The sequence below is a fragment of the Zea mays genome, chromosome 6, assembly GCF_902167145.1.
Source record: "Zea mays cultivar B73 chromosome 6, Zm-B73-REFERENCE-NAM-5.0, whole genome shotgun sequence".
NCBI lineage: Eukaryota > Viridiplantae > Streptophyta > Magnoliopsida > Poales > Poaceae > Zea > Zea mays.
The window spans coordinates 144,680,863-144,751,149 of NC_050101.1; the positions used below are offsets into that span (position 1 = coordinate 144,680,863).

General features: G+C 43.8%; 5 protein-coding genes, 1 long non-coding RNA gene and 1 other non-coding gene across 8 annotated transcripts; 4 read left to right on the top strand and 3 right to left on the bottom strand.

Moving 5' to 3' along the window:
* Window positions 1–10,463: 10,463 nt before the first annotated feature.
* Window positions 10,464–19,661, top strand: LOC100381753 (uncharacterized). The gene is made up of 5 exons (NM_001174556.1): window positions 10,464–10,729; window positions 11,809–12,264; window positions 12,398–12,445; window positions 12,529–13,480; window positions 18,460–19,661. The coding sequence occupies exons 1-5, from the start codon at window positions 10,568–10,570 to the stop codon at window positions 19,461–19,463; spliced, it is 2,622 nt and encodes an 873-aa protein (NP_001168027.1). The 5' UTR covers window positions 10,464–10,567; the 3' UTR covers window positions 19,464–19,661.
* Window positions 19,662–20,894: 1,233 nt separating this feature from the next.
* On the top strand, window positions 20,895–23,889 carry LOC100278172 (uncharacterized). The gene is made up of 5 exons (NM_001151534.2): window positions 20,895–21,098; window positions 21,202–21,271; window positions 23,076–23,185; window positions 23,288–23,402; window positions 23,529–23,889. Exons 1-5 carry the CDS (start codon window positions 21,029–21,031, stop codon window positions 23,611–23,613), a joined length of 450 nt encoding a protein of 149 aa, NP_001145006.1. The 5' UTR covers window positions 20,895–21,028; the 3' UTR covers window positions 23,614–23,889.
* A 2,799-nt stretch (window positions 23,890–26,688) lies between these two features.
* TRNAQ-CUG (transfer RNA glutamine (anticodon CUG)) lies at window positions 26,689–26,760 on the bottom strand. Its single transcript has one exon. It is a non-coding gene; the product is annotated as a tRNA-Gln (tRNA).
* A 2,083-nt stretch (window positions 26,761–28,843) lies between these two features.
* LOC103630149 (lysine histidine transporter 2) lies at window positions 28,844–30,691 on the bottom strand. Its single transcript, XM_008651235.1, has 3 exons — window positions 29,434–30,691; window positions 29,262–29,330; window positions 28,844–29,193 (listed from the first exon to the last, which is right to left on the bottom strand). The coding sequence occupies exons 1-3, from the start codon at window positions 30,604–30,606 to the stop codon at window positions 29,095–29,097; spliced, it is 1,341 nt and encodes a 446-aa protein (XP_008649457.1). The 5' UTR covers window positions 30,607–30,691; the 3' UTR covers window positions 28,844–29,094.
* A 4,751-nt stretch (window positions 30,692–35,442) lies between these two features.
* On the top strand, window positions 35,443–36,590 carry LOC109940166 (uncharacterized). The gene is made up of 3 exons (XR_002262701.1): window positions 35,443–35,535; window positions 35,620–35,712; window positions 36,460–36,590. It is a non-coding gene; the product is annotated as an uncharacterized lncRNA (long non-coding RNA).
* Window positions 36,591–41,738: 5,148 nt separating this feature from the next.
* Window positions 41,739–50,796, top strand: LOC100192741 (putative seven in absentia domain family protein). Of its 2 annotated transcripts, none has more exons than NM_001137940.2 (3): window positions 41,739–42,247; window positions 49,538–49,924; window positions 50,118–50,796. In NM_001137940.2, exons 1-3 carry the CDS (start codon window positions 41,957–41,959, stop codon window positions 50,475–50,477), a joined length of 1,038 nt encoding a protein of 345 aa, NP_001131412.1. In that variant the 5' UTR covers window positions 41,739–41,956; the 3' UTR covers window positions 50,478–50,796. The 2 variants fall into 2 exon arrangements, with proteins under 2 accessions (NP_001131412.1, XP_008647346.1); XM_008649124.2 differs by having other exon boundaries at window positions 41,744–42,247; window positions 50,139–50,742.
* Window positions 50,797–67,429: 16,633 nt separating this feature from the next.
* LOC100275681 (uncharacterized) lies at window positions 67,430–69,482 on the bottom strand. The gene is made up of 3 exons (NM_001371719.1): window positions 69,062–69,482; window positions 68,583–68,957; window positions 67,430–68,425 (listed from the first exon to the last, which is right to left on the bottom strand). Exons 1-3 carry the CDS (start codon window positions 69,365–69,367, stop codon window positions 67,649–67,651), a joined length of 1,458 nt encoding a protein of 485 aa, NP_001358648.1. The 5' UTR covers window positions 69,368–69,482; the 3' UTR covers window positions 67,430–67,648.
* Between the last annotated feature and the right edge of the window lie 805 nt (window positions 69,483–70,287).

The window sequence follows — 70,287 nt, forward strand, 5'->3', positions numbered from 1 at the left end:
CATTTCAGGCTTGGCTGAACCTCGGGATAAATCCCTGTGTCTGTGTGCTCTGCTTTGTGTTGTGTGTTGTTTCTCTGTTTTATTTTTTGTTTATACTTGCACTTCAATAATTATATGTGGTTCAAGCTGTCTTCGAAGTGCAGGGTATTTTAAGACAGGAACTTCTATTCCGCTGCAATCTACTCGAAGGGTCTTTCATTCCACTGCGATCCAGCCTTCGAGTAGAGTAAGAATTTCTAGTTTTAAAGTGATAATTATTATCCGCCTATTCACCCCCCTCTAGGTGACATCTAGATCCTGTTCCCAGGCATAGGTAACTTTCAGTAATATCTAAAACAATCGGCTATCATGTCAAGCCAATAGAAGCCATATCTTATCAACAGCCACTTCATCTTTGGAGCCCATTGATGAGTACCACAAATCCATTCATGCACTTCGGTCATAGCTAATATAGCATCATATGAGCACAACCATTTAAGTAGGACATCATCAACAGTTCGCCGGTAAAGTTCATTATCAATTAAAATATATTTGAAAATTGTACACCGAACATTCCTGTCTATCCTAACACTGGGATCACATAGGTAATTAATTATTGGTGTCCTCCAATCAATTGCATTAGCTATATTGTTAGTCTAATTGATTAAGGAGACGTCCCTGGTACCGTCGGACGGTCCAGACTCCTTGCTCGGACGATCTGAGCCTACCACGGACGGTCCGACTATGTAGCCCAAACGATCCACGACCTGGGAATTTGGCGCAACACTAGTTATCAGAGCTTCAGAATTGTGAAATCTCTCTCGCTTTATCTGATAACTTGATGCATCTTGCGTCAAATTATTAGCTCTGCAATTCTTAGCTCTAGATATATGTTGAATATCGAATTTGTCAAAAGAACGGATTATGTCCCAACATTTTTCGAGATAACTATTTAAAGTGCCATCTTAACATTGATATTCCTCTAAAATTTGTTGGACAACTAGATAAGAATCACCAAATGTCTCTCACATGTTATACTCACATATACTCTAAAAGCTCTAGACCGAATAATAGGGCCTCATATTCGGCTCGATTTAAGTGCAATAAGTTTTCAATCGGCTAGATAAGTCAAAAGAGGCATTCCTTGGTGAAATAAGCACGATGTCAATCCCTTGTCCCTTACTACAAACCGATCCATCAAAATACAGAGTCTAGGGAGTAATAGTGAGGTACAATATGTCTAGTTCTTGAGTATCACCAATCCGATTTTCTATAATAAAATCTGCTGCAACCTGACATCTCATAGATTTTAATGATTTGTAAGCCAAGTCATATTCTATAAGTGCATAAGTCCATTTATCAATTATACCACTCATATTTGGGTTTTGTAACATGTATTTAATCACATCGATTTGACTAGAAACCGTGAAAGGACTAGACAATAGATAACACCTAAGCTTGGTGCATGCATAAAACAAGCATAATTTCACAATAAAGGTGTACCTTGTTTCAGCATCCACTAGCCTCCGACTTAAGTAGGTCACAACATGCTCCTTTCCTTCGTTCTCCTGAGTCAGAACCGCTTTGATAACTTTATCTTCGGCAGCAATGTATAACATGAACGATACTCCTACTTTTAGTGCTTTCAATACTGAAGCCGAATACAAATAGTTTTTAATAAGATCAAATGCTTCATGTTGTTCTTCCCCAAGTAAATCGATATTATTTTTAAGCTGAAGAATAGGAGTGAAAGCATCGACCTTCCCGACTAAGCTACAACCTCCGCAAATAATTTACCTTGCCGAGAAACTTCTGCATTTCAAGCTTACAAGTTGGAGCCCCCAAATTTCAAATGGATTTAATTTGATCGGGATCTATCTCTATACTTGTTCATGAATGATGAATCCTAAGAACTTTCTAGCCGATACCCCAAAAGCACATTTACAAGGGTTCATTTTTAAACCATACCGACACATCTTATCAAAGGCTTTGCGCAAATCAGCTACATGAGAACCAAATTCAGCCGATTTAACTTCTATACCATCAATGTAATCTTCCACAGTGTTTCCCAACTACTCATGAAAGATCAAATTCATAACTCTTTGATAAGTGGCATCAACATTTTTTAAACTGAATGTCATGACACCCCACTCAAACAACCCAATAAAGCCTGGACATATAAAGGCCGCTTTAGACGCATATTTCTTGGCCATGAAAAATTGATTATATCCGACATTACCATCAAGAAAGGTAATAACTATACTTCCTAATGCATTATTAATTAATATGTCGGCTACAGACATATGAGATTCATCTTTAGGAGTTGCTCTATTTAGATTTCGAAAGTCAATACATACTCTGAGCTTACCTGAATCCTTCTTCTCCACCAACACAATATTAGAGACCCACTCTGTATATATGTGAAGCCTAATAAAGTTAGTTTCCAAGAGTCGGTGAATTTTGTCCTTGATCCTAGGGAGTAAGTCCGAACGAAATGACCTTGGTCTTTGCTTGAAGGGCCTGAAATCAAGCTTAATAGGTAACCGATACGCTCCACTAGCTCTCAGCTTAATCATGGCATCTCAGTGTAGCTCCAAGCAAAGCAATCAGAATATTCTCTTGATAAGTCGACCATTTCATTCCTATGGTCGGCTTCTAGGGTCTTGTTCACAAAAGTCGGCCTTGGAGTTTTACCATCTCCTATGTCAATCTCCTCCAAAGGATCGACCGATGTAAACCCCTATCTTAATTTGTTGAGATCTCTAAACTCTTCTATTGTACTCACCTCAGTAGAGTTTGAGGTTCTCTGCGCATCTGCGGACTGTCTGACCTTAGGGACTGGACCATCCGAGACAGTGGACTTTCTTTGTGGCCCTCTCAGGTGGCCACTGAACTGTCCATCCTTGGGGCCAGGCTATCCACGAGGACATCAGACTATCTGGCCTGAAGGACTGGACCATCTGTGGCAGGGCCTTCGTTATGTGGCGCTCTCTGGTGTACCTTAGACCGTCCGGACTCAGGAGCCAGACCATCCTCGTCCTATAATCTTCATCTATGGGTGTGTCCATTTTAACATTATTTATGATTTAGTCGATTCTCCATCGACTCTAGCATTATAGGGATAAATCCTCTTCTGTCTCTCCTTAAGAACTGATAATCAGAAAAATCAACTTCTGTGAGACATGTGGTAGTATCATAGGTCCAAAGCACGTGGCATCAACTACAGCAATGCAAGTCGATGCATCAACATATATCTTTTCTACATCATCGCCCACCCATTGCAAAGAATTTGATGTAAAGTAGAAGGTATACATTGATTCACATGGATCCAATCTCTACATATGATTAGACTATAATTTTCTTCTATCTCGGCGATGAAGAAAGCAGCGGCGAGGGTCTTTGTCCCGATGGTTAATTCAATGGACGTGACTCCCTTGGCCTTGATCGAACTATCGCTCCCAACTCCACAGAGTGATATTAGTTTTGACCAGCTTGTCATACTGCTTCCCTAATTTTTTGTACAACGAGTAAGGTGCTAAATTCAGGGCCGCCCCACCATCTACCAACATTCTAGCAATCGGTACTCCGTCGATATGACCGCACACAAAGAGCGACTTTAAATGATTGACCGATTCTTTTGGTTTGGTGAAGACGACCTCTTTAGGACCAAAATCAAATTGAGCAATTATAGGTTCATCATCACCGATAATATTATAATTGATTAAAAATGTAATCACATTAACATCCATACATGTTTGCTCGTGCGAGGCTCCTTTGTCGACCTGGTCCTCTCCTAGTAAGTCATCCTCCTCGACATTGTCCTCATCCATAGGTGCTAGCGCATCATTGGAGGCTTCCTAGTGAGGTGCAGACGATCTGGACATAGGGGTCGGACGGTCGCGCCTGGTTCAGACGGTCCGGCTGCTAGAGGCGGATTGTCTGTGGTACCTGCAAGGGACTGTGCAACTACTATATATTTTTCTATTTTTGTGGTCGCTTGATTTTCTTCGAGGGCCTTTGGTTTCCACCTCTTTGTGGTGGTGGGTATTGTGGATCTGTATCATTAAATATTTGTTTTGTCTCCTTTTCCATGCTTTATTTTGCTCTAAGGCGCTGCAATTTGTGCTTTTGAGAACGTGTTATTCCTGCTAGGCACCATTAGGGCATGGAGTACTTTGGTTCAATTGTTTTACTTGTTGGTACCATGTCTTTCCCCTTGTCTAGCTTGGTCGATTTACCAAAAATTATCAGCCCTTCATTGTTCCCCTGTATGATGATATATGTTATGCCTATCTTGATGACATCTCCATTTATTGTTCTCTTGGCGCTCGTGGATAATTTCTCTCCATGCCCCCTGCTGGATTGCTCGGCTTTGTAGTCGAGTCATCTGGCATCCTTGCTGGACCTGTGCCTGGTGACCAGTTTGAGACGAACTCAATTGGTTTTGCACTAGTGGCGCCAACCTATCAGATACAAAAGTTTGGGGTGCCCCCGAGTGGAGTACTGTGGCATCCCATATGGATATGGTGGCATACCCAATATCTGATTTGGGACATAGGGTGGCAGTAAGTATGTATACTGATACATCATAGGTGGATATGGGGGCGGAGGTGTCCATGTAGGTATATTGGGTATTAATTGGACATTGTTTTTAGGTGACTCAATAGGTGCTACCTGTCTCTCATGGGGAGGTGAATGTGGTTATTTTGCTGTCCGATTGATGGGGTCAGCCATCTTTTTCACATATTTGAATAATAATTGATCAAAGGTTGGACCAACCTTGACTAGATGACCTAATGCTTGAAGGTACGTGGTCATCGCTTCTTCTGGGTATTGCCGGACTGTCTGCCAGATGCGTTCGACTGTTCTAGGGGTGTCCCAAACTGTCCGCGCCTACGTGTAGGACCGTCCGCGATGCGTAGAAGAGGACGTTGCTCATGGCTGCCTGCCTGCGCTTGCCCCCAACGTTGGAGGTCATGATGGTGATCTTTAATGTCTCCCCTCCATTCGGGGTCTTCTCTGCGAACCCCCTTTTCTGCAAGAAATTTTGGTGATTTCATCGGCCTCTCGTGGGTCATCGATGATGATCTCTTTGCCTTTGCCCTTATCGGTCGCATTAGGCCGAACCAGGACCTTTTTATCATCAAAATTGATCATGTTCACCGGAAAGGGTTCTATGTCCACTTGCATTTCTTGAAACTTTAATCGGCCCACGTTAATGTTCACCGGAGCTTTCTTCACTTTTACTAGGTGATTAGATTTGAGCTCTGCTTTCGCTTAGGAATGCCTTCAGAGCTATTTCACTTTACTAGATGATTTCAAGCTTACCTTCGGACTGAAGACCTTAGAAACAAGCCTCTTGTTCCTTTAACTACTTTTGTTTAGTCATAGCTAGGAGAATGCACCTTTATTTACTTTAGGTACTCTTGTGAGGTAATACATCCTCTAGGCAACTTTTCAAACACAAAAGGGTCGCCCGCTGGAGAGCTAGAACAATCCCCATCTCCTTGGAAAGGGACATCCAGATACCCCAATCCTATGTTCTCTGCTTCGCCACATTCATCCTACTCTTCCATTGAATCGATCTCAGTGCCATAATCCCTCCACATCTGATGTTGGGTCTGACATCATTTCTTCTCGACCTAGGCTTGTTTATCCTTCCTCTATTGCTCCACCTTGGCGCGGGCCACCTCCTTCTCTGACGCGTTCTCGGGCAATGGGACAGGGTCGCTCCGTAGCACCATGGAAGAAGGCTGATAAAGAGAAAAATTCTCAATGTAAGAAGGGATATTGAGAAGGGGAAGGACATATGAAGTCAAGATAGGGAAAATTAGAAAGCTAGAACTCACGAATTCAATAAAGCACGGCTTTGGCCGCATCGAAGGGCACCCAGGCACTAGGAAAATGTATGGCAAAGTGGCCCCGTCCATGTCATTGCGTACCTCCATGTCCTTGCCACAAGTCGAGCTTTGTTCCTTGTCACCACTCCATATTCATCTTGTTTGTTGCGGAACACCCACTTGGTTCCTACAATGTTTTGTTTCGGATGTGGCACCAGGCTCTAAACTTCATTCCTATTTAAGCGGTTGAGCTCTTCCTACATCGCCACCACCCACTCTATATCCTTCAAAGCCTCTTCAATTCTGAATGGCTCAATAGAGGATACAAAATAGTAATTCTCACAAAAATTACAATTCTGTATCTAATGGTTACTCCCTTGTTGATATCACTTAGGATCATGTCCACTGGATGTTTGCGTTGTATGGTGGTGCGAACTCTGGTAGAGGCACTTGTGGACCTTCTTCTTCCTCCTTGTCTTCTTCTTCCTGTGCTCCCCCTTAGTCAATTCCATCATCTTGAGGTACATGTTTCTTATCTTGAGTAGGGGGTTGCACCATAGTAGAGGAAAAAGGTTGATCTTGCTCTTGTGGCTACTGTAGTCGCATATCTCCAATTGCCATGTTCCTTAGTGCGGTCGTCAGAGCCTCCTCCTAATCTAGTTCATCAAGATCAACTTTCTCTCTTTGAGAGCCATTAGTCTCATCGAACACAATGTCGCTAGAGACTTCAATTAATCTAGAGGATTTTTTGAAGACCCTATATGCCCTTGAGTTTGATTCATAACCTAGTAAAAACCCTTCTATGGCTTTGGGAGCAAGTTTTGAATTAATACCTTTATTCACCAGAATGTAGCATCGAGACAAATCTCCTAGATGCGATACCAAATACTCTGAAGATAGGCCGACATGCAGATCTTCCAGTATAGGTAGTTCATTCCATCAAAGAACGGAGGTTTGTCAACACCTGGTTCCAAGTCGCCTTTGTGGATTTCAGACCGATTAGTGTAACAAAATACTCAATTGGGTCTAATACCAATTGAAGGACCAGTGAGGAGACAAGAGGGGGGGTGAATGAGAGCCACAAAAATTCTCTCTCGAGAACAGCGTCATGACTTTGATCCCGACTTCAATGAAACCCCACGGGGCGATTGAAACTGCATGACACAATAATACTCAGTCAAGTGTCGACTGAATATACCAAACTACTACAGAGGGAACTATCCAACTATCGTCAAAATCTTAGAGCCAAAATCACACGATAGGGCGAGCGACAATGTCAAGCGGGCAAAAATGTTTAGATTCATCTCAAACTTCATAGGGAGATTGTGCAGAGGGAAAGAAGATGAATCCCAAAGTTCCACCTAGAACAAATAAAAAACCCATGCGCAAATTAGATTTCCTGAGAAGGTTGGGGTTTTCTCAAACGAACTCAAAACGAGATCAACTTGGATCACGACCAAAAAAAGTGCACCAAGAGGGCATATGCAGTGATCCAAAGAGTGTATCTCGCCACCAATCAATCCCCAATAACACCCACAACACAAAAACTCGAAGGTTCTTCACAAATCCACAAAGAGAAGGAAGGGAAGAACACAAGAACAAAATCGACTCAAAATTTCAGCAGAAAAAAAGTTGAGTAAATGATTCGAACAACCTTGTGGATGGATCCGACCACCCTTCCTTTGAATAGCAAAGCGAAGATTACAAACACAGACACAATTTCAAAACATCTGTGGATCTCGGCTACATTAGGGATGAAGACTAGAGTTTCTAAGTGCTAAATCAAACTAGCCTAATGAGATAGCCAAAAGAGATAGCAGTAACAACAACCATACCACTCTATTATTTGAGTATTATTACTACTTCCTAAACAACCCCTAGATATATAGAGCCTGCCCACTCCGCTAGGGCAAAATAGACCAACTCCTGGGATATTGATCTTATGGCCACTCGCTCCATACGAAGTTGCTTTGCCTCGACGCACCCTTCGTGATGAAGCCAACGGCCGCCAGCGCAACGGTCGGCTGCCAAATCCGTGGGCGACGCGTGGCTCGCTCCAACGGTCGGCAGAAGGCACCGGACTGTCCGGTGTGCACCGGATAGTGTCCGGTGTGCCAACGGCTACAACTCTGCAACGGTCGGATGTGCCATTTTAGGAAGGCGATCTGCACCGGACACTGAACAGTGCCTATCCGGTGGTGCACCGGACTGTCCGGTGCGCCACCCGACAGAAGGCAAGAATTGCCCTCCCAGATTGCCTCCAACGGCTCCTAGCTGGCTTGGGGCTATAAAAGAGGCCCCTAGGCGCATGGAGGAGACACCCAAGCATTCCTTGATCATTCCTAAGCACCAAGACTCCATTCTCGCGCATTTGATTCTTTGAGATAGTGACTTGAGCACCATTTGAGTAGAGAACTCCTCGAGTTGTGTTGTGAGCTCAAGTTGTGGCTTTGTGTGCGTGATTGTGCTCTTGCTTTGAGTCTTGTGTGTGTTGCTCTCCCCTCCCTTACTTCTGTGCTTCTTTGTGATCATCAATTGTAAGGGCGAGAGGCTCCAAGTTGTGGAGATTCCTCGCAAACGGGAGAAAGTATAAGAAAGGAAAACATCGTGGTATTCAAGCTGATCATTGGATCACTTGAAAGGGATTGAGTGCAACCCTCGTCCATTGGGACGCCACAACGTGGAGTAGGCAAGTGTTATACTTGGGCGAACCACGGGATAAATCAATGTGTCTTTTGTGTTGTTCTTCTCTGTGATTATCGTGTTTCACAAAAGATCGGTCCTTAGCCACTTGGTCCTATTGCACTAACTCTTAACCAAGTTTTGTGGCTACAAGTATTTGATTTTTTTACAGGATCACCTATTCACCCCCTCTAGGTGCTCTCAGTCATTCACTATTTTCTAGTCCAACGACACGAACAGTGGCGGATCCATAGGGGGGCAAAGTAGGCCATGACCCCCTCAATTATCTATAACCTTTTATATCTAATGTGCATCGAGTATAAAAAAGTTTTGCATGGGTTAAAACAGTCATGTTTTAGACCTTCTCGTCAAATTTTTATAGTTCTTCTGGTCCATCCTCCTTAACTCAATCCTCGCATCTATCCATCAACCCCATTGGTTCTGATACTGCTCAAGTCAGTTCGGTCGAATGCCTCTCCCTAGCGCCCCTGTCCCGCTTATCGTCGTCGCGACGCTGTCTACTGTGTAGCATAAATGGGCAATAGCACATGGCCTCCATTTTTTTTAGTTTTCTGAATATAAATGATACAATAGGATAAGATTATTTGATATTTTATAAAATAATATGTTAGCCTTAAAATAGATAGTATGATTCAACAATATGATAATAGATCAAATATGAAAGGTCTATTTTAGATAATTTTTATCTCTATATACTATATGTTAAGAGGCCTATTTTTGTTTTGCACCCGGCCCACTAAATTTCAGAGATGGTCCTGGACGCCGACTCGTCCAGTAGCTCTGATCTCGCTCGTCGCGACGATACGATCTGTCCTGAGGGGTCGACCCTGCCCCTCGAATGCCCACCCTTCGAGGAGATAGGCACAACTTCGATTTAGTCGACAAGAATTTAGTGTTTGTTTCCTTATTTTGTTCATATAGTTTTCTTCTTTAAACTTCTATTGTGTATTGATATTAAACTTGAATTCAATTCAAAAATAGCTTTTTCACGGTCTTATTTGATTTTGTCATGCAATATTTTGGCCTCATATGAATTTTGGTTCCGCGTCCGCCACTGGGCATGAACCCATATGACCTTCACCTTCGTCGTCGATATCGTACCTGTGGTCTACACCTGCACACCACAAACCGAGAGACATGGTTGCACAACACAATAACTCACACTTCGGTTAGTGCATGACTCAATCTGAGACGCTACCCGTTGATATCACTTATCATCAATCCGAATGTATATATTCTAAAGTTAAATATGATTTTCATGTGGACTATATGTTAGAAGTTATTATATAGTAAAAGTTAATGAGAACCTATTCTATGGATATGATCTATTCGCGTACATATACATAAATTAAATCTAGACCATTCGCCTAACCATCAACGATTATCATATTTTGCGGGAAAAGACCCTTCAATGCTCCTTTCCTCTGTTCCTACTACATATTTGCAAAAAAAAGAACCCACATAGGTCTAGATTAATTTATGCATATGTGTATGGATGTGTCGCGTACATAGGATCTGTTTCTAAAGTTAATGCCATTAGAAAAATTGTTCTAGAGGTAGTAACTAATTCATATTATTTAGACTATGTTTAAATGTGCTAGAGCTAAAATTAACTACTAAAATTAGCTAAAGACATACAAACACTCTATCTGATATTTCAGCTATTAACTACTTTTAGCAAAGTTAGCTAACCATTTGTTAGCTAGTTAATTTCATTAATTTTGTAGCTAACTAACTATTAGTTATATCTCATTCAAACACCTATTGGATACGCTTGTACTTGGAAAGGAAGGAGTATTGGATACCAGCTTGGGTTTACGGGTTACAAATGTCAAAATCGAAACAAAGAATATAAAAAAGTTGTGTGCTCGAGTGGCAGAAGCATACATGAGTGTACAAGACTCAGGCACTCCCTTCGCTCTTCCTAAGCACCTGGTAGCCTGCTCGTCTCTCGTGCGGCGCCGAGTCTAGCCTCATTCTCAACAATCCATCTCCACAGCCACCGCCGCGCCTGCCCTGGCAAATGGAGTTCGACTTCGACTCCCATGGCGGCGACGCTTGGCTGCTCGACGCCATGTCCACGTCGCTCCACTTTTCGGCCGTTTCGCCCCCGGTGCCGTCGCCGTGGCCGTGCGGCGACCCGCATCATCCTTCCATGTGGCTGGACACGGTTGCCCTGCAAGACGACGGCCCGAGCGTCCCCGCCGGTGAGCCTTGCTCCGATCCCACCATAGATTTTGCCGTCCATTTTCTTTACTGAGCCATGCTGTACCTGTACGGGCGATCTGTTCGAGGACTCGGAGTCTTGTGTGATCGCGACCACCATCTGTTCTTTAGATTCGATTGTTCGTACGAATACGGGAGACGATTAGTGCAAGAATCTTTCGACAGCGACGCCCATCACCTTGCGGCTTTAATTACACCATTTCGCGTTTGTTGGTTGGTGCCAAGAAGGCAGTTTCTGTCGTTGACTTGGCACGGTGCGGTGCGGTGCGGTATGAATTGGTTGGCATTTGGAGTTCTCTATGGGCTTTGTGGTCAAAATGGTTGCTTGCTAACTGGACTCCACTACAAGGAGTCCAGGTCGAGCCCAGCATTATAAGTTTACAATGCCACCTTAGCCATTATTAGCTGGTAGATTTGCTGGTGGGTTCTGACGGCATTGCTTGTGGGCATGAACTTGAATATCTTTCCGAGTAGGGCCCTGTGCTCGATTTTCAGTATATTGAACAAGAAAGCAATTTGATCAAACTGTGTGCTGATAAAAAATAAATTGTGATGAAATTTACATTTCGTAATCATGTTTGCTTGATTCCGTAAGAATTGGTCGTATGAATATGCGAATTTATTTGCATATGTGACAAGCCGTGTCCACCTAGGGGCGACAATGGACTCTAAATTTTACGCTACAAAATTTAAGGATCGAATCGGATTAGGATCGGACTCTATTTCTATTCATTTTGAACTAAAATTAATTTAGAGCCCTAAAAAATTGCAAAGGAGCATTTGGATCACGATACATTACCACCCTTATGTCCACCACAAGACTGACTGTCATCAGCAAGTGGTTGTCTCTGTTATTATTGAAAGTCTGACATTCCCTTTCTTTAATTAGTAGCAGTCATAATTCTTGCACAGTTGTTAGTATCAAACATTGACATATTTAATTATTTTCTCCTATGTAGAGAAATCTGAAATATCCAAGAAATGTGAACATTTAAATGGTAAATGCCAGGTTCATCTTTCCCTGGTTGATGGTTGTTCTGATAGCTCATATTTCTTGAAGGAAAAGCTCACAGTAGCTCTCATGTACTTCAAGGAGTCTACCAAGCAGCATTTGTTGGTTCAAGTTTGGGTGCCTATCAGGAAAGGGGACCACTACATGCTAAGCACTTCAGGGCAGCCCTTTGTGCTTGACGAACAGAGCATCGGACTTCTTGATTATAGGGCTGTGTCCATGATGTATACGTTCGCTGTGGATGGGGATAGTGTCGAAGAATTGGGTCTACCTGGACGCGTATACAAGCAGAGGCTACCTGAATGGACGCCCGATGTGCAGTACTACAGCAGTATTGAATATGCACGGCTTAACCATGCAATAAGTTACGACGTACATGGTACTGTTGCCTTGCCTGTGTTTGATTCTTCCATGAAGTCATGCATCGCTGTTGTTGAACTTATAATGACATCAAAGAAAGTAAACTATGCAAGAGAGGTTGGTGAAGTCTCCAAAGCTCTTGAGGTTAGCTCACTTTTCTTTCTACGACTAGTCGACTACAAACCATCAACCTGCGAACAATAGATATAATGGACATTGTTGAAATATTGCATCAATATTTTTCGAAACTGAGTAATAAAATTGACATCATCTGCAGGCCGTGAATCTTAAAAGCACTGAAGTTATCGAACATCCATATGTCCAGGTAATAGCAGTTCAACTGCTCCAGTTTGACTAATATTCCCTGTTTTATTTGGAGTGCTAAGTCTCTCTTTTGCTCCTATTCAGATATTTAATGAAGGACATCAAAATGTTCTTGTAGAGATGTTGGAAATCATAACAGTAATTTGTGAAGAGCTCAAACTACCCATAGCTCAGACTTGGGTGCCATGCAAATACCAAAATTTATTGATACATTGTGGTGGTGAAAATAAGAGTTGCTTCGATATTCATGAAAGTTGTGCCCAAGAACTATGCATGTCAACAAGTGCTGTTATGTTTCATATTATCGATGCTCATATGTGGGGCTTCCGAGATGCCTGTGTAGAGCACCACCTGAAGAAGGGACAAGGGGTTTCTGGAAAGGCTTTTATCCTACGTAGGCCTTGCTTTACGAAAGATGTTACTAGATTCTCTAAAATGGAGTACCCCCTTGTTCACTATGCTCGTATGTTTGGATTAGCTGGCTGTTTTTCGATATGCTTGCAAAGTGCTTATAATAGAAATGAGGACTATGTATTGGAGTTCTTCTTGCCACCTGATTGTAGAGAAGATGGTGAGCAAAAGGTTCTTTTGGACTCCATCTTAGCTCTGCTGAGACAGTATCTTAATAGATTGCAGGTAGCCACTGACGAAGGCTCAAATGAAGTTTACCTTCAAGTCGATGCTATTACTATAATTGAAAATGGAGATATAAAGAATGCACATGTACAACATATGAACTGTGAAGGTGGCATTCATGCATCAGATGAGAGAAATATGCATGTAATCCATGAGTCTGACAGCCAGAAAAGAATATCCCCAACAGAATCTGAAACATGTCCATCGCCTGATAACACCAAATGCAATGACAAATTATTTGCTAGACAAAATGGTGGATGTATCTCAGATTCTTTATTGCTTGAAAACAATAGCAAGCATAGTGGAAGGAGACAAGGAAAAGAAGAAAAAACATTCAGTTTAGAGGTTATTCAACAGTATTTTACTGGAAGCTTGAAGAATGCAGCAAAAAGTCTTGGAGGTATGCATAATTTGAAGTTCTGTCATCTTTGGAGAGAAATTCACTTCCACATTCAGTGTGTTTATTTCGTGCATACAAAATTGTAGTTTTTAGATTGTTTGTCCACTTTGAAACTTTTTCCTGAAAATGCAAGAGAGTTGCGCTTCAATATATTAAGAAGAAAACACAGGACAAGAACCCAAACACACACACACACACTCTACACATGGAAAATTAAGTTTTAGATTACATTCACGCCTCCTAAACAAACAAAGACGACCACACAACCAAGCAACCAGGACACTCTAAGGTAAAGGTGGCGGGGCAGTCAAGGAAGAGAGGCTTCGTGCGCCTGCTATCTCCCAAAGACGCCGTTCCTCGCTCTTAATACTAAGAGCCAGTGTTTACAAGTCGTCTGACTAATCGCGATTAGTCGGGCTGGTTGCCTGGAAGAGGGCGATTAGGTGGACGACGCGATTAGGATTTCAAGTCGTCCTAGTCGTCCGACTAGTCGTCGACCTGGGCGATTAGTCGTCCGGTCGAAAGCTTCCTGGTCGTTTTTTGTCGTCGCAATTTTGGTACTGGGCTTCACTCTAGTTTTTGGCCCATCTACAGTAGCCCCCTCCAGCAGTAAATCAGCCGCCAGAAACCCTCCCAGCCGCCAGAAACCCTCCTCCTCTCCTTTGTCCTCTCTGGTTTCTGCCGACGTCTCTGCTCCAAGTGCTCTAGCCGTCCAGTGTCTGCCACCGACGTCCAGTACTCCAGTGCTCCGGCGTCTGTCACCTAGTCAAGAATTGAAGATGAGCTCGTCATCTGAAGGTAGCACCTGCTCTCCCTTCTCTGATTATCTCCCAGTCTCCCTTCCCTCTATTACCACGGGTAGCACTAGCACCTGAAGGTGCACCTGCAGACCTCTGTCTGAGCAGTCACCCTGAGTTCAGATTACCTCTGTTTGAGCAGTCACCCTGCAGTACCTATATTACTTTCAGTTTGGACTTTGGATGGATTCAGTTTTACACTTTTACTGAATTACTGCTAGTCTGCTACTAATTATGCCTATATTATTGCAGAAATGCAGTGCTTATATAGTTAATATATAGTTATATACATATACATATGTCCATAAATCTATAGGACGACTAACGGACGACCAGAGGTCGACCAGGACCGATTAGTCGACCTAATCGTCACCCTAATCGCGATTAGGCGTCTGGTCGTTGCTCTAGCTCGACCAGCTGGTCGCACGACTTGTAAACATTGCTAAGAGCCCTTGCAATGCTAGGAGTAGCTCTAATGCGAACCCAAGTGGGGTTATGGCTGATCGTTTGATGAGAGATGGGGTAACTCGATTGGTGGATGGAGGCGATGTTCTTGGTCTGACTACAACTGTCCATGGACGCTACGCCTTAGAAACCAATACAGCACCTCCAATGGTTGTCACAATCTTGTGGAGTGCGACCACCGGCCACGAGGGCACTTGTCCTACAAGCAATCGAAGAACCAGCAAGAACAAGTATAAGCGCTGATTGTGGGTTGAAATAAAGTTCTAAAATAGAGGAAAACAACTATAATGGGGTTCCAAATGCAAGAAGGTGGACGATTTACCCAACATACACACTTCAAGAAGTAGCAAACACTAACAAAACAAAACCCGAGTCTTCTTTTTTTCTGATAATGGAACCTTTGAAAGTCTCCGCCTCTGCGAGTCCGCACACAGCGTAGGAGTACAAAAAACGTCAAAAATCTCCACATGCCGGAGGAAAAGGAGAAATCAAATGTAGCCAAGCCTATTATTGAAATTCCAACCAAATCTAGGAAAAGGTCCAACGTCGTGACCTCCAACGCCGAGCTAACAGATCGGAACATGGCCATTTTCTCCTCAGATTGCAGCAACGACCAGTACCTCAACCAATATGTCACTCTGAAAACCTGAGTCTTCTTGGTGGCGACCAAGGGTATTAATATATAGGAGAACGACCCAATGGGTGTTGGGGTTGTTCTCCAACCCTAGGACGTGTCCTTAGTGGTCTCAACTTAATACACGACCCATTGGCCAAAATAGGTGTCGTAGCACCATGGACAGGAAAAGGTCTCTCTAGGTAAAAGACGATTGAGGCTGACTGGAAATATATATGTCCATGAGGCTAGATCCAATTGAAAGTAGGCTTGATAAGCTTTACACGAAGTACTTGAACGCCCCAATCGGAGTCCGAATGAAGTCACAACGACCGTCACAAGTCGGTACGGTCCTGCAGTCTGAATTTAGTCCACGCAAATCTTGATACCGTTTGATCCTTTCCATGATTCCTAAGCAACACAAGAGCACCCATGTCCCCATCGTCTAAATGTAATGGACAAGAGCTTAAGAAATGAACTTACTCGATGTTTGTGTTGACGAGTAAGAGCCTGAGTCATAGGACCAAGGGGTGTTGGTGCTAGTGTAGATGCACGAGGTGCCCCAGGGGCTAGGACAAGAGGTGCCCCAAGGGCCGATCCGCGAGATGCCCCGGTGGACGACGCCAATGCACAAGGTGTCCCGTGGGCCAGAACAAGAGGTGTCCCAGGGGTTGAAACAAGAGGTGCAGTAGGGGTTGGTGCGCGGGTGCCTGGAGGGTCAACGCTAATGCACGAGGTGCCCCTAAGGCCGGGACAAGATGGAAATGATATGGTGCAACGAAGATGTATATGGTAGTAAAAATTGCAATGGAGTAGTGGAGATGTGTATGATTGATAGTGACCAAAACATGACAAGAACTCGATTAACCCTAATACCAGCAACTTGACACAACCGATGTAACCCAAACTCAACAAGCCCGAACTAATCAGCACCAGTAAAAGTCTCAAAGTGTTTATAGTTAAAAAGAAAACCAATCTACTATTTTTGTGGGTTTTTCTGGACTATAAGTAAAAGGATGAAAATTAAAGTCTCACTGATCAACCTGTGCTCTGGTACCACTTAATGAGAACCCAATGGTGTTATGGCCGATCTTTCTATAAGAGATGTGGGTAACTTGATTAGTGGATGAGACGACGTTCTCGGTCCGACTATAACTGTCCAAGGACGTTGCGTCTTAGCAACTGATACACCACCTCAAATGGTTGTTGCAATCTTGTGGAGTGTGAAGACTGGCCCCGAGGGCACTTGTCCTACAAACAATTGAAGAACCAACAAGAGCAAGTAAACAAGCATTGAGTGCGAGATGTAATTCAATTATGACACAGGGAAAACAACTATGATGGAGTTTCGAATACAAGAAGGTGGACGGTTTATGCAACACACGTGCTTCAAGAAGTAGAAAAAGCAAACTAACAAAACCCGGGTCTTCTTGGAGATAGCCAAAGGTATTAATAACGTGGGAGAACGACCCAAGGGGTGGTAGGATCAAGACCCAACCCTAGGACACGTCCTTAGTGGACTCAACTTGATACATGACCCATTGCCAAAATATGTGTCATAACACTATGGACAGAAAAAGGTCTTTGTACATAAAAGACGATTGCGACGGACTAGAAACAGATATGGCCGTGAGGCCAGATCCTTTTGAAAGTAGACTTGATAAGCTTGTCGTAAAGCACTTGAATGCCCCTGTTGGAGCCCATATGAAGTCGCAGCGGCCACCACAAGTTGGTAGTATCCTGCAGTTTAAATCTAGTCCACGCAAGTCTTCATCCCTTTTGATCCTTTCCATGATTCCTAAGCAAGATAAGAGCACATGTGTCTCCATCATCTAAATGTAATGGACAAGAGCTTAATAATGAACTTACTTGATGGTTGAGTTGACGAGCACGAGCGTGAGTCATATTACCAAGGGGCGTTGGTGCTGGTGTGAGTGCAGGGGCCGATGCACAAGGTGTCCCAGGGGTCGATGCATGAGGTGCCCGGGGGCCTAGGCAAGATGTGCCCTATGGGCTAGCGCATGAGAAGCCTCGGGGGCCAGGGTAAGAGGTGCCCCGAGAGACAAGGTGCGAGATGCGCGAGACCGACGTTGATGCATGAGAGCACCCTAGAGCTGATGCCGATGCAAGAGGTGCCACGAGGGCCAGCGTGCGAGATGCCCCTAGGGTCGATGTCGATGCACAAGGTGCCCCGGGGGCTGCCGCTGATGCAAGAGGTGCCCTGGGGGCCGGTGCACGAGGTGCCCCAGTGGTCGGCACGCGAGATGCCCCAGTCCATGTGCGAAAGGGCCCTGGGGATGTCCTCATCAAGCTCCGTCAAAACACAAGAATTATGGTGAGTCCAAAGAACCCAAGAACCTGGTACAACCAGAGAATCGAGACCTTTCTTTTGTCATGCCGAAAGAAGTCCATGAGAAGATCCCAAAGACCAATATACCCCACTAGTACTCCAATTGATGAGGCTTCTCTTACATCTGAAATCCAGAGTTTTCAGTGAGAACGTACGTTTCTTGACAGTTTGCTTAGCTACCAAAGCTTGCAATATAGATATGTTTTGTTCACTATTCAGTCTTTGGGGAGATTTTGGTTTAAGTACACAAATCTAGCTTGCACACTTGTACTCCCTCTGTTTCTTTTTATAAGGTGTGTTAGGATTTGAGGAAATCTTCCAAAGTAACTGTCACCATAAAATGTCTCTTATAATATCCTATTGAATGATATATAAAAAATAAATCTATCGATACATCTTTTTTACAGTAAACATCTGCATAATTGGTCTATTGTTTAACATGCCTATAGTTTGAAACTGAGGAAGAACATCTTCGTTGAATCATGCTATAACATTATTTGTTGCATGGCACATAACTTCAATCCTGACAGAACAAAACAGACACTATAACTGATAAGTTCTTTAAAACTCTTTATATATGTCGTATATTCTGTTCTGCTCATGATTGTGAACCGGATAACCATCACCTTTGATTTTGTGACCCTTATCTTACCCCATTCATGTGTTTATATTTATTTGATTTGAGTCCATTCATGTCATGATTGGGAAAAAAGAAAGTCGACACTTGGATATTCTAAATCATGTTTTTTTACAGTATGTCCTACAACAATGAAGCGCATTTGTAGGCAACATGGTATTTCTCGCTGGCCATCTCGACAAATCAGCAAGGTTAACCGTACTGTTTCAAAATTAAAGAAGGTAATTGAATCTGTTGAAGGGCATGAGGGTGCATTTACTCTCACATCTGTCACAGGTCCTCTTCCTGTTGCTTTTGGTCCATCCAATCCTATCAGTATAAAGAACCAAAGCCAAATTAATGTTTCTGGACTTCCCATTCCTTCTGTTCAAGAAAACAGAGACTCATCCTCACAGAGTAAGTTACTAGAAAATGATATTCACCGAAGCACTCTTGTTCCCCAGAAAAGCTTTCTAGCTAATATCAACAGACAGATTGAAGCAGAGAAAGCTTCCAACTCGAGAAATTCATCGAAAGATTGTAGAACACATTCTGGGAGATCAGAAGAATCCTACCCTGTTAGCCCTGCAAACATGACATTTGTTTCAACACTCCTAGAACCGCAACAAAACATGTACATACAAGATGGCTTCACAAAAGAGTCTTTTCAGAAAGAGGACCTGCGGTTTCATGGGATGTTTGTTAACGGATCAGGAAGCTTGAAAGATTGCATGAACCACATCACTTCTGCAGTTAACGGAACGATTATAGGGCATCCAGGAAGTCTCACGACTGCACAAAATTCAGGGATAATAACATGTCCAGGCAGTCTCATCAGTGCGCAGAATTCAAGGATAGTAACAGTAAAGGCACGCTACAAGGAAGACTTGTTAAGGTTTCGGTTCCCATGTTCTGGAAGCTTTATCACTTTGAAAGATGAGGTGGCCAAAAGAATACAAATGGATGGTGTTCTTTTTGACATCAAGTATCTTGATGATGATCATGAATGGGTGAAGTTGACATGCGACACCGACTTAGAAGAGTGCATGGAGATCTCTCGGGCATCTGGTAGCAACGTTTTGAGGCTGCTGGTCACTGACATTGCTCCAGTCCTTGGGAGTTCTTGTGGTAGCACTGGATGATTTTGAATGTTTATGAATCGGCATAGTAGTATAATGCAGTGGCCAAATCTAGCTAGCTGATATTTAGGCTAGCCGCTTCGGTTCTTAGGTACATCACCATCTTTTACAGGTATTTCTCATTTTGTGTAGGGAAATCTCAGGTATAAATCATTTCCTTTGAAACAATGGAGGTATTTGGTTTGAGGAATCACTTCATTCAAAATGAGATGGTGTATCATAAATCAATTCTTCGAATTTGGTGTAATGACATCATTCCTAATATTAGTACTAACTAACTATAAGAAATTAGGTGATGATGGATCAACTCATTTGTTCATAAAACAAACGAAAAAATTGAGGAGTGAGAAGATGTTGGACTAGCTTATTCATCAAACCAAACACCATAAATATGTATAGGTTGATGCAGCATACGTCCAATTGATGCTTTGGTAAACTTACTTTACTGGGTGGTGCTTGTATGGTTGACACCAGACAAACCAAATCCTGAAAATATTATTTGTACAACTTTTATATGACATTGAAATAGTTATGTTGCATTTCAGGAGACGGTTTTTTTTCTCACTTTCTGGTTTGTTTTGAATTCACTGTACATTTTTGTTCTAGTTGTGTTATGCGTATCGTTCAGTTTTTTCTTCTTAAAGAAACAATAAATGCACGATTTTGTTTTAGTTCCCAATATAAGATGCTGGCTACTGCAGCAGCCGGTGAGCCAACAAGCTGCAACTGCAGCCATCACTTGTGACAAGAGGCCGATCAGCACACCTGCAACTTAGTAGGGAGAGACTACTAATGTCGAGTTGGAGTCGGTGTGAGATGGCAGCGACGCTGAGGCGGCGGCCTTCCCTTTATGTCGACACAGGAGGAGATTGGGTCTCGTTTAGATTTGTAGAAGTCAAGAAGGTACCGACGAACGTTGATTCACGTATCAACCATATTATCTTTTTATTTATATATGGTGTGAAGGATGCCACAACCAAGGTGGTTGTTGCGCCTTCTATTAGATAGTAATAATTCTGACTTGGCCCCCTTGACTAAATTGAAGAGACTAAGGGCCTCTTTGGTGTGGTGCCGAAGCTGCCTCATCTTGTCTAAGCAGCGGCTGACGTTCGATTTGGCCGCCACAACAACGACGATAAATTTGTGGCGTGCTGTGGCATGAGCGGCGGCCAACCAAACAAGTCCTAAAAATTAGCTCATGTAACCAAACAGCTCTTAATTAAAGAAAAAACTGAGTTTGGTGGACTCATTTCATCAGCTCGCTTTTGTTTGACTAGAATTCAATTTTAAACTGAAACAAACACGCCCTCTTCTCCGTGTTCCATGTGACCGCTAGTGAGTAGTGAGTTAGAAATGTACGCAGCAAAAGAGCCGCGCAGGACGCCCAAAGGTTGAGTTCATCAGTTCAACCCCCCCCCCCCCCCCCCCCCCCAAAAAAAAAGACGCCCAAAGGTTATTCCCCAAGCACAAACCTCTGAGTCTCTGACACACCGCCGCCGCGCCGCATCCGCTACAGGCTACCCTCACCACCGCGCACACCGAAGTAGTAGCAGGCGGTGCCGCCCCCAATGGCGGCAGACTGGTTGTGGGCGCGTAGGGTGTGGGAGAAGTGGGCCGCGAAGCACATCGGCACCTCCGGTCTTCTATCTCGAACCCCCCCCCCCCCCCCCCCCCAGGGTCTTTGGGCTTCTTCAAGCTCCCTGTCTCGCTCGATTTGTAACCGACTGACATGCTCTCGCAGGGAAGCCGGTCCAGGCTGCGCTCCTGCTCAACTACGACCCCTCCGGGCCATCTCGCCTCCTTCCCGTCGTGTGAGTCCTTTCATAGTCCCTAGATCACCCTTTTCGTGGTATAAGTACCAGCATCAGTTTTACCTGTACTAGGATCATGCGTGTGCGCTGCAACGGGTTACGGGTGATGTACCATCCATTTGAGACTTCCCTTCAACCTACATTTCTTAACCTGGCAAGATGTACTCCTCAGTCCTCACTATGGGCAGACAAAGGCCCAACTGTAGCCTTCAAATTCTTTGATCTGCTATTTTTTGTGATAGTTGGGTGAGACGTGGAGAAACAATATGCTACAATCACAGGCCATAGATTTATATTTTCTACGAACTTACAATGAATTGAATATTTTCAATGCTACATTCGGTTCTTGCTGGTTAACATCATTATAATTGGAATGAGAGGAATGCTTTCTCCGCAACATTAGTTCCCCTGATCCCAGTAATGCTCAGCCCTAAAATGTATGGTGCTTACCATGAAAAGAATGCATATATGCAAGTAACTGCATGTCAAATAGAATCCTTTCTTGAAGCCAGAAACCTGAGTGAAATTTACTTGTTCAAATGCAAAATCAGCACTAACATAATAGTTACATATTAGTGGTTCATACAAAGTAACTTTTGTTTTCAGAAACTTTACATAGTATGATACAAAACAATGTATAGTGCATCAGGATTAACCAGGGGCAGATTCTATTCTGAGGAGGTAGTGAATCAGGGCACATGGAACACCAGGGTTGCAGTTAGCTAAATTCATCAAAGCTCATGAATCCTTATACAACCCCCACGTTATTGCAACAAAAAGGTGAAAAGGTATATCTATCCGTATACGAATTTTATATCTATCATTTGAAAAGATATATGATAAATTTGAGACTTACCTTTTATGAATCTTTACAAGCTCAATGCTAAAAAAAGAATACGAATTTGCATAACCGATTCTATATTTTATTTATTCACAATCAAAGAAAAAAGACAAAAAACTGGTATCCGAATAAGTATCTGTTTTCATCCCTAGTGATGATGTTGCACCAATGACTTCATCAACATGGGATCAGAAAAGATCATGATCTCCAGGATGAACTTCTTCATTGTTAGTTGCTATTTGAACCCATTCGTTGTCCCATTGAAACACTTCTAAGATCAAAGGGTTCAGATTTTTTATTTCCACACGGCTTCTTTTTGAATCTTTCTATTATTTTCTTGTTGTATTGGATATAAACCAAATCATTCAACATTTGATGCCCCAATCTATTCCTTTTCTTTGTACGGATCTAAAAAAGAAACCACTACCCATTTAGTAACCTAGTAACCAACTACGAAGGGAAAGAATAAAAATTTCAGTAAGTAGATAATGTGAATGTCTTACAAATTCAAAGATACTCCATTCGCGTTCACAACCGGAGGCCGAGCAACAAAGTATTGTTGATTTCTCAAACCAAACACTCCATTAGCGGCTGTATTTGTGGATCACCACAATTTTATAACTGATAAATATCACTAGGATTTATGTTTCCTTCGGTTTTGCTCTGAAATTTACAGAAGATAATAAATAGTTAGTTACGATTGGTAATTTTACATTTTTATGGTTTAAATCTTCCTTATGGACATATTACATTGGAGATCCAATATATGATTTGGTTATAATCCCCTGTAACAGAAGGTATATTTGTTGAATGTTGAGTTGTGCAATGAATGAATCAGATATCTGAAGGGGATCTCTATGGCGTGTTGTTTTTTAAAATTGGAAATACCATGTTGGTTATGATCCATGAATTCTTAAGTTTGTGTAGCTGAAAGTTTACATACAACCTTTTTCCTTTTTCCAGAGCAGAGCAAGAGGGAACACAACTTTCAGCTCTTGATATGCAACCACTCCTGGACTTTGTCAAGAGGGGTAATCTGCAGACTGAATTGTTCTCTGTTGGGCTGAACCAACGTGAGTGATCCACATGCTGAATTTACTTTTGTTTATATGACTTATCAAATTGACTGTCATTGTTGTGACAAGCAATTTGTGACAGAAAGTTATGATTTGTAGATTTGGTCACCTCAATCCATGAAAACTGGTTTTGCGCCCGCTGCATTAACAGCACAAAACCAGAAGGTGAAGGAGTAATAGTTATGCAGATTGGAGCTTGCTTATTAGTCACTATGTATGTATTTTTTCTTCAACTTCTAATTCATGGAAATTGGTTGTCATATTGTCTAATATATTGTTACTATTAAACTGTGTTCTTCATAAGGAACTATTTAATTCATACCAGTTACTTAATTTATAGGTATGCTGGTTCTCTTGCTGCAGCTTCGCAAGCAATGGTGGCTGCTGATCAGTTTGCAATACAGTTTAACCGGAGGAGTCACTAATTTCCAGTATAGTTTCATGAGTGATGTTGATCGCAATTTGTTAGTGTTTGGGATGATAGTGCTGGAATGCCGTAGATGACCTTATGTAACTTGTAATGTTACGATATTCTCGGCCGTAGTTATGCTAATATAATAGCGAATATTGACTAATACTGATGTTCCTAGTGTGAGGTTGAAGAAGCTCATGTTGAATTTGTGGAAAGTTTCCAAAGCATCCAAAAGCTTAAAAGGGACATTAGTTTTTCATCATTTCTCAATGTGAGCTCATGCAAAACATTGAAGGTTTGAAATACTTTGAATCACGATTCACAGCAAAATGTATATAGAAAAATACTGCATATGTATCAAGCTAAAATCTGATTGTAATGAGATTTGAGTTGGAAAAAGTCGTTGATACTAATTTTTTTCATTCCCATTGAATGTTATTCGAGTATTGTAAATAGCTCCGCCAGAACGACCAGCAAGTAAGAGTGGTATGGATCATGATTCAAATGCTACTTTGGTAGGACTAAATAAATTTTAGTTTAAAATGAATAAAAATAGGTATATATTCTAATCCGGTCTGATTCTTAAATCTTATAGTGTAAAATTTAGAGCATATTGTCACCCATACCATCAAGTCGTTCGACTTGAAAACATTGGCCGGACGACATGAAAACATTGGCTCAAGGTTACTCTTTACAGTTTTGTATTATTATTTTGCTCCGAAGAACTGGAAAAACAACCGTTGGTGCTACAGATTTTCCATTCTCATAAATGTTGTGGCAATACCATAAATTTTAAAGGATTTTTAATTGTCTAATCTCAAGATTCGGTCTTTTTCTGTTCAGTTATCCATAATGCTCGTCTATGACATGCTTTACCGCTGTTTAGTATTATTTCAACGTTTGTCTTGTTTAACATTGAATATTGTAGGTTTGTCTCATAAATACACAAATACCATTTATTATAAGGAATTTGGTATTGTAACTGCATTCCAACTGTGTGCATGTCTTTTATTTGGGTTTATTATTATGCTGCTGCTTAATTCTTAGTACTATCTGTGTGAACTATCTACTCTCACATGAAAAATGTGGCATGTTGTTGAAAACCATAAATGGCCCACTGTTCGTGGTAAATTATTATGAGTATTAATGTATTGAAAATTGAAACAATGTGGAAGATGAGTAAATTCTGCTTAATCTGGTGCCTTCGATTGAACAAAAGCTTAGAAATTTTGAACATGATTTTAACAAACCATCCTCTTTTTGTACACATGTTATCCATTGTAACTTCTGAATCTGCAGTTTCACTGGGATCTTGTCTTGCATGCCCGTGTGTATCCAAAATGTTAGTATAGGTGTTATGCCATTGCACAGTTGCCCTGCACACTATTCCTTATTAGTTATTATTATCCATCTTCCTGTTTTATTTGATCTGCTGTTCCACCGCCTCAGCCTGCTATAATCCTTTTTGTTGGCGCCGATTTGGGCGTTATCACTGGGATACTGGGATGAGTACCGACGATGATGCTCTCTGCGGAAGTGCGGACGATCCGCAACTGATGCAGAGGCTAGAGTTTCTACCCGACAAACCGGACGGTCCACACCTGGTGGCTGGATTGTCCGCATGTGCGCAGAGGCGACGGAGTTCGCCAATAACATCTAGATCTCGCTCCCGGAAGAGACTCCGTCGGAAAGGAGAGATCCTAGGGCTTGTCATGAGATCGACAGGCCACCCAAGACGCCTCTAACGACGTAGAGCCGGAGAGAGATGGAGATTAGAGAGGGAAATCTACAAGGCCCAAAAGCACGACCGAGCAGACGAGACCATAGCTACGAGGCCTATAAACAGGAGGTCGAACTCCACCTAGTATAATATAAGTTTTCATTGTAACGTCTACCCTTGAGCTATAAAAGGACAAGACAGCATCCACCATCCAAGACACATCTCACATCTTCACACAGACACCCAACTATAACACGCTCCAAGCAATACTACTATCAACACTACACTCGACTAGGGCTCCGACCTAAACCAGTATAACCCACTCGTCTCAGATCCACATTCGAGTCCCCCATAGCTCACCATTCAGAGTGAGTCCGCGCTAGCATCCCTGTCGAACACAAATCTTATTATCTCTCAGTTTCAGAAACCACCACAATAATCTACTCAGATTATATAATCTAACTTTTTTTGAACTAAGTGTTAGTTTAAAATAAGTTAGATTATATAATGTAGGCAGATTATAATCCCAAACAAACACTTCCTAAATCATAATGAGCCACAAACACCATAATTATTCTAAAATAGTCTTTTATCGAAACATGTGAGAATGTTTCATTATAATCAATTTATTCTCACTAGGTGAAGCCTTTAGCTATAAGTCTACAAGCTTTTAAGTATTTACTAGGTATGTGCCCGTGCGTTGTCATGAGGCGAGGGAGTGTGGGGAGCGGCGCCTAGGCTACTAATATAATTTGTGTTTATTTCTAAACACTAAGTTACGTGTGGTGTGGTGGTTAGCTTCAAATTTCTAGAGTAGATGGGTGTGGATCCGAGTGCTTGTTCTACACTATTTTTTACGGACGTTATGCGTGGGGAGGGTGAAGCCGTGTAGCATCATGTACCCACGTTAGATTGTTAATAGATTAAGTATTTAATGTTAGTACTAGTGGTCCTTGTCCTGCTGGCAAGTTCAACTTTTCTTAAAAAAAGAGAGAGATATAACACATTAAGGTCACTGAAATGTCGAGTTCAAGGAAAGATTGGAGCCCAGCAAAACCTGAAACTCAAAAAAGAGGTTCAGGCAAGAATTAATAACCGTGTTACGTTTCCGCTACATCGGGGAATTGATAGCTCTTTCACATGTAATTTAAGGCCTGCTTGAATCTCAGCCGCTAAAAACCAGCATTATATTTGAATGCTGATTAAAAATTTTAAACATACAATTAATTTTAAAACTAATTGAAAAAGATATGGAATAGGCCGCAATGTATCTCATGTGCGGCTGCACGTGCCAGTCTGTTGTCAGGTCCCCTTTGAAAGGAAAGAGATTCACACGGACAAAAAAAAAGGAACAAAAAACATAAAAAAAGGTTCCACCGAGATTTGAACTCGGGTTACTGGATTCAGAGTCCAATGTCCTAACCACTAGACCATGGAACCACTTTGTGCTCAATTGTCTCTAAGTTTCTATAAATACGCATTACCATTTTCTACAGCACATTCACACAGATGCCCTAGTAGTATACCGCTATGGTTATGTAAATGTTTACTACGACTTCCTCTTGAATTCACGAGGGAGGTACCTCTAGTTGCTGGGCTCAGCGTGGTTAGCGATGCCACTTTATACAAATCGTTTACTTCTCTCGCAAATTTTGCAGATTTGTACGTTTCCAATTACCCAAACATTATTTGAAATCTAATTCAAAAAATTAATTTCTTTAAACATTCGCCGTAATTTAATTCAAATTAATTCTAATTGCTAGAACAAGATTCGATTCCAACCAAACAAACAGGCGGGCCTTTAGTTTTAGAAGCTCCGTCAAGAAGATAATGTTTGGTTCAGCTTTTTTCTGACCAGCTTTTCTGAGAATCTGGCTGTGGCGAGAATCTGACTGTAGCGAGAATCTGAGTATCATTAGGATTACATGCGGAGGAAGATAAAGGTGTCCATAAGACTCAGGATCTAGAAAGTGACGAATTCCTACTATTGCAACGACTCAACCGATTATGTGTTTATATTGATGTTGAATGGTTTTTACCCAAACGAATTTTATAGAAGTTAACTAAAAAGCTGAGCGTTTGGTAGTCCGCAGCAACTTTTGGTGGCCAGAAGCTTCAAAAAGCTAAAACAAACAGGGGCAATGTCTACTATGTCTTGGATCTTGCGCCAAGGAAATGTGGTACTCTGTCGATTCAGGTTCAGCCAAATTAGGCACAATATCATTAGGCGCACACATATTATCTAATCTAATAGGTATGCTCGTACTCGCCATATGCTTTTCAAAAAGCATGCATGCTTCTCCTCCATCCTAAAACAACTGCACCCTTTACTTAGCAACCAAAGTTTTTAAATTTAGTTAAACATGTAACAAAAGTTAAGTACTAAAATTTATGATGTTTAGAATAATTATGAAAATATCAGTACATTAATCATAACATGTTTAAATTTGTAACTTTCAGTGGAGGATGGGTTCAGAATGTGTTGTGCCTGAGTCTTATTTTTAAAATGAATGAGCCTCCATAATTTTAGTATTCATATTGATTTAGATACTGCAAGTTGTACTCAGTACTGCTCATAAGCTAAAGCAACCAGTAGTTTGAATTCACTAAGCTGCTGCAATTCATGGTTTGTTTTGTCCTTTCAGCATCTTTTGTTTGAACAATATTTACTTCAATGTGTAAGCTATAATATTTTGCAGTTCTACAAGATTCCATGGCTGTAGTGTTTACTGAATTCTACATGTAGTGGTGGATGCCTAGGAAATTTCACCAGTACTCCATCGTTGTAAATGCTGCAACTTGAATACATAAATTTTCAAAATATGTTCACACAATTATCTCAATTGCCTCCAAGCATAATCACGCAAGCATCACCAAATTTTCTTTACAAGCATTGACACAATGTTTACAAGTATCCTGAAGGTCATGCCGATCAAAGCTGCAATCTATAGTTTTCGTGAGTGTGAAATATTGTGAATTTAGCAAGGTGATATTGGACTCCCCAAAGAGGAGACTGATGGGCACATTAGAGCTCCATTGCAGTTTGAGATCAGAGATTGCAGCTTATGCACTCAAACACGAACTTTGTTTCATCGTTATTTTATCACAACATGTTTAGTCCGTAGCAATGTATGGCGTGCCGCGTATATGTTTTATATATGTGTCTAATATAAACATAAAAACCAAGAGCTAAAATGAATACTATTTTGGAACAGAGTGATTATAAACTTATGGTACTATATTTTTTTATAAGAATTGCAACTTATAAAGATTAGACTGTCTTGAAAATCGAGAGGTCGAGATGTGTAGTTTTTCTTCTGGGACGACGATGGGTGGAATAGGAAAGTAAGAGGATATAATAACATGTAATATCTCCATGCGCCCATTAGAATTTCAGACATTGTACGCGCGTGTATATGCAGCATCACATTTTCAAATCTCGTACCCACGTCCAGGAATCATATTTGTAAAAAAGGATCGGAGCGAAACACATGATTAATTCATCTCATATGCTACTAATAAGTATACTATAATTTATTTCATCTTTTGAAGAAGGTGATAAAAAGTAGCAGTGCTAATTAATCTAAAAGATAAGAAGGGTGTAAATTGTAATCGATTACAGAAAAATAATTTCCCGACATAACTCTGACTTAGATACATTGTATGTATATTAGCTATAGACTATGAGGTACGTATACGACGAAAGGATTTGTTCTGTTGTCTAAACAACGCCCAAATAAACTGCATGTCCGGCCTGTAACTCTTCTTGGATGCTTAAGAGTACAGCTTGTAACTCTTGGCGTCCAGGATGATTTGTCGGAGTCCTCCGATGGATGCGATAAGCGTCAGCAGCACGCCGATCACGATACAGATCTGACAGAAATAGCAGCAATTTAGTGCCATGCAAAGGAAGAATCAACAAAAAGACGACGGAAACTTACAATGTTAATGAACCATGACAGACCGTACTTCTTGGGCTTCCGCACCACTAGCCACATTATGCAAGGAATCTGCAGGCCATGCAAGCAGAGATCAATAGATTATATCAAATACAAGAGCTATAATCAAGAAACAAGCTAGTAGATCGCGATCATATCGCTCCAAGTCTCTTACGAAGTATGTCGTGGGCGCGAACCCGAAGCCGCCGAAGAATCCGAGCAGGCCGTCGAAGAAGGGGAAGGTCAAGCCGACGAACATGGTAGCGGCGACATACGCGGAGCGGGATACGAAGCGGAGCCAGAAACCCGGCGCGAAGCCGTGCCTCTTCACGAGCACGGTCTCGATCATGTCGAACATGGGCATGGCGAAGACCTGGTATCCGCCGATGACGTGGACGACGACCATGAGGTTGGCGGCGGCGATGAGCCACCGCGGCCGGTCCAGGGTGATGAGCACGTTGGGGTCCACGGAGCTGCCGAAGGCGTAGTACCCGGCGAAGGCGACGGAGAAGTAGCAGAGCGCGACGACGGCGTAGGCCGCCACGACGCCGCGCCACATGGGCTTCTTCGACGGCGCCTCCGGGGTGGACGGGATGGTGGCCTGGATCTCCAGCACCACGTTGTGCGCCGCGTACGCGAACGACACGGTGCCTAGCGCGCTCAGCATGCCGAAGGCCTGCCCAGGCGCCGTCGTGGCCCGGAGGCCGTAGTCCGCGGCGCGGCCGCCCTTGGCCACCGACGTGGAGAAGGCGATCATGGAGTAGGCGAGCGACATGACGGCGGCGGCGCCGGAGACGGCGGAGAGGGAGTTGAAGTTGGGGAGCTGGGACAGGACGAAGTGTGGGCTGGCGAAGATCATGATCCAGAACGTGAGCCGGATGTCGCCGCCGCAGCCGCCCTGGCGGCAGACGAGGTCGTGGAACTTCCTGAGCGACTGCCCGCCCGTGACCATGTACACGATGTCGGTGCCGACCATGACGATGATCTGCAGCGGCAGGATGATCCAGAGCCCCAGGCGCTCGCCGAACACGTGCTGCCCCAGCTCGTGGTACCGGTCGAAGCGCTTGCCGGGCACCATCTCGTGCATCTCCACCAGCTGCCACAGCGTGTACAGCGTGATCACGAACGACATGACGATCGCCACCGTGCCCAGACCCCATCCCAGCTGCGACATGGCGAAGGGGAGGCCGAGCACGCCGGCGCCGACCATGGCCGTCACGTTGTGGAACGCCGAGTAGTACCACTTGGCCGTGCGCGACGACGTGATGGGCAGCCAGTCGTCCAGGCTCACGGTCTTGAGCTTCTCCTCCTGCTTCCGTGCCTTGAGCGTCTCCACGTACTCCTCCATCGTCTCGCGCTCTCGCCTGCCAACGAGTTGCTGCAGTAGCTGCGGTGCGGGACGGTTTGGTTTGATCTGTTTTGTTTCTCTTGTGCGCGCGGTTAAACTCGTAATGGATTGATCACCTCAAATCCTCAATATATATATAGGGGTGACCGGCTACCATATATTGGATATACATCATTGACGCTATCTAAGCATGCAGCACCGAACCAATAGCTATAATCTAGGAGTAGATGATAACAGAACAAGGTTGCTGGCTATAATCTATAGGAGCTGTTTGTTTCGACGTTTCTAACATGTGATTAGAGCATCTATAATAACTCCTAAACATATTTCTCCTAATATATAAGATTTGGGATCTTTCTAAAACAATCTTAAATAAAAAGGTATTGTTCCAACAATTACTAACATTTTCAAAAAAGTTCAACTTTCACCGGAGTTGGGCCCCACCACCTGCGGGCTTGTTCGTTTTGCTCCCAATTCATGTAGATTGGATGTGATTGAGTGGGTTTAAATCCTAAGCAAATTAAAAAAATCATATTTTTTTCAATCTCATTCAATCCACCGGAATAACCGAACAAGCTTGCTGCACCATCACCTACGTGTTTGATCCGTGAGCTGTTGCTACACCACATCATGCTAGGACCCACTTGTGTGCTAGGTCCGTAGAGCTGCTGCTGCACCGAATGCATACTTGACCCCACCATCCTGTTGCTCTGCCTGACCGTATATTTTGGACGTTGGTTTAGGGATGGCAGAAGGTCGGATTCGGATAGAATATTGTAAATATCTGATCACAACCATATCCACGATCATAGATAATATCTGTCCGCGACTATACCCGATCCCCGGCCCCAGGTGAACCTCCTCGAACACTAGCTGAAGCCCGAGTGGTGGAGACCGGGTGAACCGCAAAGGCGAGGTCCTCTCGACTCTCTCTCCTTACAGTTCTACGACAATGGTGCCTGGGTACGAGAGCGAGAAGGAAAATTGGCCCTAGGTCTACGGTTTCATAGCTTCGGAAGGTTGGTCCTGGGGCGCCAGCAACAACCCCTCGGAATCCGCGTCGGTGATCCGAGCTCTGCGGAGCCGAGCGCTCATGGGGGAAGAGATGAATTGGCAAGGCAGGGCCACGAATCAGAGACAACAAGTAGCTCACGGGGCAGGGGGTGTCTGGCGAACGGGCCCGCGGTGTCGGTGACAGGGGGATCGGCGCGCGCGTGATGAGTTGAGCAAGCCTAGCGTGCGCACGAGGGGAAAAGGAGGATGGGTCGAATTCCAGTCTCGTGGCCCAATACAGGTGATTCTCCTTTTTATTTTATTTTTCATTTATAATTTCTAGTTTATTTCCTATTCCTTATTTGAATTTTCAAATTCCAACTTTTGAGTTTAACCAGATTCAACTTTTAGTACTTTAAGTCCTCCAATTAAGTGCACAATCAAAGAAATCTAGCATGATGCATAATTTCATATATTTAATTAGTATGTAAAAAATATATATGCCTCACTAATAATACATTGATTACCATTAAGCCCAACTTTATTTCCCAAAGATTTATTAATACAATAATACCGTACAAATAATTACATATATGTTTAGGGGTGTACAGGAAGGGGGGTGATGGATGAGAACCAGTAATTTCCCAAGGACTTATTTGGATTGTGAGAAGTAATTTCATTTAGGATAACAAGTCAAATTCAAGAGAACACCAATCTCCCTGCTAAGCTAGTCTAAATGCAGTTGTTTATCCTTTACTTTTCATATCTAGAGCCTTGCATTGTCGACAAGGCCACAACAGATGTTGAAATATCACAATTTCTTGTAATGATTTCTTGTATTCATTTCTTGTACTGATTTTTATACCGATTTCTTGTACATATCCTGATCCAAATGGCTTGTATGGCATTTCATTCTCACACCTTGACACCTTAGCCGCTATATATGGGAAGGACATTGTTACAGGAGAAGGTGTTGAAGGTCTTGGTGATGCTATTTCAAACTGGAGAAAGAAATAGCTTTGGAAGAGAGTCAAGATTGAGAAGTTGAAGATGATAGTATGTCTAGAGAAACACCACGTTGGGCTTCAGATAGGAACTCACTTGATTCTACTTCAGCAACCTCCAAGAGAAGGATGCGAGACAAATGAAATGAAGTTAGCAAGTCAAGTGACCCATTTTTGGATATGGTAGGTGGGTTTCATGGTGACCTTAAGAATGCTTTGAACCACTTTATAATAATGACTGAAATCATGGAGCGTGAAGCTAAATCTAAGAGAAAGTTGCACATGAGGATCCAGTGCAAGCCCTACAACAAAAATATATAACTAAGCTGACTAGGTTGGGATTTACTGGTACTGATCTTGTCAAAGCACCGAGTGTGTTGTGCATGTGCCAAATCAGATGACCATGCCTTTTGCACTTCGAGAGACTCTAAGGATGGAGTTCATATTGAACATGGTCGCTAGTAAGTTCTTATAACAACCTTTCCATTATCATGTTCCTTGTACTAAATGTTAGTGCCATTAGGAGGCAACATTCTCAAGCCTTTTGTACTAGCCGTGTATTTCTAGTTGTTAGCTGTTTTGTCTAGTTGTTAGTGCCATTAGTGATAATTTCTCTACTACTCCTTAAGACAGGAGCGTAGGCATGCACACCCGTGCACGGTTCTGCCTCCGCTTCGATCCCGGGTGGTCGCGCTTTCGTCGTCGCGATGGTCGCTATCCCCTTCCTATCCCGCGTCCGCGATGCTCGCCGCCCCTGCTCCTCCACGCGTCGGACGCTCGCCATGCTCGCCTCCCTCCCCTCCGGCCTGCCTCGCTCCCCTCCAGCCCCAAACTCCCCAGCGGGGGCGAGCCTGGGATGAAGAGCCATCGCGTAGGTGGAAATCGCTCCCCCGTTCCATCGACGGACGCTCAACCTAGATCCCCTTCCACCGATCTCGTGCTCACCTTCCACGATCGCGGCCGCCACGCTCCGGCGCCGCTCGCCCCAGTCCCGCTCGCGATCCTTGCCTCCCCCTGTCTATTTCCCTAGACGCGCAGAGCTAGGAGCGTCGATCCCCACCTCCAACCTCGCCCCCTGTCCTCTGACTCACCAGCTCCCCCGTCCTCCGACTCACCAGCAGACGCGTGACCCACCACCTCGCTCTGCCCATCCGTCACAAGATCCACTACAACCTGATCCCTCTGAGCGCCACGCGATGCCGGTCGGCCAGACGCACGCGCACGAGGCCGCCACCGGCGGTGCCGCGAACCTCTCCAACCGTCGACTACCGGCCCACTTGCCACCGCCACTCCCTGAGGAGGTGGTGCCGATGTACCCGCGACCTGTTCCTTCCACCTCCTCACCTTCTCTGAGAACGCCGCCAACCTGCTCGACCTAGCACCGCTGCTCCCTGTTTCCCTCGCTCAACTTCGCGCTGTATCTACCACAATGGAGGTGGAGAAGAAGTCGTCCGTAGGCGCCACCAAGTTGACCATCGTGTGCCACCGGAGCCGCGCGGATTGCCGTTGATAGCACCTGGCCGTTCTCTCATGGAGACGCCTCCGCAGGTGATTGACCCCTCCTCCTCGTCACACTCGCTGAGTCGCTGGCTGCTAAGGTTATGTGGTGTGCTGCCTTGTTAAAATTGTGTGAATCAGAGGCCCAAGGGGTTTGCGTTCTTTTGACGCTCACTTATGGGATTCATTTTGAAATTGACACAAGTTTATTTATTATATTACAGACTCTGAATTCTTCTACCTGATTTCTCATGTCTTGCATGTGTGCAGATGCAAGTCATACCTTGTTACATTGTAGATAGAGTACGGGCAACTTAGTGAATCAGAGGCCCAAGGGGTTTGCGTTCTTTTGACCCTCACTTAGGGGATTCATTTTGAAATTGACACAAGTTTATTTATTATATTACAGACTCTGAATTCTTCTACCTGATTTCTCATGTCTTGCATGTGTGCAGATGCAAGTCATACCTTGTTACATTGTAGATAGAGTACGGGCAACTTAGACGCAAAAAATACTCCTAACCCGCTGCTATTTATCTAGCTGCTTTTTATGGTGGGGTTTTTTTGGGTCTAGGTTGAGAATACAAAGGCAGTGTATTGCTTAATGGTCCAACATGCGCTAAAATAGGGTTGACTATCTAAACACAACATGCGCTAAAATGATAAGGCTTAAGAGAGGGACATTTCTTTTAGTTGCGTCAAGTTTTACATGAATGCTCGTTGTTCCTAAGAATCAATACAATCATGTTTTAGTAAATATATGTACCAATATATATATTTATTCCCGTGCGTATGACCAACTTAAAAAAGTCCCCCAAAAGATGTTTACGAGGATTAGAATACACTTACTAATCTATTCTGCAATTGATTTTACGATGATTAGAATTCAGTTCTGAATTTGCGATTTTCTGTCTCAATGTTCAACTGCCCATCCACATTTTTTGGGGTACTTTTTGTATTAATTCTGAAACATGTGATTTAAAAACTGCATAGCTCAATGTCCTTTAGACAGAAGTAATTATGTTGCCAAAATGGCGACAAACCAGATGAATGCACACTGTTGCAAACAAATCATTTTCGACATTTTGCCACATGTGAAAATTGGGCATAAACTAATCATGTAAAACTAAACATCATGTAATAGTAGATTTTGTTGCTGAGCACTACACGAAGTTCCGAGTGAAGTTTCTTGCTGCTTGTAATTTAGTTTGCCCATTACTTATCTGTGCAAATCTCATATTACTGACATGTCTGTCTTAAGACGCTACTGTAGGCGTCCACAGATTGTTTTGGTGCACGGTTCTGTCGATCCCACTGCCCACCCACCGCCCCCTCTCCTCCCCGCCATCAACGCGATGCCTCACTTGTTTGGAGGTTGGCATGTGGTGGACAGGCGACGAGCGTTCTTTGGTAGCCGCTCCGGTAGAATAGCAAGGTAATCTCAACGCATCTTCCTCGGATCCGTTTGGCTTTCTGCTCCCTTTTTTGTCTCGGCGGTGAATGTTTTTGGGTCATGTAGCTATCAGTGGTACTCTGTTTGTTTGGATCAGAGGAAGCTCACGCAGAGGTCGGAGAGGGTGAATTCCGTGGATCTGCATACGACATAGCCATGGTCAGTAGTTGGTTTTATGTACTGAAATGCTATAGGAATTGGAAGGGAAAGAAAGTGGTTGAGCAAGAACATGAACTATATTTTAAACCTCAAGTAAATCCATATAATTGAAAGTCTGAATTTATTGTCTTAGTGCTATGGGATAATCCCTTGGTAGTAGATGATATTATTTACTGCCACTTTTCAGACTGCCTCATGATTACTGCTATAATTTAATTTGAAAAGCCTTCTCTGCAAATAGCTGCTCTTAAGATGTTAGCAACCCCTTTGTACCCACTAAGTAAGGCTCCAATTTGCTTTTGTCGACACCAGTTACATTCTAGCAATCATGTCCTATCATCCACAATGTGTTAGTGTCTGAAACTTGCAACCAAATTCTGGAATTAATGTTTGGTAGCACCAAAAAGGTTGTCCAAATATGTGACAATTTTCTGCCATTTACAAACTCTTTGCTGATTTAAGAATCTATCCGACAACGAGCAGCCTCTTAACTGATTTATGAACCTATTGGACAATTAACAACATAAAATAATCTTCAAGATAAATATTTCATTGTATCAATGCTATGCTTGATGGTTTTGCATCATATTACGATATCAATAGTGTTTACAAATTTATGTCCCTTTTTGTCTGTCTGCATATGGTGGTTACAAAGCTTCTATTGTCAACTGCCCCATTAGTTATACAAATCTAGCATACTGATTGTTCTTCCTCTGCTTATTTTCTTATATTGTCTTCTATACACAGGGGAAACAATGGATGGATAGATCATCAAGGTTCAGGTCTTCAGATCTGAAGCTTGGTATGAAACATCTAGGTATTCATCAATAAAGTTTGTCTGAGTTAATCTACTGCGAGTTCCCAGATTATTGGCCGACGATAAGATTAGAAATTTGCTCTTTTTGCGCTGGCCAGAGAGAAGCCCAGGGAGATGACAGATGATGTTTTGATAGGTAGCTCATTCTTTTGTGATTCCAGCTAGGTAGGTTTTCTGTGACTGCTCATTCTTTTGCGATGAGTGTAATTCATCAAGAAATCTGAGATTTAAATGGGACATTCCTCAAGAAAAAGATGTCGGTATTGGTATGCAGATTGTCGTGATGATTATGGAGATACTCAATTGGAATCTAGGGAGAGAATCAGAAATAACACTAGAAGTTACAACACTATATTTTAAAGTTATATCCCTTAACTTGTACGAATATTAATATATTAGTGGTCTGTTCATGTGCCTGATTGGAGACTGACTCTAACATGTTTTTTTCGTTTTTGTCCCTGTGTGTAGGATGCCAAGTGGTAGGGCTATTTTAGCATGTAAGTTTTATTGATCCTTGCTCCTTTCTTTGTCTTTGTTTTACTACAATTACAATAGGTATTGACACTGTACCATTCCATTTATTCGTTGCTGATTGCTGATGTTATCTGCGAATATCATTTTGTTTGTTTTTCATTAACAGTTTAGCATGCTTAGTTTACTGGTAGAGTTGTGAGTGAGCTTCCATGCTACGCCAGAGCCACCACTGACCCTGCTATGTAGAAGCGGGGTACAGGTGGTGATAAATCAAGAGAAGAAGCAGGCACAAAAATATATGGACAAAGCGACTTGTATGTAAAGGCTGACATTACACCGAGCAACAATGTTTATACTTCAACATATTCGTATGCCTCGGAGAAGCCTCTCCAACAAGACAAGCCGGATGAAGAAGGTAGTCCTATACACATCATATGAAGAAGGTGATGATTTTTAGTGTATTTATTAGTGCAAACTGTTGATGTCTCTATTTAGGATTTTATTTGATGTGGTAGGTTACGTGGACAATTGTTTTTAGAAAGTTGTATAGTTAAATGCCTCATGTGCTATTAGTAGCTGGAGTTGGAAGGCATCGAGAGAACCAAGGAACATGAGCAGGTTTCGTGAGGTGATAGAGAGGCTGGCCAAGGATCTGTCAGAAGGACTAACTGGATTCTTCTAGGTAAGCATGTTCATGTCTTACAATGATTCCTTTGTATATGATGAGTTCTGTTTTTTAGTATTGCTGTTTTTCAACTTCTGAAATGCTCTTAGAATTAATGTCTACCATAATTGCTTATTTCCATTAGCTAAGAACAAAAAAATCAATTTGTAAAAACAACAGTTGCAACAGTATATTAGCAGAAATACATAATATTCCAAAAAAACAATTAGTATTTTTGCATATCAATGTCTAAATAATGGATCACAAAAGACTAAAATACTTTGATCATTCTATTGTATAGCGCACTCTTGTTCACAAAACAAATCACTTGTAGACACTGAGGTCAACCTTCCCTTACTTCCTTGCCTATTCTTCTACTAGATCTTTTGTCTCCTCATAACAAACCACTGAATCTTCAAGTATAACATCAGTTTTCAGTTAACATGTTACCATTGGTGTTTTATCTTTCACAGAAGCTACAAATGAGGTAGGACTCGAATTATCTGGCTGCAAATCATATCTATAGTGTAAATGGCCTAGGACTCGAACTATCTTTTAGTTCTTTTTTGTCTCTTCTGCACGAAGATGTAGCTGAAGTTTTGTTTTAATCTCTACTACACCATATGTTGGTACCGTGGGCGTCCACCACTTGGCTTCACCACGCCTCCGCCCTCGTCCTCCCGCCAATCTCGCAGCGGCGCCCGCCCCATCCCCGCAGCCTCACCAGCGCGGTAAACCATTCCATTGTATTTTCTTTAAAGCGTGACATCGATCTTATTGCTATATATTGTTTATCTATCTTCATGTGTGAAGGCAAACAATGAACAGGTACTCCATTCCTACAATTTTTTGGATTGCTCTGTCTGTACAATAGAGTTTTTTTATCTCCTGAACCAGAGTTCATATTTTTTACGCGAGAAGAAGACTATAAAGTAATAGGACTCTAATCTTCAAAAGGCCGCCAATATGATTAGTCATCCATGCTTCCCATTCTATATCAATTGGCAACATGTGTCGTTTGTCATTGATTTTAGCTTCCAAACCTGTATCCATGTGAATAGTCTAAGATCCCTAACAAGCTATTCTTTGTGCTCTGTCTTTCGTGTAACACAGGACGAGTGTGCTGCCTGCAAGAAGACTGTACCCACTAGAGAAGGTATGAACCAACCTTGTTTTCCTGCAGTCATAATATATTGGTTTTGTTGTACACATGTGTGGAAATTTACTTGCCAAGGTTGTGGAATTCAAAGCTACTTCTCAACTTTTATTTATGCATAAATCAAAGTAGAGTTTTTATGCATGCCCACTTGCATCATTTTAGTTCATGGCAGACCACGATTAAACCTTTTTATGTTTCACAGGATACACATGCATATACTTTCCCTTTTATGCAGGTGTACATCTTGCTCGTCTGCTGAACTCTGAATGCACGATCATATAAGGGTGAACCCTACCACAAGGTTTGTTCCAAATGTCCTCTTGGGTCACGGTGGCTGCCTCTTGACGACGGCCTCGTGGCCTCGTGCGCTGCCCTCAACGGAGCCACCTACCTTAGCCTGAGACCAGAAGGTGCAGGAAGCCATAGCTGACAAAAAAGCTTGCTCAAATATATTATCAACTTCAATATCTTAATGGATACTAACTTGCATCCTTATGGCCAAGGTGTAAATTGTAAAAAAATGTAATGTTCAATATAGAGGCCAAAAAATGCAAGCTCCTGCGAGGTGACTCTTTTAACAAAGATATCTGAAAAGCTTGCACTTTCATCGGCTTGTAAAGTGAGGGTTGTGCAGCGTGTTGGTGGATTTCACATTTCAGAGAGGATAGAGAAAGCTCCGCTTCGCTTTTTTGAATGGCTTCCGGGAGGATAAGCTGGTGTAGAAGGTTGTGGTGGAGGTCCTGCCCTTTTGGCTTGCAAGTGAAGGGCGCAATAACGAGCAACCAAGCATTTTGTAGCAGCCAATCCTTCCCGTTGAAGGACTTGAGCATAGGGAGGTGAGTGGGTCTGTGCTGCTGGAGGGCTATGTCCTATGTGTAGTCCCTCTTATGTCTGAAATTAGTAGTCTCTCTGGCATCTTTGTTTGTTTTCCTTCATGTAAAACAGATAGCCATGTTAAAACTTCAACTTGTTTTGTTTTATACAGTTGAAAATCAATGGCATGTGTTGCGCCCGTCTTGCGGCAAGAGTTCCAAATGGCTCCTTAAAAATGATGTGAACTACCCCTCTGTTCTTTTTTTTATTTGACCGTTGTTCAGTTCAAAAATAAACTAGCGGACGATAAATATTTGAAAACGGAGGTAGTAATAATTTAGAACAAAAGAAGTGTATTGGTGGGTTTCGACTCCAGGGGAGGAGCCTTATCAAATGGTTCAGAAGAAATAGTTATTTATATCCACTTTTAGTGATTCTAACAAAATATCAATTATTATTTTTATATATCAATATATTTTATCATATTGATACCGTAGCAACGCACGGGCATATACCTAGTCTAAAGAATAAGCAGTTAAAAGCAGGGTGAGGGTGCTATGAGTCTTCTAGTAGATCAAAAACAATTTTTAGTTCAAAGCAATTGTTGCTTTTCATCCATTTAATTGGCTTTTGAATTTTGTAAAACAAAAACAAATTGGAAAGCCTAACCAAAGAGGGACCTAATGATACTGACTTGTTTTAATAAATCTTAGCACTCTTTTGTATAGACTTTTAAGAATTGATTTATGAAGGGACCTAAGAAGTAACATATGGATTATATCTGATGCTCGTTGTATGGACCTAAATGTGCATGTACAAAATACTCTATGTATGGTTTGACTATGACTTTGCTTATATTTGTATTTTGTTGTCCTTCACTAGATGAGGATCAAAAGAAGCGAGAACTGAAGAGATGATCAAATCTGATAAGCTAATGTTCATCTGGGAAGCATTTGAAGCCGGGACAAATTTACAACATGGATAATGCCTTATGAAAGGAGCCATTGACAATTTTGCCATTATCATTTGTGGGCTTCGCCAATATGTCATCGGACACATAAATCATAGACACAGATGGTTCCACCAGTCATAGACACGGGATGACATAATAGCAGGAAGCCAAAATCGAGAGTAGCAAAATTACAAATTTCTCCTTATGAAAGTGCACATCACTAGCCAGATTTTGATTTGTAAAATAATACAAATTTATAGAAGTGTTCTCTTAACATATGCAAGTTTGTGTAGATTTCTAGAAGTATGTGCAAGTTCTATAAAATTTTTGGAAGTATTTTCTTAACTTCGTGTTCTTCATTAGATGACCCTAAATATTAAACCCTGAACCTTAACCCTAAACACATTTAAATACAATTAACATCTTAATGTTTTTAGTACCTTTGACAAAATTAAGCACCCTACGCCAACCAAACTTAAAATATCTTATTTTGGTATTTTTCTAGAATTATTATTTTGAACGGAATGCATCGATTTCTAAGAGTATCGCCAAGAAAGCACGTAAAGATTTTCCAAAACCAATATTAAAGGTGAAACACCATTTTTCATTGCTCCAACAGATCTTCCTTGCGTCCCCGTATTTTTTCACGTCCCGCATATCACATCTGTCGTCCCGCGGATATGCGGGAAAAGAAATTTTCTCAATAGCAGGATGTGCATATCCTCCATAACATGGACCGGAGCAGCCACATGGCAAGTAGGCACCAAACGTAACAAAAGTCGTCAAGTCCTTCCGTCAAGTGGAGGAAGGTGATGCAAAAAAAGTTGTCCTGTGTTTTTTAGTTGGTCAAGTTTTTATTTTAGTGTTTTGTTAGAAAAACTGTTGGAGTATACAGGTAATATACATCTAAAAAGTTTTAGTCCGCCACCATTGATCAGCTTTTGGGAAAAAATTAGGCTAATTTGAGAATCCAAATTTTCCAAATGATTTCTATTTTCCTAAAAAAAATTAATTTTTTCACTTTTAAAAAATACGAATTATTTAGAAAATAGTGTTTCCAAACTAGTCCTTAATATCTTTTTAGATTTGCTCTAATCCCCAATCCCAGTTCCCGTTCTATTCCCGGGAGGAGACGGCGTCGTCTCTCGCTGTCTCCGCGTTCGTGCCAATCCAAGCGAAACAAACGGCGTGACGGGAGCCAAGAGCCCGAGAGCGCCCTCCGCGGCCGCCGCACCGCGTCGTCGTTGTCCCCAGCCAACCCAACCCAGCGCAATCCCAAACGAATCCAGCCCCACCTCAGCCGCTGCGCGGACCTCCGAATCCCGGCGCCGGTGCGCGCAGGGCACCGCAGGGCGCGGCGCGGCCATGGACATGGACAGCGTGGAGTGCCTCTCCCTCCCGGACGCTGCCATGGACGTGGACGACATCGAAGGCCGCCCGCACCACGGCCATCTCGGCCTCCCGCTCCACCCCGCCCACCTCCCATCCTCAGGTGCCGGCCGCGCGTTCCCCAAGGTGAATGCCGGGGGCGCCGTGGCGGGCCCGGCGGGAGCGGCGGGCACAGCAGGAGCAGGCGTGGGGCCGCCGGCGACCAGCGTGCACGAGCTGCTCGAGTGCCCCGTCTGCACCAACTCCATGTTCCCGCCAATCCATCAGGTTGGTGCCTCGCTCCCGGTGCACCGATTTCAGATGGAGTTGCGTGCGGATTTTGGGACTTCTGGGGAAAGCCGGGATCTTTACAGAGGAATCGGATCGAATTGACCTATTCTTCGCGGATTTGCCCTGCTACGAATGGGTAATTTGCTCCCTGTTGACCGGGCCATTTAGCTTCGAATTAGTTGCGATTAGCATATCTAATTGGCTGCGTTCGGAGTACTCGACTGTAAAACCATCTGCAAATTGGTCCTTCTTTGTCAGATGATTTGGCCAGTTTTGCGTTAGATTTCAGATGAATCGTGTATTTCGCTATGGATCTGAGTTGGACGCGTTATGCTACAGAGTCTCTCCTAGTCCTAGGCTCCTAGCCAAGCTGGTCGATTTCGATTTTTGGAGGATACAAATATTGCATTTGTTCTTTTCCCTAGCTGCAAATGCTTTGGAATAGTGAGAAACAAAATGTCAAGATGCTTATTTGTTTCTTCTCGGTCTCATTTTATCTTGTTAGTAATAGTCGATGTACCTAAAAGGTACTGGCATGAGGAAATGCAATCTACTGCTGAACCTAAAGCATCTCGATCATGATCGCGTTATAACTGTCGAAAACAACGAGGGGTTCACAAGTGCAGGGGCAGGGACGTCAATGGGAGCAGCCGCCTCAAAGAGTTCAGGCATGGGTAGGAGCTCAACCATGGACGTATGGATGTTCTCGGGATGGGAGGCCATGTCAGGCCTGTCGCAACCACTGATGGAGTCTCAGATCGTCACAGAAACCACCGATCCTATGGAAGATGATGCCAATGTCTATTCAACCCCTCCTAGATCATAAATTTAGAATGTTCTAACTGAAACTGAAGACCAAGGTTATGACTCGGTGGCATATGGGTTTAACAGCATGATCTCAACATCAATATGCCATAACCATTTCAATAAAGTAGTGGATCCTAGTGGACCTAATCTCTGGACTCCACAACTCGCTACAACTGAATTCAATTTACATGATGATCAGGGGCTCATCCAGGCCTATCCCATAGTTTACTCCAGAAGGCGCCGTCGCACCAGAAGCTCACCGCCAACCGCAAGATGTTCACCAGGTTCCCATGATGCTGCAGCTGTTCAAATGATCTTGAAGGCCACCAAACGCATTGATGCGCTACTGCCTCCGCCGGTTATTCTCAAGCGAAGAGCTAAAGCTCCACCCTCTGGTGTGTCTCTTAGGCGTAGCCGGTGTGTTGCTGGAGTTCAACCTTGTTCCCCAGGACCTATAATCAGCACAGCTCAAAAAATAAAAGTCATGAGATCTATGGGATTTGGCAATCAAGAAAAATTCAGTATCAAGGAACAAGATCGTTACAGCAAGCTTTTTGGAGAATCGCTTTCAGATCCACACGTCTCAGCCCTTGCAGCAATTTTCGGCTGGACGGTGGAAGAAGGGGATGAGGTGCGATCAGCAGACCTTGCTGATTTTTAGACACCTGGGTGTATGTTTCTTTGGTCGCATCCATTTCGTATTGATTAATAATGAACCCTTCATCAATCTTGTTTCGGAACGCACATGGCCTTAACAATAAGGCCAGGAGAGATATTGTTCGTGATGTTATTCAATCCAGCCACACAGAAATTGTATGCATCCAGGCGACTAAAGTGGCAGACATGAACCACAATCTTTCTCTTTCGGTGTTTGGCTCAGCTGTTGATAAGTATGTGGCTCTTCCAGCTCAGGGTACTAGGGGGGAGTGATCATCGCTTGGAAAAGCAACATATGTCAAGCAAAAGCAATTGCCACAAGAATTGATAATTTTTCTGCCTCGGTTCTTTTTGCGGAACAGGAAGGGCGTAACTGGTGGTTTACTGGAGTTTATGGCCCACAAGCTGATGAAGACAAGGTCACGTTTTTACAAGGGCTAAAAGATATCAGGATGTTGTGTAATGGGCCGTGGCTAATTGTTGGAGATTTGAACATGATTTATCAAGCTTCAGATAAAAATAATAATAACCTGGACAGGGCCATGATGGGAAGGTTTCGGAGATTCATAAATGAAATATATTTGAAGGAAATCCCTCTTTTGGGCCGTAAGTATACGTGGTCCAATGAGCGGAGATCCCGTACCTTGGTGAGGCTGGATAGGGCCTTTTGCTGTTTGGAGTGGGAAAATATATTCCCTGATTCAGCTTCTATTGTATCTGATCATTTCCCGTTGATTCTCGGATTAAAAGTTCAAACCAAGGGAGAGCGGAGATTCCATTTTGAGAGCTTTTGGACGAAAGTGCCGGGATTTCTTGAGGCTGTCCAACAGAACTGGGAAGCTCCTGTTCAGTCCACATGTGCTGTAGAGCACCTTTTTCTCAAGTTGCAACGCGTCAGCAAAGATCTACAAAAGTGGGGACAGAGAAAAGTGGGTAATATCAAATTACAGCTTGAAATGGCGAAGGAAATACTGCATCGGCTAGAGATTGCAAGAGATTCCAGAAGCCTCTACAACAGAGAAGAATGGCTAAGAAAGAAACTCAAACTTCACTGTCTTGGTCTTGCCTCCATGGAACGAACCATTGCTAGGTTGCGTTCTAGGATTCTTTACCTTAAGGAAGGAGATGCAAATACCTCCTTTCACCAACAAGCCCGGTTTAGAAAGAAAAAGAATTTCATTGCTAAATTGCAAACAGAAACTTCCTTGGCTGTCACACAAGAAGAGAAACATGCTGCAGTGCTGGAATTTTATGAAACGGCTCTTGGAACAGCTGAAAATAGGTCTCTAACTCTAGATCTCAATGAGATTGGCATGCAGCAACATGATCTGGCCAGCCTTGATATCCTATTTATAGAAGAGGAAATCTGGACAGCAGTCAAAGATTTACCCCTTGACAAAGCCCCTGGTCCAGACGACCAGACGGGTTCACAGGTCGTTTTACAAGGAATGTTGGAGCATCATAAAGCATGATCTACTGGAAGCCTTTGCTACTATTGCTAGGGGACATGTCTACAGGTTCAGGTTTCTCAATACAGACTTCATTACTCTCATTCCCAAGAAAATGGATGCTATGCAAGTGAAGGACTTTCGACCAATAAGTCTAATCCATAGCTTTGCCAAGCTGGTTGGGAAAGTCCTAGCAAACAGACTGGCACCCTTGCTGCCCTCTATTGTTTCCACAAACCAAAGTGCCTTTGTTAGGGGCAGAAACATCCATGAGAACTTCATCTTTGTCTAGCAGATGGTAAAGGCTCTACACAAGAAGAAAGAAGCACATGTACTGCTGAAATTGGATATCTCCAAGGCATTCGATTCGGTTTCCTGGCTCTTTCTTCTTGAAACCATGGAACATGTGGGGTTTGGAAGGCGATGGTGCGACATTATAAGCCTGTTGCTGTCAACTTCCTCTACACGTGTCCTTGTCAATGGGGAACCCGGGATGCCTATTATTCATAAATGGGGTCTCGGCAAGGTGATCCTCTTCCCCCATGCTCTTCATCCTTGTTATGGATGCCATGAATTATCTAGTCAAGTACGCCACCAACAATCTGTTGCTGCAGCCCCTTGCTGTGCAGTATGCCAAGCATAGGATCTCCTTCTATGCAGATGATGTCATAATCTTTTTGAAACCCTTAAGGACATATCTGATGGTAATGAAATCTATTCTAAACCTGTTTGGGCAAGATGCTGGGTTACATTGCAATTTAACCAAGAGTTCAGTGGCTCCTATCCAATGTTCAGAAGAAGAAAAAAAAATTAACATACCTTGTGCTGCCCCTTTCTATTTAGAAACCCCCAAGGAATCTATCCAATTGTTGGTGGATAAGGTTGCTGATTATTTGCCTGGATGGAAGACAGCCCTAATGAATAGAGCTGGTCGGCTAATCTTGGTGAGGGCTGTCTTGACAGCTTCCCCAATATGTTCCATGTTAGCAACGGATCTCCCGAAATGGGTCTTTAAGGCGATCGGCAAAATTAGGAGAGGTTTCCTTTGTAAAGGTCGAGAAAAGGCCCATGGAGGAAATTGTCTAGTTTCCTGGGACAAGGTTCAACGCCCATTAAACTATGGGGGGTTAGGAATTTTAAACCTGGAAAAGTTGGGTTGGGCACTGAAGATATGGTGGCTTTGGGCAGAAAAAATGGATCGGCCTCGACCTTGGGATGGCTTCCAAGTGGAGGTACCTCGAAATGCCAAAGCTCTCTTCAACATGGCAACAATCCCCATAATTGGCAATGGGAAAAGAATTTTATTCTGGAAAGACAGGTGGCTGGATGGAAAGAACATCGCTGAATTAGCACCCAATCTGTTCTCAACCATTGGTAAGCCAACAGTAAAAAAAAGACAGTCGCAGATTCTTTGAGCAACAGAAGATGGGTTTCTGATATTAAAGGGGCTTTAACAATTCAAGTTCTAGAGGAATATCTTATGATCTGGGATCAGGTGGGAAGAATTAATTTACAACCTGAGATCCTTGATACTTTCAGATGGAAACTAACACAAACAGGGGATTACAGCAGCAAATCAGCCTATACAGCTCTTTTCATTGGATCTATTCATTATGCTCTCTGGAAAAAGATTTGGAAAAGCTGGGCACCACTTGGATGCAGATTTTTCATTTGGATGGTTTTCAAAAAAAAAGATGCTGGACTGCAGACAAGTTGGCTAAAAGGGGACTGCCCCATCCTAATGCTTGGCCCCTTTGTGAACAAGAAGAGGAGACAATTCAACATCTGCTTGTGGGCTGTGCTTTCTCTAGGCAGCTTTGGTTTTATATCTTCCATCCAGGCTCTAAGACTTACAGAGCTGGTACCTAACGTATCTGAAGCTTCCTTTCCTAAATGGTGGAGGAAAGTGGTCAAGTTGGTTCCAAAGGAAAGAAGACAAGGGCTGAACTCTTTAATCATTCTAACAACCTGGGAGATTTGAAGCACAGGAATTCCTGTGTCTTTGAGAATACAAAACCTTGCATTGCTGTTCTGATGACAAGAATTGTGGAGGAATGTCGACTTTGGTGGTGGGCTGGCGCCTCCAAACTGCATGATTTCTTGGTTTGGGCAAGGGCCAGGACAGAACAGACCCGAACTACATGATTTTTGGTTTGTGCATGGGAACGCTGGTGTCCTCATTTTTACCCTTAGTCGTGTTTTTTGCTCAGTTTTTCCCTTCAGGTCTATAACACTGGAAGGGCAAAACTGAGCAAAAAACACGACTACTAAGGGTAAAAATGAGGACACCAGCAAAACCGAGGGCACCAGCTTAACCCCCCCTTTTTTTCTAGGTTTCACCCCTGTAACAGACTGAGTTCTAGTAGCTCAGATCCTGTTTGCAGGGGTGCTGGTTTGGTGGTCTTGTTTTGTTTGTTATCTTTGTCTAAGTCTGTATCTAGATCCTCCTTTTCTTCTTAATGAAATGACTCGCAGATCTCCTGCGTGGTTCGAGAAAAAAACTGTCGAAAACATAGAACATTCACTTTGATGGAGCGCGCGATGAACTTGAAGAGAACAGTGTACTTCTCCCAGAGAACCCAAATGTCATGATAATCCTTTTGTCATGCATTCATGCTTTTGATTCGCCTGGTATGGTCTGAGTCTCTGAGATGACCTTACCTTTGAGTTTTGTTTACTAGGCTCACTTGTTGATGTGCCTGGCCTTGATTTTATTTAGAGTAATATTCTTTGTTTGTTAATCTGCTTTCATTTATCATTTTTGTTAAAATATGCTTCTTGTTTTGGATGAACTTGCTGCTGTAAATTTGTAGCCACTTTCTCTCTCTTTCTAGTTCTCCCCATTGAGTTCAGTGCTCAAGAAATAACAGCCGAGCTAAATGAAAGGGATATACATTTTCCTTTATGCCATGTCAGATTTTTTCATCATCCATAAGTAGGAATTAGTGACATGATTTATATCTTCTTATGACATAGAACTCTAATTAATTGAAGAAATCTCATATGTGTTTCAAAATCCTAGCTGCTTTGCATGAGCTTGTGGTTTGGAGTAATAACTGTCTTAGTGTATGTGGTATTAGCATGTAATTTCAGGTAGGCACATCCTGTGTGCTAGGACGTTGACCCATGATGGTCCTTGTATTTATTTTTCTTTATTCCCATTGCTTGTTGAGTCTAGATGAGATCACCCCAGCATTCTCGGGATTGGGAGGAGTCGCCATGAGGTTGAAGTTTGGTGTTCGAAGTCGATGGCAACGACGGCGACCTTCCCCTCACTACCCTCGTAGAGATTAGATCAGGTCTCTAGTCTGTGTATGGGCGAGGAGGCATGGCGAACGTTGGTTCATATGCTGGTCTGCTCCCTATTTACTTTTGTGTGACCTTTGGGATTGGGAGGAGTCACCATAAGGGTTGAAGTCTGGTGTTCGGAGTCGATGGCAATAGCGCCTTTTCCTCACTAGCCGTGTAGAGATTAGATTGGACCTCTAATTTATGCATGAGTAAGGAGGTACGACGAATGTTGGTTCACATGCCGGTTTGTTCCCTATTCATTTACGTGGTGTGATGGGGGGCCACAACCAAACACAGTTGTTGTGCCCCCGATCAGGGCATGTGAGAGAGGTCCGGCTCGGTCCACTGACTGAGTCTGGATGAGATCAACCCAATACACACATGACTCTGATGGCAGTTAGGTGAAGGGCAAGCAGATGGTTTGGCCTTTCCTGCATCATAGTTCATATGAGAATACTAGAACTTATTATTTTTTTGGATGCCACATTATGAGGTATTTTGCACATCTTTTTGAGTTTGAGGAGCCAAGTAGCTATTTTGAAGTTGAGGCTCCATTTAACAAGCTTCTTCTGGAGATAAGGTGGCTTGAGACCTTGGATTATCTTGTTTGGAGCCTATCCCTGCATGGAAAATAAGGTGGAATCCTTTTCGAATAAAGAGGAAAGTTATCTTTCCACCTCATCCATGTGTCCTACCCTCAATTTTTTTTGCTTTTGTTTGCTTTTTCAAATAAATCTGGTGCCAGCAATCACTAATCAGTTCCCTCTATGTGCTAAACTTGATAGTCTTTAGTTATGCACTCATAAGTGTTAATGACACACAAATCATGTGAATTTTGTAATCAAACCAAGTGCTAGTTAGCAAGCCATACAGTGGGATGGCACCTCCTGGGCAGGCTGGGAGATGATTAAGTTCCATCTAGGTAAGTTTTCCTATCACTTTAACCTGTACAGGAAACATGCATTTTTTTTCTTAGTGCTAGAAGCATATATACTAGAGTAGACAAATGAATATGGTTCCGTTTTGTGGTTCTATAAAGAATACTTCCATAGTTGATTGTCGAATTTATTTGTTTTTTTAACAGTGTCAAAATGGACATACTTTGTGTTCGACATGCAAGGCCAGGGTGCACAACAGGTGCCCTACATGCAGACAAGAGCTTGGTGATATCAGGTGCTTAGCATTGGAAAAAGTAGCAGAGTCACTTGAGCTTCCCTGTAAGTACTGCTCTTTAGGGTGCCCAGAGATCTTCCCATACTACAGCAAGATAAAGCACGAAGCACAGTGCAGCTTCAGGCCATATACCTGCCCCTATGCTGGTTCTGAATGTGCTGTGGCTGGTGATATTCCATTCCTTGTTGCACATTTGAGGGATGATCACAAAGTCGATATGCACAGCGGCTGCACGTTCAACCATAGATATGTCAAGTCCAACCCGCGAGAGGTTGAAAACGCCACCTGGATGCTTACGGTAAGATTCGACTAGTTCTGAATTATTCCTTATCTGCTACTCCATCTGTTTTTAAATGTAAAATGTATGAACTAATTACTTGTCCTAAACATCATCATATATTTAAAAGTGGAGAGATCTATTTTCTATTGCTGGTCTTATGATCCATGGTTAACAAGTAAAATGTGTATTCTCAAATAACTTGTCGGTTCAGGTATTCCATTGTTTTGGGCAGTACTTCTGCCTGCACTTCGAGGCATTCCAGCTCGGAATGGCTCCAGTCTACATGGCTTTCCTCCGGTTCATGGGTGATGAGAATGATGCGAGGAACTACACATATAGCCTAGAGGTTGGTGGTAACGGGAGGAAGATGGTGTGGGAAGGTACTCCTAGAAGCATCCGTGACAGCCACCGCAAGGTCCGTGACAGCCATGATGGCCTCATCATCCAGAGGAACATGGCGCTGTTCTTCTCGGGCGGTGACAGGAAGGAGCTGAAGCTGAGGGTGACTGGGCGGATCTGGAAGGAGCAGACCAACCCGGACGGGGCCTGCATTCCTAACCTTTGCAGCTGAGCAAGGGAGACGTTTGGAAAGCAAAAAAGAAAGAAAATACGGTGCTGTTTGGCTGGCTTGTCTCAAAATTGCCACGTTATGCTTTCATCATAGTGTCTGCCGTTGAAATGTTGTAGTAGTAAAATCGTAGGGTGTAAAATGTTTTCTTGTAAAGTCATTGTGTATACCAACCAAATTCAAGAAAGCTTACAAGTTGGCCCATAAATGCATGTGCTACGTTCTTGTGTAGTTTGAGTTCTGTTATCAAGGTATTGGGCTCAGGAAATGCTCAGTGTTCATGTTTATTTGATAGACTATTAGTGTTATCGCGAAGAAAATGGGACCAACGAATTAACTGGATCCATTTTCTAGAATGGTTGTGGCAACTATAGCAAATTTCTATCGCCAATCAACTATGCTTGTTGATGAGAAAAGGTAAGTTTTTTCACACTTAGTCAATTAAATTATATGCTAATTATGTTTTTTCTAAGTTGTAGGGAAGCCCTCAAACAAAGCTAAAAAGGTTTGGAAGAGCTCAAAAGAGCCAAACTTGGTCTAGTCTGGACCGCACCGGACCAGTTCAGTGGTCCATGTGTCCTGGCCGTACTCTTCGGCGCTGCACCAGACCGATTTGATGTGCCATCGGACCATCCTTCAACGGCTCTCTTCGACAGGTGCCATCGCGCCAACGACTAGCTGACGTGGCCCACGGTCCGGTGGCACACCAAAACGGTTTGATGCCACGTAGCTAATAAAAACCGCCAATCATGATCGAGGCTCGGGGCATGTGGATTTGGTGCGATGGTGCACCGGAGCAGTTTGGTGCGCCCGTAGATAGCTTAGATCTACAACTTTCTAAAGGAGGCAAGAACAACTAGGCCTTCTTAGCCTATATATGGTGCCCCTAGGCGTCTTCAATCAGCACCCAAGTACTCCAAGATCATCACAACACTCTGACATACTGCAATAATGTATACTAGTGGTTTTAGTGAGATTCGAGCGCTAGTTCTGAACCGTTTTTGTGAATTTGTGTACTCGCGCTCTTGTCATCGTATTTCTTGCGTGTGTTGCTGTGATTTGCTCTTGTGTGTACTTTCTCTCCCTACCTTACTTTGATTTGAGACTCTGATCTTTTGTAAGGCTGCAAGAGACTCCAACTTGTAGAGATTACATGCAAACAGGAATATAAGTGATAAGGAAGACCATGATACTCAAGTTCGATCTTTGGATCACTTGAGAGGGGTTCTGTGCAACCCTTGTCAATTTGGACACCATAATATGGAGTATGTAAGCATTTTAGGCTTGATCGAACCACAGGAAAAATCATCGTGTCTTGTGTGCTCATTTGCTTGTGATTTTTCTCCTTCCCAAGTCTCTCATGTTCACTTGTAATATCGCTCTTAATCTATTACTAGCTGAGTGCCCTGCGTTGCAACAGGAATATATAATACCAGTATACTATGTTAACTTATATACAAAATACGTGTTATACCGTTATGAGAAAATGTTTTATAATCAATTTGTGATTCTGGCCATACATAAATTTTGTTATTTTAATCTATCTGTTTCACCACTACATTGCAACCATTTGTATCATGCAGACTTCGATATATGTCACCATTGAAGAGCACGTTCCACACATGCCGGAAGAAATTCCCCCGTACATCGTTAGTCATCAGACACGTACCACCATACGCTTTTGCTTAAACAAAAGGCAAGTGTGTGTGTATGCGAAGAGAATTAAAGGCAAGCCGGCACAAAAGCTACCCCAACGGTGGCGAGGATGACGAACTGGTCATTGCTGTCGGTCCTCCTCTGCGTCACCTCCTGCGTCAAGATGACGCCGCGGTCCTCGATATAGTAGTCGTCGAACGCGTGCGACATACCGAGTACTGATGACTCTTGGTTGGGCTGTAAAACGAAGTGCACCCTGGGCTCATTAGCAAGGTAGTACCCCTGGCCGTTGCACCACCAGATGCGCTACTCTTTTACATACATCATGTTCAACGACACTCACACAACGTCAGCAACAGCCATCGTCCCAATGCACAAGAATTCATGGCCGGTCAGTAGCGACTTACGTGGCAGGTTGGGCTTCAGTGGACGATGAGCTGGACGACGTGATGACGTCGTCGTCGAATGCGGTGCCCAGAACAATCCGAGAGTCATCGACGTTGACGACGACCATGAGGCCCCCCCTGCTTGACGATGGACAGCGCGGATCAACCGCTCTGCACCGTGTCCAAGCGGCGGCTGCGCCGGAGCTTGTCGTACATAGCGGCACATGCGGCCACGTAGGACTGTTTTTAGAGGTCGAACTGGCAGTCGCCAAGTTTCTTCTCGTCGTCGATGAGCGACCCCAACGTGAGTGCCTCCTGCTAATGTTGTTTGTTCGAGGTTTTCAAGTAAGAAACATGTATTAATTTTTAGCGTTGGTTTATAAAAATAACTCACAAGTCAGATCCATGGAAAAATATTACGAAGAATAAATGTCACGCATGCAAAAAAAGAATTTAAGTTGAAAACATTAATCAAACAAAAGAAATTGCATGCAAGGCTCTTCATTTAAATACTACTCCCTACATTCAAAAATATAATTCAAGAATTTAGGTGATACTTATCTACTACTACGCATTGTGCAAGGGTAGCAGGTGAGCTTGGGAAGAGATGTAGTAGATGTGTTTCCTGTTATAGATGTAGATATAAACATGAATGTGGTGTAGCGGTAACTACTACTGGCATTTGCTTGAGAGGTCGTGAATTCGAATCCCCTTGGAGACATGTGTATTTTTTTAAAATTTTAGCTAGACGTCGGCTGTACGGGGGAATGGGAATGGGAATGAGCTTTGCGGGGAAGGGGAATGAGAATGATAGATATAGAATGATGGCACAATATGTGAATGGACTATGCGTGAGGAGGAGGGAATCGGAAAGGCAGAACAGAGAATGGTGGCAGAACACGGAATGACAGACTACTATTGCAGTCTTAATAAGTAGTAGAGATATATCTTGAAAGAGCAATCAAGTGAAAAGGACTTGCTTTCTTCTTCTCGCTACTAAAACTTGGTTTATGTTTTGCAGTAATACTTATTTTAGACTAAGTTTGTGGTTTTAGTGTCATTTTTGTAGGATCACCTATTCACCCCCTCTAGGTGCTCTCAACCCTCAAGACCCACTACCCTTACCACCACGTCGCTCTCCTCGCTCGTTTCCACGTATGCCCTCCAGGTAGACATGGCTGCCCCTGTCGCTGCCCGCGGCAACTGCAACATGCCCACCGTCGCCCACTGCCTCACTATGATTGCCAGCACCATTTGTCTCCATGGGTGCTTCCTTGGTCCTCACTCCTTGAAGAAGAGATCCTTGTGCGCGGGAGAGAGAGAGAGAGAGACGAAATGGAAAGAAGAGAAGGTGGGCATGAGGATTGTTGGATTGCATGTTGATTACCAATAAACATAAGAGTTTTTTTGCAACAGTGCTACCATCATACGATACAGAGGGAGGTGGGAGGACACACAGAGAAACTACTGCATTGTAGGCATAATAGGTGTAGAGATTGTGCTCGGTGGGCTATCCATCGGACAGGACGATGTCCGCTTGACGAATAGTAAGGAGGCATGTCTTGAAACCCTAGATCATTTGGCAGTGTGTGTGGTGGGACTTGTCGTTGCTGGTGACTGGAAGGAGGAGAAGCGGTTTATGGCGCCCATGAGGTACCTAAAGCACCTGCTATTCGTGGTGTTGTTCCAGGGGCAGAGGAGTACGACTTCGAGTAGAAGGGAGCCATCGCCATCCCCGGTGGAATCGACCACTTCCGTCGTGTCCAGGGCATCATTGAAAGGGAAATGTGTCCTTGGGCCATTTCTAGTTTGTTTTGATGATTAAATGATCAAAACATTGTTTTGGACTAACATCTTATTGTATGAGCATAGGTACAAGTATTTGAAAAGCAAATTAAGAAACATAGAAAAGAGCATTTGGTGTATATTACAAATCCCATTGTATGAAAGGAACAAAGGTACGATTCTAGCACTTAGTAAATTGGTTTAGTGGCTAACAATGTACATCTAAGTGCTAGGAAACTCTCCAAGTCGAGACAAATTGAAGTGAAGAAGTTTGGATAAGTTTGGCTAAACTTGTGCCAGTCTGGGGAGCACTGGACTGTCCGGTGCCAAGACTGCACAGCTGGCCGAACAGGCCGCTCTTGGGAAATTGCTGAGACACCGCGACTATAATTCACCGGACTGTCCTGTGTGCCAGTCACGTGCCTGTCCAACTGTCAGCCGCTCAATCTGCGTGGGCCACGTCAGCCTGGCCAACGATCACTAGGTTGCATCGGACTGCCCGGTGAGGCACCGGACTGTCTGGTGTGCCAAGTAACCAACGACTGGCAATGGTCGGCTTGACTGAATAAGGAAGGGAATCAGTGACTGCGCAGTCCGGTGTGTACCGGACAGTTCGGTGCACCCACGAACAGAAGGTAATCAGGGCCTTCCAAATGGAGTTCCAACGGCTCCTAGGTCCCTTGGGGCTATAAAAGGACCTCCTAGGCACGTGGAGCTGTTACACAAGCACACTTTGAGCAATCTACAACTCCTAGACTCCACGACCACGCTACAGATCATTAGATGAAGATTTGACCGCGGTCTTGAGCTGTGACTCCACTGTTTTGATTCTTGCGCTCTTTTCTTGACTTTTGTGCGTGTTGTTGCTGTGATTGTATTGCTGTGTGTGTGTTTCTACTCCCTCTTTACTCTAGTTTTTATTAAGATCATTTGTGTAAGGCGTGAGAGACTTCAACTTGTGGAGATTCGTCACAAACAAGATTTGATATAAGGAAGAAAATCGTGATACTCAAGTTTGATCTAAGGAAGAAAACCGTGCAACCCTTGATCAAAGGAGGTCGCCATAACGTGGAGAAGGCATTGGCAGAACCACGGAATAAAATCGTCGTGTCTTTTGTCTATTTACTTTATTGCGATTAGTGTCTTCTAGAGTTCTCATATTTCACTTGTATTATTGCTCCTAAGTTTGATACATATCTCAAAGGAGAAATCAAGTGAATAGTTCTCCTCTCCTCCATCTCTACTCATACCAACTTAATTTTAGCTTTCACTAACACTCATTATAAACCAAGTTTGTGTTGTTTAAAGTTGATTTTCGTAGGAACACCTATTCACCCCCTCTAGATGCTCTCAATCATCCACCACCAGCCGCACCACTAGCACCGCTTTGGTGGACACCATGGCCACCACAACATCAACGACTTCGACATTGTCAACTACGGCGGATGGGAAATTAGATCTATTGAAGAACAACAATAACCTCAGGGTTTGGTTTTATGGATAGGGAGGGTGGGTGGAAACTGAAGGGGGAGGTTTGGACCCCGGGTTGATTAAAAACATAATAAGGAGTTTTTTTACAAAATTGTTGTCACACGACAACTGTAAAGAGTGAAAACTAATTCTTTATAGTAGTAGACATTGTGCCAGGCTATCCATCGGGCAGATGTCCCACACTCCCACTTGACGAACGAGGCGTCTTTTAGCTGTAGAGATCACTAGTACAAATAAGCTCAAAGCCTGCGGCACGTTCAACTTTTCACTGGCGGTTTCCGTTATCAAACGTCAGTGAAAGAAACAGGTGGGCCCGGCTTTAAAAACCGCCAGTGGAAACCTATTTCCACTGGCGGTTATCTTAACACAACCGCCAGTGGAAATAGGATGTTTCCACTGGCGGTTGTGTAACACAAACCGCCAGTGAAAATTGATTTCCACTGGCGGTTGTCTTAACTTAACCGCCGGTGGAAACATCCTATTTTCACTGGCGGTTTTTAAAGACAACCGACAGTGGAAATCAATTTTCACTGGCGGTTTTTAAAGACAACCGCCAGTGAAGTGTCTGTTATAAATATCCCTCTTCTTCCCCCGACAGTGAACTGTATGCTCGCAGCCAACTTTCATTGGAGGTGATTTTGGAGGTCCAGAATTCACAAAATACATGGGGAGAGGTTTTGATCTTCATTTTTTGGAAGAAGATTGCTAAGAAAGGTTGGTTTATGTTGCTAATGTCAATTTTTATTCATTTTTGCTCAATTTTAGCCACATTTTGGATCTAGGGTTTCACCATTGGAGAGAGAGTGTATCCTCTCTCAATTTTAGCCACATTTTTGCTCTATTCGCTCAAATAAAGTTGTTTAATATGGTTAGATTTTGTCTATCCTCTCTCCTTTTTCATGTTTAGTTCTCAAATCAGTTTATCCATGACATATTAAGTTGTTTAATGAATGGTTCATGTGTTGTGTGGAGAGAGAAGAAGATATGTTTGGTAATTAAGATTGTTTTTATTAGTTGCTATGAAAGTTGGTTTAATTATGTTTTAATTGCCAATTATTGTTCATCTTTGCTCAATTTTGGAACTAGGCCTTCACCATGTGTTAGAGAGAAGAGTATGGCTAGGAAAGTTTGGTTTTATGTTCCTCTTGCCATTTTTTGTTCATTTTCTTTAAATTTAGCCACATTTTGGATATAGGGTTTCACCCCTTCATCCTTCCCGACAAGAACTATAGCTCGCAGCCCAACTTCCATTAGAGGGCCAGATTTCACAAAATACAAGGGGGGGGGTTATCTTTATTTTTTGGAAGAAGGTTGCTAAGAAAGGTTGGTTCTTGTGTGTTTATGTTACTTTTTTACAGGTGGTGATGGAGAGGACATCCTGGATGTATAACTTATCAAGGCTAGATCCATCATACATATCCGAGGTCCATAGGTTTATTGATGTCGCTACGAACCATGCTTGGAGGACAAAGACAAAACACATATATTGTCCATGCATGAACTGCAAAAATGCTGCTGTATTTAATGACACAGAACAAATCATATCTCATCTGGTATGCCGAGGATTTATGAAGGATTACACAATTTGGACAAAGCATGGAGAGGGTAGCTCTTCGCCTTATACGACTGGAAACCCTGAGAACATCGACGACAGATTTCAGTTCGTTCACGAGACACACCAACCTCTTCCACAGAGCGAACATGTAGTGCAAAATGTTACTGATCATGGTTATGCTGGAGGAAATGAACATGATAGACCTCATGTTCTGCCAAGTGTTATGGATGAGGAAGATGCAGAGTTGCTAGAGGCAATGTTGCGTCGTCATACAGATCAATCGATGTTCTTAATGAAAGGTATGGAGTCCCTGAAGAAGGCAGCAGAAGAGCCTTTGTACGACGAGTCTAAGGGTTGTACCAAAGAGTTCACGACGCTCCGGTCTGTGCTAAAGCTGTTGATGTTAAAAGCTAAATATGGTGTGTCTGATGCTGGCTTCGATGCGTTCTTGAGTATTATCGCAGACATGCTTCCAAAGGAGAACAATGTGCCTGCTAACACGTACTATGCAAAGAAACTAATCAGTCCGCTCACTATGGGTGTGGAGAAGATCCACGCGTGTAGAAATCACTGTATCCTTTATCGAGGTGATGATTATAAAGACTTGGAGAGCTGCCCAAAGTGCGGTGCAAGTAGGTACAAGACGAATAAAGACTATCGAGAGGACGGAGAGTGTGTTGCATCCGTGTCTAAAGGGAAGAAGCGAAAGAAAGCCCAAAAAAAGACTTCAAAATCCACGAGCAAAGAAAAAAGAAGTAGACTATTATGCGCTCAAAAAGATTCCTGCTTTGGTGATGTGGTACCTCCCCGTCGTCGATCGATTGAGGTGTTTGTTCGCTAATCCTGAGGATGCCAGACTTATGAGCTGGCATGCTTCTGATGAGCACAAAAACGATGGGAAGCTTCGACATCCAGCCGATGGGAAGCAGTGGCAAGATTTCAATGACAACCACCGAGACTTTGCCGATGAACCGAGAAATGTTAGGTTCGCACTGAGTACTGATGGAATGAACCCATTTGCTGAGAGGAGCAGCAAGCATAGCACATGGCCGGTGATCCTCACCATATACAACCTTCCTCCATGGTTGATGCAGAAACGGAAGTACATTTTGCTAACCATCCTTATTTCTGGACCTACACAACCTGGAGTTGACATGGATGTATTTTTGGAGCCCTTAATGGAGGATATGAAAATATTGTGGGAAACAGGTGTTCAAATGTTGGATGAGTATCGTAAAGGTTCATTCACGCTGAGAGCAATTCTTTTTGTTACGATCAACGATTACCCTGCTCTCTTCACATTATCAGGCCAGTTTAAGGGAAAGGTTGGTTGCACAGTATGCATTGATGGAACTGCTTACGTATCCCTTGCTGCATCTAGGAAGATAGTTTACATGAGGCACAAACGCTTTTTATTGGAAGGACACAGGTACCGCATGCGAAAGATGGATAAGTACTTCGACAATAATGGTGAACTACATTCTACTGCTCCATCGGGTAACAATAGAGGTCATAGAGTTTTTGAAATAGTCAGGAATATCAAGTTTGTTTTCGGGAAGAAGACAAAAGACGGAAAAACAAGGAAGGATGTCAAACCAGCTTCGGGGGCTATATTCAAGAAGAAGTCTATTTTCTTCGAGTACTTGCCTTACTGGAAAGAGTTAGATGTGCGGCATGCGATCGATGGTATGCACGTTCAGAAGAACGTGTTTGAAAGCATAATGGGCACCTTGCTAGACATAAAGGGCAAAACAAAAGAAGGGCTCAATTCACGCATGGACTTGGTAGATTTAGGCATAAAAAAGGAACTACATCCCGTTCTTCAAGAAAATGGGAAGTACCATCTCCGAGCAGCAAGCTACAATCTCAATGTAGATGAGAAACATGCGATGTGTGTTTGGCTCAAGAATTTGAAAGTCCCATCCGGATTCTGCTCTAGCATACAGAGTATTGTGTCAATGAAAGACCTGACAATCACCAACTACAACTCACATGATTGCCATGTCATGCTGACTACATTCCTACCTATTGCCATCAGGGCTATAAATCCTTTGTTTTTAAAGATGGCAATCACACGGTTGTGCTACTTTTTCAACAGGATTTCACAAAAGGTAATTGGCCGTGATGAGTTGGCATCTCTTCAGGAATTCGCAGTGGAGACAATATCACAGTTTGAGATGTGTTTCCCTCCATCGTTCTTTGATATTATGGTGCACCTTGTGGTGCACTTGGTGCCACAAATAGAGGCATTGGGTCCTATGTACTTGCATGAAATGTGGATGTATGAGCGTTTCATGTCAATACTGAATGGCTATGTATCAACCCGTGCTCGTCCCGAGGCATCCATGATAGAGGGGTACTGTACCGAAGAGGCCATTGAGTCCGGAGGTCCATTCTGCAATAGTATCCTAAAAGACCAGGTTGCAATAGGTCTGCCTCCGTCACGACACGAGGGTAGACTGTATGGAAGCGGGAGGATGGGACGGAAATCTTTCATCCCACCGGATTACGATATAGTACTTGAGGCACATCAGAGCATCCTACATCAGCTAACGATAATGGAGCCATTTATCCAACAACATATCAATGAGCTTCGCGAGCAAAATCCTGGGCATACGGATGATTGGGTAATGAAGCAACATAAGCAGCGGTTCAACACATGGCTAATGGTGAAGGACATTCCACGTGGAGAAACAATAGAAGAACAAACCATCAAGGGCTTGGCATCTGGACCATCACGCCAGGTCACAACATGGCAAACCTATGACATTAGTGGATTCACATTTTGTACCAAGTCCAAGGACAAAAAGAGCATGTCACAAAACAGTGGTGTTCGATGCGAGGCCATAGATGATGAAACTGGTGAGATTATTACATATTTTGGCTTTATTGAGGACATATGGGAACTAGACTATGGTACATTTCAGATCTCGGTTTTCCGATGTCAATGGGTTGAAGACAAACATGTCACGGTAGACAACTATGGGGTCAGAGTTCTTGATCTAAGTAAGGTAGGTTACAAAGATGACCCATGGATCCTTGCTAATCGTGTTGCACAGGTCTTCTATGCTGAACAGATCATTTCTAACAATGAGAAGAAAAGCACCGACAAACCGAAGCATGTAGTTTTTCCTGGAAAACAACAAGCTATAGGAGTTGATGGTGTATCTGATTTAGAGAATTTTAACCAGTTCAACGACATGTCTCTTTTCATAGACCATCCAACCAAGATAAGGAACGTTGAGCGAAGCATCCCACGCAATTCGTTGCCCTGGGTACGCCACGATGGACAAGGCAGAACAATAGCTTCCTAGATTATATACTTGTCATGTAATTGATTATTGTTAGGACTTGTCATGTAATTGATTATTGTTAGCGACAAACCGAAGCATGTAATTGTCTTCATTCAATTTTCGTGTACCATTTACAATTTTACATGACTTTCTATTGACTTTATAGAGAGAGAGGAGAGGGAGAGAGAGAGGAGAGAGAGGAGAGGGAGAGGAGAGAGAGGATGGAGAGAGAGGAGAGGGAGAGGGGAGAGAGAGGGGATGGAGAGAGAGGATGGAGAGGGAGAGGGGAGAGAGAGTGGAGAGGAGAGAGAGGATGGAGAGGGAGAGGGGAGAGAGAGTGGAGAGGAGAGAGAGGATGAAGAGGGGAGAGAGAGTGGAGAGGAGAGAGGGGAGAGAGAGTGGAGAGGAGAGAGAGGATGGAGAGGGAGAGGGGAGAGAGAGTGGAGAGGAAAGAGAGGAGAGGTAGAGGGAGAGAGAGGATGGAGAGAGAGGAGAGAGAGAGGGGATGGAGAGAGGTAAAAGTATACTAAACAATATATAAAAGTATACTTAATATAATATATAAAAAGTGAAGTAAAACAATATATAAAAAACTATGTTAAATAATAATAAAAAACAATTTCTACTGGCGGTTGTCATAGAGAACCGCCAGTAGAAATGGCTTCCACAGACTGTAGAAGCCATTTCTACTGGCGGTTCTCTATGACAACCGCCAGTAGAAATAGTTTCTACTGGCGGTTCTCGTTGTCAACCGCCAGTAGAAATGGCTTCTACAGTCTGTGGAAGCCATTTGTACTGGCGGTTCTCGTTGTCAACCGCCAGTAGAAATGGCACCTATATAAAGGGTGGCGCGCGGGAGCCGAAAAATTTACAAGTCCCTGGCGCCAGTTCACTTCAAGACGACGCTGTCAGGCTGCTGGATTTCGACCCCGAGGGTTTCGCCGGCGATCGTCCCCGCGCCCGTCCCCACGCCGCCATTCCCGCCCCCGCACCGCCGTCTCCAGGTTTCTTTCTCTTTCCTTTAATCTGCCGTACCGCCGCCGTCTACCGCGCCGTGCGCCGCCGCCGCCGTGTTTTAGTAAACCCTAGGGCACGCGCCGCCGCCGAGAGGGAGGAAGAGAGAGGAAGGAGAGGGAGAGGGAGGAGAGAGGAGGGCGCACGCGCCGCCGCCGCCGAGAGGGAGGAAGAGAGAGGAAGGAGAGGGAGAGGGAAGAGAGAGGAGGGAGAGGGAGAGAGATAGAGGGAGGGAGAGGAGGGTGAGAGAGAGAGAGAGGAGGGAGAGGAGAGAGATAGAGATAGGGAGAGAGATAGAGGGAGAGGAGAGAGATAGAGGGAGGGAGAGGAGGGTAAGAGAGAGAGGAGAGGGAGAGGAGAGAGATAGAGATAGAGAGAGGGAGAGGGAGAGAGATAGAGAGAGGAGGGAGAGGGAGAGAGAGGAGAGGAGATGAGAGTATTCATACAATACTTATTTTTATTCATATGTGTGTTCATATGTGTTCAAATGTATGTGTTCAATATATATATGTGTTCATATGTGTTCAAATGTATGTGTTCAATATATATGTGTGTTCATATGTGTTCAAATGTATGTGTTCAATATATATATGTGTGTTCATATGTGTTCAAATGTATGTTGAATATATACATTGTAATTTTATCCGTCACAACTCGATAATATACGTATCCGATCCGATCCGAATTCGATCTGAACTCGATAATTTCCGTACGACTCTCCCTCTCTCCCTCTCTATACGTCCTATGCGACTCTCCCTCTCTCCCTCTCCTCGTCCTATATGACTCTCCCTCTCTCCCTCTCTATACGTAACTCGATAATATCCATACGATTCTCCCTCTCTCCCTCTTTATACGTCCTATGCGACTCTCTCCCCGTCCTACACGATACTATACGACTATACGATACTATATGGTTAGGGTTTAGGGTTAGGGTTAGGGTTAGGGTTATGGTTAAGGGTTAGGGTTAGGGTTAAGGGTTATAGTTAGGGTTAGGGTTAGGGTTAGGGTTAGGGTTTAGGGTTAGGGTTAGGGTTAGGGTTAGGGTTATGGTTAAGGGTTAGGGTTAGGGTTAAGGGTTATAGTTAGGGTTAGGGTTAGGGTTAAGGGTTATAGTTAGGGTTAGGGTTAGGGTTAGGGTTATGGTTAAGGGTTAGGGTTTAGGGTTAGGGTTAGGGTTAGGGTTAGGGTTTAGGGTTAAGGGTTCGGGTTTTGGGTTAATGGTTCGGGTTTTGGGTTAGGGTTAGGGTTAGGGTTAGGGTTAGGGTTAGGGTTAGGGTTCGGGTTTTGGGTTAGGGTTTAGGGTTAGGGTTAGGGTTAGGGTTAGGGTTCGGGTTTTGGGTTAGGGTTTAGGGTTAGGGTTAGGGTTAGGGTTTTGGGTTACGGTTAGAATTAAGGGTTTAGTGCCCGAGGATGTATTTAATTATACTATTTGTTAATATGAATTTAATTATTGCTTACGTTAATATGTGTTAATATGTATTTAATTATTGCTTATGTATTTGTATATATATAGCTCAATGAGTTCTCCGATCAAGGACCAAGGATTAGTGCCCGAGCACATGGACAAGAGTGTTGCTCAAGAACAATCCAGCAGTGAAGGATATGAAACGCCTAGCGACCCTTTTCCTACCACTAGCATAGATAGGGCCGCTCTCCGTGAGTTGCAACGTGACCCTACTTATGATCCACGAGAAGCTGAGGTAAAAGTACGCATCTTTAGCTTCGTATGTGTACCCTACTGATTTCACATGCATGATCTCTTGTGCATTTTATTACATGAATAGGAGGTCGTGTCTGAATTTCGTGCGATACTCGAAGAAGCCGTGACACGATACGAAGACGTACCGGAGCCGACCCAAGACGCACCGGAACAGACCAAGACAACAACCGAGACATCAAGGAAAAGGAAGCAGAGCGATCGAAAAAGAGGTGACAGGGGGCTGAACAAGTTTCCCGACAAAACATACAAAATCTCAGACGTGAGCTCGAAAGGTCAGCCCCTAGCTCCAGAAGAGGCACTACCTAAGTTCCGGAATGCACTTGGGTTTTTAGTTAGAGATAATCTTGACATAACAATACGACAGTGGAGAGATGTGTCAGATGATGTCAAGAATCAAATATGGAATAAGCTATTAATGAGGTTCGTTCTGCCTCGGGGTTCAGAAGAACTCGTGAAGGAATACACGATGAAGCAGCTTGCAATCAATTTCCGAAACTGGAGGTCTGAGATGAACACAAAGTTTGCAAAGAAAGGTCTGGACCCGACCAAAAAATATAAAATCTCAGCAGGTCAGTGGGCAGTATTTCTAGAGCAGAGGAGCAGCCCTGATTTCATATCTCTAAGTGAGGCAAATTCGGAACTATCAAAGAAGAACAAGTACCGCCACCACCTAGGCACAGGTGGTTACAAGCGTCAGGTTCCTAAATGGACACAAGAAGACTCCGAGAAGAAGGCCGCAGGGTTGCCGACGCTGTCCGAGCAACTTGGTGAAAGGGCGGCAAATTGGCTCCGTGCTAGAAAACCAAGGGAAACCGAGACCGGTGTATCTTTTGATGATCCCATTGTCGAAGAAGCGGCAAAAAACATATATACAATGGCAGCTAAGCAGAGCGAAGGAACTTTTAAGCCACAAAGGGAAAGAGACATCCTAACGGCTGGTCTCGGTAACCCTGAGCATCCTGGTCGTGTACGAGGAATCTCGTCTAAGGAAGGATGGAAGGAAGGATTCAGACCACAGTGGGAAGGTCTGTACAAGAAACGTGATCGATACAAGGAAGAGATGGCAGATTATTTTAAGGAGGAGGCCAAGAAAGAGTTCAAAGCCATGATGTCTCAAATGCTATCGAATCCTCCTCCAGAATTGATGCAACAGTTGGCGAGTGCGATGTCTGTTCAACAGATGACCACTCCACAGATACAAATAATTCCAGCAGCTCAACCGCCGGCTTCCACAGATTGTACGACATTACCAAGCTCTGTTGCTTCAACGGGAAATAAGGACCGTTATCCAGTTGATGACATCACAAGGCCTGTGGCGTGCACACTAGTTATAAGATATGGTATTAACAATAAACGTACAAAGAAAGTAGCCACAGGCCTTGCGATCCCAGGACGCAAGTTCCATGGAAACGATATTCCAGATGATTACTGCAAAGTAGAAGTGACGACGGTCGTCCAAGGATCCGAGGACGACATGCTAGACATCCCTGGGCCCGAAGGTATCGAAAAACTTGGACAAGCTATCAAAAATTTTATCCTTTGGCCTCGAAGGGATGTCGAATTGCTTGATTGGTCGAATTCGTCGCAGGCGTCGCAGGCCCAACCGTCTCCGCCTTCTCAAATTGCTATTGTACATCCATCATCACCTCCTCAAACTTCACATGCTGCTCCTCATCCTTTTTCTGACCCACCGTCTCCGCCACAAGCATCACCATTCAGGGCTCCACCACCTTCTCCTCCCCATCCTCTTGGTGACCCACTGTCTACGCCACCATCAAGGGATCCACCTTCTCCACAACCATCAAAGGATCCAAGGCCATCAAAGAAATCTAAACTTCCTATACCAAAATTGGTGTCCCCGTATCAGAAAAAGAAGAGTAAAGCTACTACTGCTGGCACAGCTCGGTTTTTGAAAGGGATTGGACGGAGCCTCACGTCACAAACTGTTGATTTGGCCAAGCACGAGGAGTCTGCAAAAAAGGCTGAGGCAATGGCCGCAAAGATAAAGAAGCCAACTAAGGCAGATTACAAAAACGTGCCTAAAAAATATGTGCCGGGCAGACCTCTGCTACCTCTTGAGAAACTAAGAAAGGTCCCGGCTGGTGTTAAAAGGTTGCATGACTGGTACATGCGGGCATCATCGGTTGGCATCGACACCATCAGTGTGCATATACCAGACCATGCTTTTATTGGTTCGGACCAAAAGGCCGTTGTTACATTCGAGGACATGTGGTTAATGATGAACCTTCAGAGACTCGACGTGCAACTTGTAACGATGTTTGCATTGTAAGTGTCGCTCATACTTCCACATATGTGTGTTATTATTAGTGAGCTGTATAAAATTTCAATATCTGACATGCACGTGTGACTTGCAGAATGCAACATGATCAGCAGGAGATTCTTTACGGTACCAAGCCCAATGCTAGTGCCAGTAAAAGGGTTGGGTATCTCAACCCAATACTTATATCCGAGGAAAGCCACACTTTTAGAATCGGGAAAGACAACGATGAAATACGGGGAAAGACGGACGAAGAAGTTGAGAAGCGTATAAAGGATATGAAGAAGGATTTTGAAGCTCGATACGCCACCTACATAGGACATGCAATGCTTCAATTTCAAGACAGGGAAGCCATAATGGCCCCGTACAACTTTAAGTAAGTGTGATTTTGCATAAATAAAATTAATAATTTCAATACACATGCATCACAAATTTGATTCGTACAGGGACCACTGGATATGCTTCCTCATTTATCCTAAGGTTGGAAAGGTGCTGGTGCTCGACTCCTTGAACTTTGACCCTTCGACATATGCAACATTCCTCAGCATCTTAGAGCTGTAAGCCTTTTCTATGCATGCATACTTTTATCGATTAAAATTTGAGAATAACATGGTGATTCTATTTGAGATCACAGGGCTTATAGATTCTATAAGATGAGAGGTGGAAAGTACGACCTGTCGAAAAAACTCGTGCCACTAGACATCCATCATCACTGGCCGGTAAGTATGTGATTTTATGAATACATATCATACACAATGTTGCAACTAAATAACCAATCTCCCGTTATGTAGTGCCACAAGCAACCACAAGGATCGGTCCTATGTGGATTCTATGCGTGCGAGTTCATGAGAGTGAACGGACGATACATCACGAACCCTGACAAGGTATTATTAGTAATAGTCAAGTATGTATTTATGTCATTAAAGATGCAAATGTGTTATTATTGAGTATAAATAGATGATGTTTATAAAATTCCTTTACAGCAATTTCAACGAGGAAACCCGGAGAACTTGACCGAAGCTGCATTGTATGGCATAGTCGAGGACCTCTGCACATTCATATTGAAAGAGGTCATTCCCGTAGAAGGAAAATATCACGATGCTTCCGGAACATTAGCTTTGCCAGAGTTTAGAATTCTAACAGAAATTAGTAGATTATCTCTTAGCCGAGATAGTTATTAGAGCTTAGGTGAAAACTTATGATGTATAGAATGCATGAAGCATATATGGTTGTAAACAGAATACTTTGATGTATATAAATGTATGATAGAATTTAATTTCATGTTGCTTTCAATATTAATATAGATCTATATATATATATATGTTTGTGTGTGTAAATAAATATATATATAATTCAGTATTGTTTGAAATTTTGAAAAAAAGGCGGGAAAACTTCCACTGGCGGCTAAATAAAGAAAACCGCCAGTGAAAAGTGCATTTCCACTGGCGGTTTGCTTTATAAAACCGCCAGTGGAAATGCATTTTCACTGGCGGTTTTCTTTATTCAGCCGCCAGTGAAAATGCACTTTTCACTGGCGGTTCCTTAAGAAAACCGCCAGTGAAAATGCACTTTTCACTGGCGGTTCCAAAATAACCGCCAGTGGAAATGCTGATTTCCACTGACCCCTAGCACTGGCGGTACTGAAAAACGCCAGTGTAAATAGGTTTAGAACCGCCACTATAGAGCTTCTGTGTACTAGTGGATACCGTAGTGAGGCATGTCTGGAAACCTTAGCTTATTGGGGATTAAATTGGGCCAAATTGAAACATTAATTCTTACCGTACAGCATATGTATTCTTGCAGGTTATGGAAAAACAGTAGAACTCCAGAGGAGAAAAAGGTTCATGGGTTCTACGCATATCTCGTACTGTGCACTATACATAGCAAAATGAAACTACAGGGTACTGTTCTTGCCAGCTACCAGACGTCACGTACGGGGCGCGCAACACGCGCACGCCTCCGTAACTACGCAGCATATACAAAGTAATAATACTAATTACTCAGCGGTGGTGTCGAAGGTTTCGACGGCCACAACCTTGGCAGTCCCGGACCAGGGTAGCCCTGTCGCCGCCGTTACAAGAGCCTTTCTTGCCGTCGCAGGACGATGGACACCACCGGCACCGCCATTACCGTTCTTGTTCCTGACGTCAAGTGCAGCTGGAGCGTCGTCTTTCTTGCAGCTGTGGTCAAGGCGGCCACACTGCCCCTTCTCATCGTCGACTGGTTTAGGACTGCAAGGTACTACTACCATGTCTCTAGGAGGCAAGAAGCACTCCGCGGACAGGCCCACGACGTTGAAGTCGACCTCCTCGATGCTCCAATTCTCCTCCATGCACGTGCACGTCCTCCTGCCGAGCACGCCGGCCGATTCGGATCCAGCGCTGTCGTCGTTGGTGCTGCCGCCGAACCGGGACAGCGAGACGACGGTGCGGCCGGCGTGCGCGACGTTGATGCCGTCGACGGCGCGGTAGTCGCCGATGGACGAGTCCATGGAAGTCTCCCAGTACGTGGTCGTCTGGGCCAGCGGCGAGCCCTTCGTCGCGCGGACGCGCAGCAGGTGGCTGTCCTCGAGGCGGGACAGCAGCCCCGTCCTCTGGCTGAAGTACCCCCACACGGCGTGCCTGACGACCTCGACGTCGTCGCCGCTCCGGGCGCGCAGGGCCAGCGGGTCGGCGTCGACGCGGAGCACGAAGCAGTCGTCGCCGTCGACGCTCTTCTCGCCGACCCACGTGGCTGTCGAGAACAGGTTCGCCGTTGATCTCGGGTTAAGACCCTGGGTGCATCACATGCCGGCAATGGACGCGTTAATTACGGTGCATTCTCAGTCAGAGAAGGCACATGGACGGACGGACGCACGTTCGACTTCAATGCGAACCTTCCGTCGTGCGCACGCACTGCGTATTGAATAGATAGAATAGATAGATAGATACCTGGACGCATCGACGGAGAGGTCTCGGGGGCCCCCGCGAAGCGTGAGCCTGCTGCCAGGGCGTCTGGCGCCAGGCGACTCTGCCGTCGCTCCCGGCGCTCATCTTGGTGCCGCCGGCCACCACCATCTCCACGCACCACACCTCCGGCCCCTTCTGCCACAGCACGAGGCCGCCGGCGATCTCGGCGCCGCCGTGGACCACGCCCACCATTCCCGTCCTGCGGGCTTTCTGCCCCTGCTTGGTCGTCGTCGACGACGACCTCGTCCTCATCAGCACCTTCCCCACCGCGTACATGCTCGTCGCCGCGCTCAGCGCCCGCTCGCCCCCAGACGCCGCGACGTACTGCTCCACGATGTACTTCGCCTTGGACACCTCCTGTGGGGAAAAAAATAAAAATTCAAAATGCCTCTTTTATTAGCCACGCCGCGATCACAGGGTCGACAGTACATGTTAGGCTGTGCTTAACGTTAGTTACGTACAAGGGGCTCTTCCTTGATGTCCTCTCCGGCCACCATGGCCTTCCTCGCCTGCACTGGCTGCGGCACCAGCGGCGCGCCGACCACCCCGAGCATGAGCTGCACGTCCGCCTGGGAAGGCGGCGAGCTGTGCCGCCGGTGGCGCTGGTCCATGCGCGACCGCACCCACGCCTTGAGCGTGCGTCGCCGGCGCCGGCCGTGGCCCGACGACGACGACGACGGATCGTGGTGGAGCTGGTCCGGGACGGGCACCTCGAGCACTGTGTCGAGGCCGACCTCTCTGTCTGGGTTGGCGCACACCTTCCTCATGCTGAACAGAACTAGGCCGGATCAATCTCCTAGCTAGCTCTTGCCACTGCGCTGCGCACGACTTGTTGACTGGATGGCTAATGGAAGAATGGAAGAGAGGGAAGCTGTGTGTGTGTGGTGTCCAGGACGGAGAAGAATGAGCCTGCTGCCTGCTGGCGATCATATATATATAATGGATGGATGGACACGCCATGGATGTGGCTCCACGTTCTGACCCCTTTCGTTCGTTTGGCCGGTTTCCAATCCCACCCAAGCAATCACATTGTTTTATAACAAAAACATCGATCAAACGACGGTGACGGACCAAATGATTCGCATGCAAACTCCAAACAACACGCTCATGCATGCATGTTCCAACGATTCTTCGTGGAGGCAAACTTTGTAGGGTCAAACGGTGGCACGGCCGGGACACTAGCCCAGCGTGACAGATGGATCGACGTGCTGGAAAACGACAACGTATAGTGCCCGACAGTGACGCAAAAATGTAGCGGCGAATCTGCGCTCAGCATGTGCACTGCTGGCGGCATGCACCAACAGTTCAATACATATATATATACCATGCCGAAATTATTTTGATTTCGTTGTTAGCTTAGGCCGACAACGAAGAGATTGCCACGGATCGGGCGCTGATTTGGGAACCCAGCAATGTGTTTGATTCCTTTGTCTACGAGTATAAGGATAATCCCCATATAATTAATCGACCTGCAATATTACATGCGTTTAAATCTTGGTGGATTACATACACCAGCATATTCTATTTCCACAACAGCACAGCGCCCATTAATTAATCCATCTCGAAGAACATAATCCGATCAGGTATTAAACAATGTATTTATAAGCCATCTCAAATGGTGAGCTATCACTACCGAAATAGAATGCTTGGCCGAGTGCCGTAAGCACTCGGCAAAACCTCGAAAACA

What these genes read in the sequence shown, in the direction of transcription:
- LOC100381753 (NM_001174556.1), top strand. Translation starts at nt 10,568, where the DNA reads ATGGCGGCGACGCTTGGCTGCTCGACGCCATGTCCACGTCGCTCCACT. An exon ending in CGGCCCGAGCGTCCCCGCCG is followed by an intron (nt 10,730 to 11,808) that starts GTGAGCCTTGCT and finishes TATTTCTTGAAG; the next exon opens with GAAAAGCTCACAGTAGCTCT. An exon ending in TGCAGCAAAAAGTCTTGGAG is followed by an intron (nt 13,481 to 18,459) that starts GTATGCATAATT and finishes GTTTTTTTACAG; the next exon opens with TATGTCCTACAACAATGAAG.
- LOC100278172 (NM_001151534.2), top strand. Translation starts at nt 21,029, where the DNA reads ATGGCGGCAGACTGGTTGTGGGCGCGTAGGGTGTGGGAGAAGTGGGCC. An exon ending in TCTCGCCTCCTTCCCGTCGT is followed by an intron (nt 21,272 to 23,075) that starts GTGAGTCCTTTC and finishes TCCTTTTTCCAG; the next exon opens with AGCAGAGCAAGAGGGAACAC. An exon ending in CTCTGTTGGGCTGAACCAAC is followed by an intron (nt 23,186 to 23,287) that starts GTGAGTGATCCA and finishes TATGATTTGTAG; the next exon opens with ATTTGGTCACCTCAATCCAT.
- LOC103630149 (XM_008651235.1), bottom strand. Translation starts at nt 30,606, where the DNA reads ATGGAGGAGTACGTGGAGACGCTCAAGGCACGGAAGCAGGAGGAGAAG. An exon ending in TCGCGCCCACGACATACTTC is followed by an intron (nt 29,331 to 29,433) that starts GTAAGAGACTTG and finishes CATGGCCTGCAG; the next exon opens with ATTCCTTGCATAATGTGGCT. An exon ending in TGTCATGGTTCATTAACATT is followed by an intron (nt 29,194 to 29,261) that starts GTAAGTTTCCGT and finishes TATTTCTGTCAG; the next exon opens with ATCTGTATCGTGATCGGCGT.
- LOC100192741 (NM_001137940.2), top strand. Translation starts at nt 41,957, where the DNA reads ATGGACATGGACAGCGTGGAGTGCCTCTCCCTCCCGGACGCTGCCATG. An exon ending in TGTTCCCGCCAATCCATCAG is followed by an intron (nt 42,248 to 49,537) that starts GTTGGTGCCTCG and finishes TTTTTTTAACAG; the next exon opens with TGTCAAAATGGACATACTTT. An exon ending in ACGCCACCTGGATGCTTACG is followed by an intron (nt 49,925 to 50,117) that starts GTAAGATTCGAC and finishes TTGTCGGTTCAG; the next exon opens with GTATTCCATTGTTTTGGGCA.
- LOC100275681 (NM_001371719.1), bottom strand. Translation starts at nt 69,367, where the DNA reads ATGAGGAAGGTGTGCGCCAACCCAGACAGAGAGGTCGGCCTCGACACA. An exon ending in ACATCAAGGAAGAGCCCCTT is followed by an intron (nt 68,958 to 69,061) that starts GTACGTAACTAA and finishes TTTTCCCCACAG; the next exon opens with GAGGTGTCCAAGGCGAAGTA. An exon ending in CTCTCCGTCGATGCGTCCAG is followed by an intron (nt 68,426 to 68,582) that starts GTATCTATCTAT and finishes TGATGCACCCAG; the next exon opens with GGTCTTAACCCGAGATCAAC.